The sequence below is a fragment of the Lycorma delicatula genome, chromosome 4 (genome assembly GCF_047948215.1).
Source record: "Lycorma delicatula isolate Av1 chromosome 4, ASM4794821v1, whole genome shotgun sequence".
NCBI classification, from domain to species: domain Eukaryota; kingdom Metazoa; phylum Arthropoda; class Insecta; order Hemiptera; family Fulgoridae; genus Lycorma; species Lycorma delicatula.
The window spans coordinates 123,034,522-123,106,610 of record NC_134458.1 but is presented as its reverse complement, the minus strand read 5'-3'; positions in this window follow the sequence as shown (position 1 = coordinate 123,106,610).

Here is a 72,089-nt window from a genome sequence, read left to right as displayed (position 1 = left end):
AAAAACTTCGATACGTTTTCTATAAATGAAAATAAATAAAACGATTCATATAATTATAGCTCCAGTAACTTTTCGTTTTTGAGTTACAGCTTATGACAAATTTCGCTCTGATTTCGCTGCATCAAGAGTAAAATGAATGACTTCTTGAAACTTAATTTAAGAGGTAAATTTGATGGTTTCGTTTTGTTTTCGATCTGAAAAATTGAATAAAACAGGTTTCAGTACTGTATATCAAGTAACTTATAAGAAAATTATTACGAAATACAAAAAAATAGTGTTACAAATTTTTTTTAAATTTCTAAATTATGATTTGTTGTTTTCTATTTTTAACATAACACAATGACATTTAAATAATGCTATTAAACTGTCGTCTTATTTCATTTTCCTATTTATTTATTTTTAATAATCGATTTTGCTTCTACATGTTTTCCTATATTGAAATGACTATTATTTCAGTTTAAAATTATAATACATTTTGAAGTAATTTTTCAATCTGTTTCATTTTTAATAAAAGTCAGATTTCTAAAAACTCTTTTTCTTTCTGTCAATTGATGTCCCTTACATAGATTTCTCAGAATTAAATTCTCTTCAAATTTTATTTGTTTATTGAAAATTTAACAAAGCTAGTAAATTTGTTTATTGGTACACTAAACCTAAAAAATCGTGTTTTGTGACACAATTTTTTTATGTTTTAAAATAATTTTATTAAAAATTACTAGAGATACAGTTCTGGAACATATTTTATTCAATTTTTCAATTCAAAAACTACACGAAACCATCAAATTTAACTCAATCAGCATTCCAAAAATTTTAGTGTCTTCATTTTACTCTTTATTCAGAAATCTGGGTAAAATATTTTGCAAGCTATAAATTTACTAATATTTAAATGAACGGTTTTCTTTATTTTCACTAGTATATAACATGAATTTTTTTCTTTTTCGTGATTCACTCTATGTGTATGTCTGTGTGCGCGCGCGCGCACGCGCGTGTGTATATATATATATATATATATATATATATATATATATCATACAAATCTGATATATGGTTACAGGTTAAGTTACATTGTTCGGAATTAATGATCAATAATAATTATTGAATCAATTAAAAGTACCGGTATCATTGAAAAAAAATTAAATGGATACTCGGAAAACCGATACCCGGAAAATGGATACCAGTTTTTCAAAGTATTTAAAAATATTACCTCTGATTTGAAAAGGCTACTATCTGATAAATCTTGGGCGAAAATAGTACTTAAGTTAATTTGGCTTAAATTTTGTAAAGTAGCAGCTGTTGGAAACACAATATTAAGAATACTTAAATGAACGAACTTACAGACAAGTGTAATTTATACTGACATCTTTATTCGCTTCAAAAATAATATTAGAGTAATATTAATATTAATATAATTATAATAACATTATCATGCAAATAATATCAGTCTCTATGTAAATTTACTTCAACTCTTTTAATTTGGTCAAATTAATCCTTTTCGGCAACTATTTAAAAATTTAATTCAATTATCTCTTCAGTTGAACTATTTCTTAACCTAAACTATTAATCTAAGAAAATAACCGTCAAAAAGTTAATAAACTTACGCCAAACACTTCAAAACTTTGCTATTATCTAATCTGGAACAACGCTTTCAGCAACAAGTCTTCATCATCAGACTCTAATATATATTTTTTCATTTTTTACATGATTTAAAAAAAAGTGTGATAGAAAAATACTTACATTTAAAAAAATATATATTTTGTGGTTTATTGCCATAGTTTTGTTTTAAAAAAATGTGTAAAAGACTACTAGCACCACTTTTAATGCTGAAACGGCGGTCAAAAATTAAGACGAAAAAAAGATAATGGGTTAGTAGATGACTTCAGTTCTTTTATACTTGAGTCTTTCTTTAAAAATTCTTAAAGAATAAAGAAAAATAACCTTTTTGATTTATTTTTAATCTAATCAGATTTTGCGACCGCGTGAAACATACAAATAATTCTAAAAACAGAGCTTATTTATTAACTAATATTTTCTCATTTTTTCACCCGACTTAGTGTTTCTGGACCAAGAGTTTTCCACTTATTAGACATTTTACTTTCTCGTCTAGATGGCGCTATAACAGAGCTATAGCTCTAGAAGGGAAAGTACTGTAATTGGTTCAATTTGGGCAAATGCAGTTTTCAAATACTTGACGTTTTAATACCTATGGAACCCAAAAAAACCGGAAGGAAAATTTTTTAAAAGTAATCAAGAATTATAATTTTTAAAATATAAAAAAAATTATTTTATTTAGTTTTTCTTAATTAAAAAAAAAAAAGTTAAACTTCAATAATGGAATGAAATTCCATTAAAAATAAGATAAATTCCATCAAAGTAAGATAAACTTTAATTTATTATTGCTATTACGACGTGAGATATCTAGCTTTACTACTGGATAAACGTACAAATATATATAGGTATAATGCAATTAGGATAAATTAAGTAAGAAATATATTAAAAAAATAATTTTACTATTATAATTATGTCAACTGTAAACAAATGCGATTATTATGATTTTTAATATTTCTGAATATTAAAAAAAAATAATCTCGTATAATAAGTACTAAAATTACTTTACTACTTACTTAATTTACACAATTTTTTGCACATTTTTTATTGAATTATATTATTAACTATTCTAATAAATTCAATTACCTTTTTTTATTTATTTAAATAACTTTACCTTTTTTTTAAATGATATTTGTTAATACTTTTTTGATAGTTTCTTAATGGCATTTGGTTTTTTACTACATGTAACTTTTTTCTGGCATAACATTTTTATGGAAAATATAAATATTTAAAAAAATATTTTTGAAATCTACTTTTACAAACAATTGTATTTTTATTTTGTACTTAATAATGAAAAAAAATCTGTTTACTTTTTAGTTTAGAGATAATTGAGGCCATTTTATAACTTAAAACTGGAATATGTGCGATCTTTTTCTTTAACATTGTGTATACAATATAACTAGGATGATTAAGAAAATCGTTTGTTACTAATTTCATTAAAAATTCTGCAATAAAAGAATAATAATAAATGAAAAAAAAAATTACTTCTGATTAATTTTCTATTCAGTATTCAAAAGGTTATAATCAAAATAATTATCGCAAAACGTAATACTGCTTAGTTTGAATATAGAGTGTGTAATTAAATTATATTATAAGAGGATATATAGACCGATAAATTAGTCTTTAGTTATATCCGGGAAGTGAATACACATGAATAGGGGAAATTAAATTTTTCTTAAACGTAAGAGATTAAACAGCTAATGTATTACGATATTCAATCACTGCTTTCGAAAACCATTATAATATTTTTCTCTCAACAAAATAAATTTTAATATTTTGCTAACCCCCACCCGCTAGTTTGCTTGTACTACACAAAATAATATGATATGGCCAGTTTAATCAAAGAAAGAAAGCTTTTCAATTCAGTACAGTATCATACATGATTAGCAATACATTTTTATAAATATATATATATATATATATTTATTTATTTATTTTAATAAAAAAACCCAAAAAATTAAGCAAGATTAATGCATAGCTTGGATGATCAATCTATACCAAAATTCATTTAGTCTATAACCCATTTTTCAACAGGTTTACGAATAACTTATAAATAAAAGTTCACAGTTTAATAACAAAGAAGAAACTTAGACCAATATACAAGAAACATTTATTTTGTTCAAGAAAATTGTACTGGTTTTTTTTTTGAAACAACTTACTTAACAGCAATAATCAGAAATATTTTGCTTTAAATGTAGAAAAAAAAAAATATATGAGAAAAGAAATTTAACAGATACACTTAAAGATTTATACGATATAAAATTTAAAATAGCTAAGCAGTAAAATAAAGAAACGGATTTAAAATATACATTATTTGAATGCTGAATTAGCAGTTCTGAAAATTGCTGCTTTTGGTTTTTAACAGAAATGTTGACAATAAAAAAAACCAATAAGTATATAACTTAACAAGAATATCTTTATTATTAATAAATTGTTTTATTCTACATATATAATTAAATTATAACACGACTAGCGCGCCCCGTCGCGGATTCGCTCGCGTTATGTACGTGTAAAATTTCAAAAACTGAAAATTATTTTTTATTAACCATGTATTTCTCTCAGTGTTATCGCTACTCAGAACTTACCAGATAAAATAGATTACCTTTTGATGATTAAAATAAAATTCACAAAGCAAGATAAAAATAAAATAAATATAAAACTTCTGGGTATATTATATTTCTTTGTTTGTCACCAGTTGGTATCAAGATTATTTGATTGCTAGGATTTCCAGTTCTGGAAAATTCTACATGTAATTGGTTGTGGAAGAAATTCTCTGAATGATGATCCACTTCAACCTGATTGAAAGTCTGTCCTTACGAGTTGTTAATAGTAATAGCAAAAGTAACTGACGAAGAATTATAGACGTTAAAACTGAAATGGTAGATCTTGAGGGATCACAGGGTTTCGAGGAATAAATGCAATTTCTCCTATCAATGGCCCAGTAAGAATTATAGCTTCAGGGATATTCTTACGCATAGCTCTGATCTGTAGTCTGGTACCATTACAAAAATTAGGAGGTTGAAGATTCAAAAGAACATAATTGGACAATCAACTTTTAATTTTAGCGTATGAAATGAAAACTGTTAATGAAAACTATTCGCATTCGAATAATGGACTCTATCATCCATGCTTAAAATTTGATCAGAAAGTAATAGATATTCACGGAAATACCGTAAAAAGTTTCCAAGAATAGTGTTATTTCTTCTGCCGTTATTATGAAAATATCAATACCAAATTGAAGGTCGATTCTATACCGATTATGTGTATGGTTTATCCTGACTGAACTTCTTAGTTCTGGGTATAAAAATATACGGAGCACTACTTTGCTCGGGCGAGGATGAGTTCTCGCGGGTCGGCGCCAGATTAGACAATGACATTAGATTTACTAAAACACATAACTTTATGAAGTCGAAACTGATACCGAATTTTCAATATTCCTTAAACCATCAAAACTTTGTTAAATAGCAAAAAGTCGATATTCCCTTTAATTTTTATTACCAAACTAATTTGTTTTTACGTATATTACAGATTGATAGTAATATGAATTGATCTTTTATACATAATGATATTAGATTTAGAAAATCACATAATAAATAACTGTCTGAATAAGTCCAATAAGTATCAATATAGATAATGACATTAAATTTAGTCAAAAAAGTTCTAAATTATTTACTTATACGTTTTTTTCTGTTTATGATTTCAATAGTAAATAAATTAACAATTAATAAAATCCACCTTACCAACACGTTGATATGTTCTCTAGATCTTTCGGCTTACTTGGAAGCCATCATCAGGAGTTAAAATTAATGTATTAAAGTCAAAAGTTTAAAAAATCATAGTTAAAATTTAAAAACAGTCATGACTGACCGATCCTAGTATTTCAAATTAGTGAGATTTGAACTGTGGTAAAAATTTGGGGGTCATAAGAAAGCTACAGTTAAAATTTTGTAATGATTGGTTCACTAGTTTTGGTAGTTACTAGGAACAAATGAAAAAGATGTGGTCTTGTTATATAGTAGTAAGATTAACGATACTGTGCGATACTTAGTGAAGATTAAGTATCTTGGATATTAAAGTTTCGATTAACTTTATTCAAAATCAATTCTCTATTCTTTCAGATCGACCATTTCACATGACTTCTACCGTAGCGTTTTTTTCACCTCGACTATGATTTTCCTCTAGGTCTCATCCTTTTACATTTGGCTTTGCAAATCTCAAATCCCAATTTTTTGGATACGTGTCCTCAGATATTTAAACATTTTTGACTGGAGATGTGTGGATTTTCTTTTCTATTCTTCGGAGAATTTGCATCTCTACAGCTTTGCAAACTACTTATTTACTTATATGATACTATAATTCTGAACTAATAATAAAGTTGAACGAATGCTTAGCCATTTTTGTTTTATTTAAAGTAATTCTCCGGGTGAAATTATAATAATTTAATTTTAGAATCAAATTAACCATCTTCCCAAAATTTGATATTTTTATTTGAACGGATTATGATTATCATTGTTTAAGATTTCCCCGGATAAACGACGATCATCTCTTTTCTTCATTCACTCCCTTAACGTTTTTTTAATGATTAATTCACAACATAAGCTTGTGGATTGAAATATGGTGTAAATATTTTTTAACATAAAAAAACTTTAAGTCTAACCGAAATTCGAACCCAAGTCCCTCCGAATGTAAAGCGAGACGCTAACGCATTACGCTGCTGCTTAGTCTGCAAGAATTTTGCCGCTGATAATTATTAGACTTTCATATTGCTATCAACAAGACGACAGCGATAAAGTACAATTGGTCCAGCCAGGTCTTGAAATTTAATCTTCTAAATGGAAAGCAATTGTTAACTTACTGCACTACCCGACACACCTGTTCTTACTTTAAAGAGAGAAACTGACCAATAATTGCTTGCTCTACACATATATGAATCTGTAATTTACACTTGAACAAAAGGTTTCAACGTATACAGATTATGGTTTTGGGTAGACCGTCGCTTGCTCCTGCAAATGAAATAAAAAAAACCATAAATATTGAACTAGAAAAGATATCTAAAACTTGAGGGGACGCCCTTTTAAGTATAAAGTATTACAAATATCTGTTTAATTGTATTTCTATCTTTTATAGTAGATACCAGATGAGAAATTCTTTATTTTAGTTTATCCGAGCAGGAAAAGCAAGCGAAACCTGTCCAGAATAAAGATTACGTAATTATTTAATTATTAAATACATAATTACCATTTTATCGTCTTTCATTTAACAACATTTATTAAATGATGTACGTATGTTTAATTGCTAAGTTAAATTTTGTTGTCTCACATCAATTTTTGTACTCTATTAAATAATTAATTTGATTACGACTATTCCATGTTTTTTAACGAAATATTTTAATAATCCATAAAAATAATATTGTATTTATTATTAAATTTATAAATTTTATGATATTACGTATGTTTTAACGGTGTCGTAGGAGCCGGAATAATCATATCAGGTTAAAATAAATAAAAATATGTAATTTATTAAATTTTGTATCCTAACAGTAAATATGAAAATTAAAACATAAATAAACAACTTAGTGAAAAATAATTATAAATTATACAGAATCATTCACGAAGATCATATCAAACTTTCAGGATATGTTTTACTGGTGAAAATAAAGAAGTCGTACAAACATACATTCTAGTGGAATCTGTCTGTTACTTTCACGTAAAAACTATTCTATTTCTAAACAAGTTGATTTAGCTGAAATTTTGCGTGAAAATAGGTTTACACTTGAACATAAGACTATTGCCGTTACGGTATGTTTCACCGTTCCAAGATGACTTGCAACAATAACTACGAGTAGATTATTCCTTGGCGATATTCAACTTTACTGTGACAAAACTATTGGCTAAATTAAATTGGAAGACCGTTTGCAGTATTTGAAATTACATTTTCTATAAAAAAAAAAGGTCTTTTCTATATCTCATTCGGTTATCGAGAAAAGTAATTTTAAAGGTTTGACGATGTGCTAGGCGACACCTCAACCAATACAGCCACTCAACTGTTCCTGTACGACGTGACTTGCTGCACATGCCTCCGGTTACTTGACTAAAAAACGTAAAATAAAAAAATAAAATATTGGAAATAAAGTAAGGTCACTTCCGTAATATTTGTCGGGTAAAGCTAAGAACTGTGCAAAATACTTTTTTATCCGTACGAAAGACGGGTAACTGCTATTTTTAAGATGGTGACCGACTATTCTGAAACTCGCATACTTCAGATCAATCAAAGTTTAGAGTCCTGTGCTGACCAAAATGTTGCTCAGCAGAAATTACAATACACTGATAGTTTTTTTAAAAAAGGAATAGGTTTTAATTGTTATTTATCAGTATTATTATCACAAGCACGAAAATAATGAACACAGTGGGGGTCCAGGGGCAGAGCCTCCATATCGGCTAGTACATTAAAAAATTACTTTTCTATTATTTTATACATGTCAAGAAATTATTTACATAAATTTTTCATTTAAGATTTTACTTTGTAAGAAAACTTTATCATGTACTTTATTTTATTACGTACTACTATGAACTGAAAATACGTTTATGTGGGCTAGTACAAATAATAATAACAAATTAAAGTTGAGAACAATAGTCTGTTTTTAAAGGGCATCGTGTTGTTAAGATTTAAACAGCCATTACTTCCGGTTTCCTGTTAAACAACAACTACTATAGCTACTGTTTGTGTTTAAATAAAATATTGTGCTCTGATTTAAAGTAGGAAGCAAGTGGTTGGTTAAAGTTGTGAGGCATAGAGGCACGTGCATTCCCCCCCTTTTTCATACTTCGGTATTACCACCTCTACGCACTGGTTAGATTATAAATTAATCTTTCTTAATTATAATTTTCCTTGTTAGGTAAAATATCTATACCTTATTGTAAAGGGAAATTTCTACACATTAAATTTTCATATATTAACCATAACATTACAACATTTAAGCGTGTAAAATATTTTTAAACGATTTATAATTTGTTACAAGAAATTTATAAATAAAAAAATCAAAATACTTTACTTTAACACGTATAAAATCTTTAGTATCTATCTTTAGTAATCTTAATCTGTCATAAACAAACCGTACCTAACCAGCTGTATCTAAAGATAAGTATGTAATGTCAACAGAAGAATAAATAAACAGTGCCAAATTGTAAATACATTATTAATATACCTTATCCAAGATGTATATAAAAATGACCTAAGTAAATTTTCAAACATCCGAAAATGTTTTAAATAAAATATTTTTATTTTATTTATGTTTTTACCGAATTTTCGAAGAAAAGTAAGGTATTACTTTCGGTCGAATGGTAGGAGTGGGGGAATGAAAATAAATTCTCTTTATATTTTGAGGTGTAAGGAATACGAAAATACCATTCTCTTAAATTGTTTTTTTTTTTAAATATATTTGTAGGCGTATGTTCAACATTTTGTAGTTCGAAAATCTTCAAAACTACTAGATCACTTTCCTTGAAATTTAGATATGCTCTACCAGTATATCTGAAGTTTTGTTTGTGAAAATTTAATAAAGATTTATTGAGTCATTCTTGAGTTACGCTCAATTTAAGATCGTAAACATTTGAGCGTGATAAGTTAGAATCGTGGTTCCTTATGATACTGCAAGTTGGAATGTTGACGTTTCTTTATCTGCGGTATCTATTGTTAGCAATATTTTAACAAATTAAAATACTAAAACCAAATTAAATTAAAGAAAAGTCAAGTCATCTTTTGACATTTTAAAATTAAAATTAAATAAAAGGTAATCACAAATAATCTATCTTTTATATGAAAATTCAAAACGGAAGCAACGAGTAAACGTCACAAACAATATTTTTTTATTATTTTGTTAATCATGTATGTAATTTTACTTATTAAAATTAGGAATGAATTATTTAACCGTCAAGTTTTAAAATCTGATTAAAAGCAACTTGTTATAATTATATTTTATTCATCAGAACACGATCTGTGAATCAGTTTGAATAATTCTTTACTTCCAGATAACTACGGGATGACTAGCATGTATTCATAAATGTTTTGTTTTTTTTACTAAAAAGGAAAAAAGATTATAACTTTAAGTTTTAATATTAATTAGATGAAGTGTTATTATGTACAATAACAATTCAAATTAACATTCAGAAAAGAGTAGTAATCAGTTATTTATAACCACATCTATCTTGGTATAACCTGCAATCTAATTAAAAATGAATGTTGTTTTATTTAATTAAATGTAAACGAATGGTATATAATTTAACTACGTAATTTTTATTTTCTCAACTATAACTCTATTGCTACTATATAGCAGCTACATCTATAAAAGGGAAAGTATAGTAATCAGTCCAAAATTTCAGGTCATGTTTTTTTTTTTTTTATAAAAATGTCAACCTTTCGCGACCCCATGAATCCAAAAATTAAAAAAAAAAACAATCATAAAAATTTCCTAAATATGAATGTATGTACATATTTTGGCTTGTATTTTGATTAATACCTCTGCATTGGCTTAACATAAATTCTTTGAGAATAGTTAAAAAAATTTCTATAAATGGGACATTGCTGACAATAAATGTCGGACAAAATAAAAAAAGGGGACGGGTATTTTTGAATTTATGTATTATTTTTAGAAAATTGAGATTTATTACGATGAAAGTACGTACTAAGTTGTTAAAAATTTGAAAATTTTAAGTCAATTAGAATTAGAGATACGAAGATATACAAAATTATTTCTAATGTTTGAAATTTAGCTCAAATTTTTGGATAACTCATTTGTTCAAATCGATTGATAAATAGCTGAGAAATGGTTGAAATTTTTAAACAACAGTTATACAATTTGACAATTTTTTTCCCGTTTTCATTTCCTTCTTTAATTATTAGTACTAAGAGAATATGTATAAAATTATTAGACTGCATACGTGTAATTTTGGAGATCCACCTTTATTTACAATTGTTGCGCAATTTTTCAGTTTTTTAAACTTATTTAACAGCAATTTTTAACAGTAAATTTTGTTTTTACGAATTTTTTTACATCACCAAAAGAGAATTTGGTTTTTGTTTACATTAAATAAGTACTTTCCTGGCAAATGTATTAATGTAATGTTTCTAAATAAAATTCGAATTTTTCAAACCTTTCTTTATTTTATTTAACTTATCTCACACCATTCTATTGGGATTTAAATTAATTTTATTATTAATCATGGCCCGTTGGTATTGATATAAATTAATTATATAATAAATAAAAAAAATAGGGGTTTTTTACTCCAATTTATTGGTTTTCAACCAAGATATCTCAAAAACTACAACAGATACCGTTCTGGGATCTATTTTACTTGATTTTTAAGGTCATAAACCACAAGAAATCACTAATTTTGCACCTTAATTAACGTCCTAAAAATTTCAGTACGACCTCATTTCACCAGGATATTTGATCAGGTTCTGATGTGATTTAACCAATCATGAATAATGTTTATTTACTATAATTTAAGTGAAAAATTTTGCAGTTACTCATGTGGATGAGGTTTTGTTATTTAGTATTTAAGCATGAAATTATATAAAAAAGAAAGAAATATAGTTTTTGAATATGCAATAATTAAAAATGCTGATATGATTAATCTTAAACGATTAAACTTTCTAATAACAATTACTTTTCGTTTAACTGCATAACTCATTTTATGAAGATGGAAAAGATGAAACCTTTTTCCTTATCTAATATATAACATTTTAGTTAGCATTTTCACCATAATGAGAATTCAATTAGAAGTGATTAGATATATCTCGTAAATTTAATGTATTGTTTGTTATAATTACAAGATGATTATAAAATTGAATTGAAATTAATCCCTTTAAAAATTTTATTCTCTATAGAATGTTAGAAGAAAGTATAGGAGGATTAGAGAAGGTTGATGGCATATTGTTTCCTAACCGATGACACCCGTGGGAATGAATGTAATATACTAAAATTATACTTGATCGCCTTTTAACTTCCAAACTGATTAAGGTAAGGGGATCCAAATATTAGAAGTAAGAAACTATGTTATAGAATAATATAACTGAATTAGATACAAAAACAAATAAAAATTACATATAATTATTTTAAAATGGTTTTCAAAAATAATGATGTATTTCATTAAACAATTTAATAAATTATACTTCCTTTTGAAATAAAAATAACAAAACAATATCTTACCCTAATAATTTATAGGAGTCCGAATAAAATGTATGCGATGCTTATGTTAAATAATTCGTATAATGTTTTTATAAATTCTACAAATACGAAGAAACATATAAATAAGATATTAAAATTCCGTAATCCGTACTTGACGAGACCGGATGAGCAAAGTCCGGTTAAATTCATGTTATATGTTAACTGACATAACAGTAGTTGAACTTTTAACCACACTGTTTTCTTTATTGGATTATTTTTAAAAAGTTTTAATATCATAAAAATTAAAATATCACTTTTTTTACTGGTTGATTATTTATTGATTGATTGGAATGATTATTTTATGTAAAGTGCATCTGGATAGAACTATCATTTTTTGGAGAGCCCAATGCACTTCCTTCGCGGAGGGAGTTGCCTGTAGGCGATTGCCTGATTAATAATTGTAAGATAAAGGAAGGATAGTGAATCTTAGATCACTACTGTTTATTATTGCATATATTTTAACGCTATATTTTCGAATTATACACACCACTTTTACTTTTCCCGGTTTTATTTCGCACTCTTTACAAAATTTAAACCAATAATAATGGGGTATCCTCTTTCTCAACTGCACGTGTAATTTTTAACATGACAGTAAAATGCCCAGCCTATTACCAGTTATGGGAATGAAGGATTACGACATAGGATAACAGCAATGACAAAAAATAAATTTTAAACGATAATTGAACGATAATAGATACCCTATTATCTTAGTCTGATGATGATGATAATAATAATAGTCAATTAGATAAAAACATATTAAATTAAGCAATCTTTGTACAGTCTAACATAGAGAAAATAATTTACTTATTAAGTACACTAGTGCAATTCACGTAATCTGAAATTACTGAAGTTTATAAACTACGTTTACTTACTAACCATTACTGCGATTTACAATTCCTTGTCCTTATCTATTTTCATCCGGCATCCAGCTCCTACATAATTGCCAGTTAGCAAACAGTGCCATTTCAGACAGGATCCTATCCAATTTCATTTCTTGTTTGTTATGATCTTAAGAATTCTTTCTCTTCATCATCTGATGTATTAATACTCTATTCATTATCAAATACAACTAAAAACCAATGAAATACATGAACAAATTTTTAAAATCTTTTCATAACTATAATTATTATACGTGAATGTTTCCATCGGGAAACATTATAACATTATAACTAATTCTAGAAATTAGTTATATTATTAAATGGATAATAGTCTTTATTTATTTTATAATAATTGTTTTTAAATTTATTTTCAAGATGCGATTAAGAAAATGAAAGAACAAATAAATAATTGTGAATTTAGTGACAAAGATTGTACTTACTCGATGCAAAAAATTAAAATCGTTCGTTAATTGTTAAAAATTACCATCTTTTGCAATTTATTTTACACTCTACAGGGAAATAAATATTTATGAACTGAACCCTTTTTACATCCCTGTATGAAACAAAGGAAGTATTACGATCGCGAAAAATTTCGGTTTTCAGGTTTCAACGGAAATATCCATTTTGACTAGTTTCGGCGTAACGTCTGTACGTACGTACGTATGTATGTATCTCGCATAACTCAAAAACGATTGGCCGTAGAATATTGAAAATTTGGATTTAGTACTGGTGTAACATCTAGTTGTGCACCTCCTCTTTTTGATTGCAATCGACTGGACCAAAAGTGTCCAAAAATCCCAAAATCCATAAACTTTGAATTTTAGACTTTTTTTAACTGCAGTAATAAGCCCTCATTGAAAGTTTTTTAACAACACATCATAAGTGGTACTTATTTTCATTGGTTCCAGAATTTTAGCCAAATAATATTTTAATTATTGAAATATTTGGAAGGGACGTCAATTCGAATTCATTTTTTTTTTAATTTAAATATATTGATTAATAATAATTATTAACCTCTGATTGTAAAAAAAAAAAAAAATACGAGAGTCAGAAGTTATTAGTGAATTTTTGTACTTTTCATTTTAATTCAAAAATGTTTAAAGGGGTTAATAATTATTAATAAATCAATATATTTAAATTGGAAAAAAACATATGTTTATGAAGTCGAATTCGAACCGATGTGTCCATGGTTACAGATCCAACACGTTCTCTGAGAACATGTCGGATTCGTAACCAGATCTTTTTGTGGTGTAAGTGTTACACCACATCACTACTTAGGCGACATGAAACAAAATTAATATATAAACTAATACAAAATGCTGATACGGATACCACAAAAAATGTGATGCAATGTGGTGTCCACCACAATGCAATTGTGCAACTGTCCACTTTATTACAAAATTAGAGGATCGTATCTTACTTTCAAATAAAATAAGTTTAAATGAAGTGCAGCAAAAAATGTGTATATGTAATTTAATAGGCGTACAAGGAAGTCATGTGGTGTCCACAACAGATTTTTTCGAGGCTTCACACAAGATCAAACTGATCGATTTCAATTCAATCCACACAATCGCTCATAACTCACAGATGAAAAGAATGCATTTATTTGCAAAAAAAACTTACATCTATTTTTCCATGTAATCACCATTTACAGATACATATTTTTCTCGACCAGGAACCAGTTTTCTCATTTTTGTCTATGAAGAATGGTGGCGGTCTTTTCTTGAACCATGATTTGACTGTATCCTTCAGTTCATCAACCTTGATGTAATAAATATCCTTAATATTACTCTTTAATTGCTAAAAGAAGTTAAAATTGCAGGATGCCAAATCTAGTGAATATTGAGGGTGTAAAATTGGTTTAAATTTCAGTTTCACATGAGCCACGGCGGTTCCATGCGAGGTATATGGATAAACATTATCGTGTTGCAGAATTATCGGCTCCGTGGATTATCGAACACGACACACGGTTCTCCTAAGCCATTGTTGTGTGCTGCGACGGTCATTTTGAATCAAATCAAAATTGATGCTTCTCATCAATCACAGAAGTTGATCAACCATTTAGTGGTCCATCCTCAATATTCGCTTTTCTAGCTTCTGTGCACAAATTTTATTGTCTACCTACTCACAGTACTTCGATCAAGAATTTTATCACAACAAACTGCAATAAATGTCACTTGCATTCACTTTTCCGCTGATAAAAATATCACTGCACTTTGTTTTTGAGTGTTGATATGGTGTATCCATATTAATGGCGACTGACTGAAAATGAGAGGGCGTGAGTCAACGAATTTTGAAATGTTAGTAGTAGGGGAATGAAACTATAGGATGGCAACACCTGTCGCTTTGGGCGCCATTTTGTTCTCTCTAGGAAGCCGAGCAGTAACAATAAAACTAATGTTTTTTTTTTATTTGGAAAAAAGATTGATAAAACTGGTTATTAATCTGCATTAATACTCACGTTATCGTTAATATTTGAACATAAATTATTATTCTGAAAAAAATCATTATTATTTATTATCACAGAGTGTTGTAGTTAAGAATACAGGGCAAAAAATGTTTATTTAATAAATGAATGATATACAGAGTGAGCAAAATAAAACCGAATCCATAATGAAACCGCTACCCAACAGTATTTATGAAAGACTTTCACACAACTAGCGCGACTAGTGGATGAATATGTTGCTACTGATTATTGTTGCCGTTTGTCAGGGGTTACGTGTCAGGGCAATATTTACGTGTTTCTGTAAAATGCCTTATTCAATCAAGGACAGGATAGCTATAGTTGAGGCCTATATTTGTTCTGGATCGTTTGATGAATCACGTCAAGTATTCGTAGAAAAATTTCCGAATGCTTGTATCCCAGCGAAGAGAAGCATACACGATTTAGTTAAAAAATGGCGTACAACAGGTTCGGTTTCAAATGAAAAACGAAATAGGCAACCTTCCGTTAGGACTCCACAGGCCACTGCCGATTACTGCAAGTCCAAATAAATTACTACGCAAGTTCTCCCACCAATCTGGTGTTAAAAATACATTTTGTAAAATTCTTCATGAATTAATTTGAAACCATACCGCGTTACAACTGTGCAACAACAACTGAAGAGACAGACAAACCGAAACGACTTGATTATGGCAACTGGCTTCTCGAAAACATTGTTGGTGGACAGATAAGTTGTCTACTTACATTTTTTCCTTTGGGGCTTCTTAAAGGAGAGCATTTACGCATCTAATCCCTACAGTATTGATGAACTAAAGGTAAACATTCAACGAAAAATCAACGCAATTGATAACAACGTTTTGCGTCAGACGGCTCTCAGTCAATATGATCAGTCGAGCACAAAAGTCCATCGATGCTCAGGGTGGTCATTTTGAACATCTTTTGTAACAATAAGGTAAATAAATGCAACATTTATTACAGTTTATGTTTTTCTTATTTAATTTATCCGCATCATTCATAAAATTTCATTTCAACATAACCAACAGATTCTGCAGCGGTTACGTTATGGGTTCGGTTTTATTTGCTCACTCTGTATAAAAGAGTTTATTAAGAAAGGATTGAGAATAGTTTATCTTTTCGTATTTGATTAATAACGATTATTCTTTGAGGATTTTATACATCCCTAATGAAAAAATTAAATAAATTTCCGTTTGAAGAAGTTATTTTTCTCTATATAAAGAGAAAATTTATAATTATAATTTAATATAATTACTTCCTTGTATGAAGTAAAGTAAGTATTCATTATATTTCAACGGTAAGAAAGTACGGTTTTCATATTTCAACGGAATATCCATTTTGACCATCCCTGAATCCAGATTAGTTTCGGCATGACGTCTGTACGTACGTATATATCCCACATAACTAAAAAATGATTATCCGTACAATTTTGAAATTTTGGATTTAGGATTCTTGTAACATCTAGTTGTGCACCTCCCCTTTTCATTGCAATTGACTGGACCAAAAGTGTCCAAAAAAGCCTAAAAATAAAAATAAAAATTGGATTTGAAACTTTTTTCAGCTTTTCAGAAATAATGAACCAATGAAAATAAGTGGTAATTATTTCATTGGTTCTAGAGTTATAGGCAAATGAAATTTTAATTAATGAAATATATGGATCTTGTAAGGAGAAGGCACATCGGTTCAAATTCGACTTCATAAACTTAAACTTTTTTTAAATTTAAATATATTGATTTATTAACCTCTGATTGTAAAAAATCTTTTACAAGAATGAAATCAGAAGTTATTAGCGAAATAAATTTTTGTGTACTTTTCATTTTTAAAAAAAATGTGTATATGTAATTTAATAGGCGTACAAGGAAGTTGTGTGATGTCCACAGCAGGTTTTTTTCACTCAGATCATTTGTATTAAAATTATATTTATTTCTCAGTTTTACTTTATTTATTTATTTTTAATATATTTTCTTTAATGTGCTTATTATGAAGGATTTTCTTCCGCATAAATTATGAAGATCCCTTTTGTAATCCGTGGAATACCACAACTCCTCATTTTTTCCGTGTTCTATTTTTTTTCATAATGTACAATTTGAGATGATTTAAATAAAATATTTATTTAATAAAAGTTTCAACGTTTTAGTTATTTAAATTTAATTAATTATTTTAATTTAATTTTATCCATAAATTTAAATAATAAATAAATTATAAAATACAGCTCTTATGTAAGGATGATCCCCTGGATTCTAGCGATTTATATTAATATAATATAAATAATGATATCTCTATTATATAAATATTAGTTAAATATAAATAATAATTAAACTGTAAAGTTTTTATAATAAGTAATGAAAATAGTTTGAGTATTAAAATACAGACTACCGAATCCTCAAAAATTTAAATAAAATAATTTAAAAAAAAGTAAAAAGAGTACAAAATAAAGTTCTAACATAAAGTTTTAAGATTACATTTAGTCACTTTGTATCACACTGAAAGTTCGAAAATAAGGGACAAAGAAGATTGAAAAGTTGACCGCTGCTTCATTTTTACATAATATTGAAAATAAGAACAGGAGTGTATTTTATTGAAAATAAAAGGTTTATAGAAAGTTTTACGCAAAGTAAGTATTAAAGAAAAAGTATTACGAACATAACAAAAGAAAGTGTAATAAAAGGTCATGCTTAAAGGTCGTACTTCAATCCGTTGATAACCAGACTGAACACCGCCGCAATGTATTATGGGAATTCTAAGCGTCTTTATTGACGTAGACTAGATTAGTTAAGTTACTAAAAAATCCACGGAAAATTAATAAAAAATCAGAACTTTATATTTCGTCTCACGGATTTTTTTTCAAAACTGTACTGAATTGTTCCTGGAATCCAAAAGTACATAATATTGGTAAGAAAAATGATTGTTTTTTTAATATGTTGTTGAATAATCAAAGTATGCACTGATATTATTTGTAACTGATCAGAATCTTTATTGACTGGAATGTTAGCAGTAGAGGAATGAAACTACAAGATGGCAGCCTTGTGCAACACTTTGTTCTCCCTTTATGTTCCACTGTGCAATACATTTCAGTGCCCCTCGTAGGTGGTTCTTAGCTAAGTACGTATTCTCATTTCAGGAGGCCGAACAGCAACAATAAAACTCCTTTTTTTTGGGATAAAACGTGATATAATCGGCTGTTATATTATGGCTAAATATATGAACATTCAGTCTTAAGGTTTAATGAAAAACTATTTCATACTATTTTGTGAGATAATTATCACAAATATGAAAATGGATATTTTAAAAATCAGTTTACGGATAGATATATATATATAAAAAAAAAAAATATATTTTTTTATCTAGTTCCCTCTTGTGAAATATTCCATTTTGCTATATGTTTGCCGATAATGAAGTCACACACGGCAACGTAGAATAATTAACACAAATTGATATACTTTTCAAAGTTTTCTGTGTAAAATCATTATTAATAAATAAAAACATCTGATGTGTACAATATACGACTTCCTTGTACGCCTATTAAATTACATTTACAAATTTTTTTAAAATGAAAAGTACATAAAATTTTATTTCATTAAAAACTGATATTTTTTTCTTTTTTTTGTTATTATTGAATTATTATTCATCGTAAAAGGTTTTACAATGAGAGGTTAATAATTATTAATAAATCAATATAATTTAATTAAAAAAAAAAAGTTAAAAAAAGGAGATGAAGTTTGATTCGAACCGATGTGCCTTCCCCTAAGATTTTAATATTTCATTAATTAAAATTTTATTTAGCCGTAACTCTGAAATCAATGAAAATAAGTACCACTTATTATATATCGTTGAAAAGCTCTCAATGAGGGGTTATTATTGCAGTTAAGAAAAAATCCAAATTTTTGGGGATTTTGGGCTTTTTTGGACACTTTTGGTTCACTCGATTGCAATCAAAAGGGGAGGTGCACAACTAGATGTTACAGCAGTCCTAAATTCAAACTTTCAACATCCTACGGCTAATCGTTTCAGAGTTATGCGAGATACATACGTACGAACATACATTTATTTCATTAATAACTTCTGATATTATTTCTTATTTTTTATTGTTATTATTGAATTCTAACTTATCGTAAAATATTTTTTACAATCAGAGGTTAATAAATCAAAGAACTTTAAAAAAAACGACAAGATGATGAAAATGAAGAGGAAGAAAATGTTTAGAACAAGGGAAGAATAAAAAAAATAAAAGATGATAAACGTAAAGAGGAAGAAAATGTGAAAACCAAAGAAAGAATAAAATCATTGATAAATATAAAAAAGAAGAAAATGTTAAAACTAAAGAAAGAATAAAAACATTAAGAGAAGATGATAAATACAAAGGGGAAGAAAATGTTAAGAATAAGGATAGAATAAAATGATTAAGACAGGATGATGAATATAAAGAGAGAGAAAATTTGAAAACTAGAGAACGTTTACATAAATCAAGATCAGAAGAATTTTGTCAAATCAAAGAGCGATTAAATGATTGGCAACAAAAAACAAATAAACGAAATGATGATCAACTCCAACTTAGGGAGAATATTGTCCAACAATATCAGATGAGTAATGAACTAAAAGATAAGAATTTTCTGCAATCTATTAAAGATTGGCCATGTATGCCTCAGTGTGCATGTTGTTCTTGAGAGGGTCTATTTTTCATCACTCTGTAGTTAACTTTAATGTAGATAATATCAAACTGAAATTCCAGAATAATTAAATAAAATTAAACAGAAATTAAACTAGAAAATCCAAAAATAATGCGATTCTAAATTACAATTTTCAATTAATAATAAATTATCAGACGTTTCACCAACTCCACTTATACACATATGTAATAATCCATATTAAATTACACATACACATTTTTAAAAATATGAAAAGTACATAAAATTTTATTTCACTAATAACTTCTGATTTTTTAAATTTTGTATTTTTATTACTGAATAATTATTTATTGTAACAATTTTTTTACAATCACGGGTTAATAGTTATTAATAAATTAATATAAAAAATTGAAAATTCAATTTAAAAATCATTTTTCAATTTAAAAAAAAATGTTAAAAAAATAAATTAAAAAAGGAGATGAAACCAGACTCAAACCGATGTGTCTTCCCCTTATAGATCCAAGTATTTCATTAATTAAAATTTCATTCGGCTATAAATCTGGAACCAATGAAAATAATTATCACATATGATATATCGTTGAAAAGCTCTCAATAAGGGATTATTATTACAGTTAAGAAAAAGTCAAAAACCCAGATTTTTGGGGATTTTGGGCTTTTTTGGACACTTTTGGTTCAGTTGATTGCAATCAAAAGAGGAGGTGCACAACTAGATATTACTCAAAAACCCGATTAGCTTTCTTACTACGGGGCTAATCGTTTTTTGAGTTATGTGAGATACGAACGCACATACATACATACATACATAACGTACGTACAGACGTCATACCGAAACTAATCAAAATAGATTTATGGATGGTCAAAATGGATATTTCCGATATTTTTGCGATCACAATACTTCTTTTACTTCGTACAAATAAGTAAAAGAAGATAAACTATCTCAATTTTTTTCCCTAATCTCTCTTAGATTCATTCACTAATGTATACATATTTTCTCCCTTATATCTCTGACTAAAACATCTTCTGATAAGGAAAAATAACGTTTTTCTCTAAATTAAAGCTTTAGCAAAACAAAACAAAAAATTGTTTAAATATTAACGATAACGCAAATATTAATGAAGATATAACCGACTTTACCAGAGCTTTTCTGAATAAAAAAAAAAAAACAACACTAATTTTATTGTTGCTTCTCAGCCATCAGAAGTGAAAATATAATCATACATAATTAAGAACAACCCATAGTATATTTTATGTATCTCAATAGACTAATTTGAGCGAGTTGTGAAGCCACAGCCATTGAAATAAAAAAAATTATATATTTATAAATAACTGTCACTTTCGATAGAGAGTAAAATATTGAATGCATGATTTTGTATAATAAATAATTTAAATCTATTTCGACGAAAAACCATAATTATCTACGACTTAATAATTTCATTCAAGATCACGATAAACTGTTTTACGTACTGATTTTTCCATTTCTGTACGTTTTTAATTCTTAATTTACTGAACAGAATAGGGCATATTCTAACAGTAATTTTTTTTTATTCCGCTAAATACCCGAATCGTCTATTTACATCCATCCTTATCAAATTTGGAATTTCAGTCAACCATTATAATTTAATACTTTTCAGAAAATACGTTTCTAGCAGTTATCCGCTAGCAAACAATATCTTGCAATATCCATAAAACTGTTCCTTTTTTTATGACTATCTTCAACTGAAACGTAATCAGTGCAAAGTTATTCTTCAATTCAAAATCAAGATGTACTACTACTATAAATATATGTATATGTATTATTTACAACTTCCAGTTTATTTCTTCTACCATTCAAATCTCTGGATACCATTATAGCAATTCCTTTGCTAGCTCTTTGAGGTCTTTCTACTCTGTTGGACGTCTTTTCATACATCCACCCATCAATAACAACTTTACAATTCCTTTTTCTCTTTGCTTCGGTCATATTCATAATACTGATTTTTTTTTTCATTAATTTTTTTGTTTATACTTCCTTTTTTCTTACGATAGAAGTGATTTACAGGTTCAAAAAAAAATTCATATAATTTTCATTTCGTCTTCTGTATACAATCCAGTATTTTCTTTCTATGACATAAATAGTTCTATGGCATAAATAGACAAGTAACCCTCAAAAAAATTTATTGGATAGCCTGAGTTTAATGAGTTACCTTTACTTAAAAAATATGAAAGTTACAAAAACATACTTCCTGAGTGTTAGAGTACTGGGTGTACAAAAAAAATCGGGGTTTTAATTTGTTGTAATATCTCTTGGAAGAGGTGTATAGTGTTGATTTAGGCTGCAATCAAAGAGCATAAAGGAGAGTTTTGCGCGTCAGGAGAGTTTTGAGAGTCAATTGTGCGCAAGGCCAAAGACTGATATCCTATCTTTCCGCTTCACAGAAAGCAAAAACAAAAAGCCATGTGTGTTTTTAAATTAGCTAAATGTGAATTTAGGGATCTCTAGTTATAATTCAACGTGCGTTCCGTGGAAAGTTTAATTATGCAGATCTGAGTGACTATAACATTCGTCGATGGTACAGTCAGTTTGAAACGATCGGATGTAAAGGGAAGAGGAGTACGGAATGATCAAAGGTGTTTGGAGAAAATGTTCAACGTGTCAGGAAGGTTTCTGCAGCGTAATTATAAAAAAAAATCCGATAGGAAGACCAACCGCGAATTAGCAATACAGGTGATAACGGTGTAGAATGTTTTAAAAAATGCTTAGTATGGTTCTATACAGTTTATAGTTATTACAGACTTTGAAGCCTACCAAGTACAAGGTGCGTCCGATTTCGTAATCGAAATGTTACGTCATTCAGTTTACTGGCATTTCTACCGCCCCCACCTTATTCGGTCGTCCTAAAGCATAAGACCGAATGTCTGTGCTACAAATGGCTACTGAGCCTCAAACAGTTAAGCGACTAGTCTTCTATCTAGCTCCTAGAGCTAACCTAACAGCGTGAACGGAATAAGCGTAATGTAACACATCACCCGCTGGCGCGATCCACCGTTCATTTGTCATATATTACTAAATTGGGTGGGCGCACCCCCTCTACAGCGCTTGGAGTTATAATTAGCTGGTGGCCAGCCATATCTCGGGGTAGCTTCCTACAGCAGCGCGGTAGGAGTCTTTACCCTTAGGAAACTACTGATGCCGATTGAACAACGCAACCGCATCAAGGAACTTCCACACGGTCTGACAATGCGGCTCTCGCCACATTGACTCGCCGCTTGTGCGTGGCCAATTTTCCCTTGTTTGGTTGGTGAGCACCTGGGCATCCGTTGCCTTTAAAAATGAACTCGAGGAGTACCATCCCCCCAAATCCTGTATAAATTTATACAAGGATTGTCCCTTAGGCATGGTGTTCAATTCCAGCTGCCATGCTTCCATCGCGAGGCTCTGAAGACTCTTCGCAGGCGGGAGATGGGCGACTGCACGAAATTTGGATCCGGTGCCTTGTGATCACCGTTCCGCTCCGGTACTGTCTCGGCTCGAAACCGCATCCCAAATACATCGGCCTCCCGACCTCTTCGCAACCTCCACATGGCTGCCCGAACTTTCACCACTAAATCGATTGAGAGAGCCTTTCCCAATACAGTAGTAGCCTCGTAGGAGTTTGTTTCAAAAACACCAGGGCATACAATTAAGGTTCTGCGTTCGGCACCTACCGAGTACACTGTGCGCCCGATTTCGTGATCGAAATGTTACGGCATGAAGATAATAACTTTCTTGATCGTATTGTGTTTAGTGACGAGTTTACATTTCATCCTAGTAGAAAATTTAACACATAAAATGTCCGCATCTGGGAAGGGAGTCAGAAAATCCCCATGAATTCTTACAATGCGAAAGGGCCTCCCTGGATTAAATGTTTTCTCTGGAATATCCCGACGGGAAGTTTACGGGCCGTTATTTTTCGCTGAAGTAAGCGTAACAGAAATTGCTTATTACAATATGTTGCGTACATGTCTTTTTCTTCAACTGCAAGATGGAACAAAGAATTCTTTTTGAAAATAAGATGGTGCGTCTTCTGATATAACTTAGAACGTGATTGACTGAATGATGTTTTTCCAGGCCGCTAAATCGGTTGGCGTAGACCCGATGACAGAACTTGTTTACGGTGGCCTCCGAAATCTGATCCCATGCGAGTTTTTCCTTTGAGGTTTTATAAAGGATCTTGAGTATATGCTCCGCCTACCAATTGATCTACCCGATTTGAAGTATAGGATTGAAGCAGCTGTCGCTTCCAGTACTCCAGACATGCTGGTTAGAGTAGGGGGACAACAGACTCTCATATCACACGGAACATGATGTGTGCCGCATGACGAAATGTGCTCACATTGTTCATTTGCAGGCAAAAACAGTAAGAGTTATTTTTTTATTTTATTTGGGATTAATTACTGTAAGTCAAAATTAACAGATATTAAATACTTTTTAAACCCCGATATATCTTTTGTACAACCAATATTATTAGTTTACCATCAAGTTGAGAGATTCATACAAAGTTAAAATTCCAAACACCGATTAGGACAACTAAGCTTTTCATTGCTTGATATCAAACTTTTTATTAAGATGTTATACTTAACAGGAATATCTTTTTTAATTTTTACCTGGGCTAAAAACGTGGAAACGTTTTTATTGAGTTTTTTTTATTGAAGTTCCACGTTTTTTATTGAAGTAGGAGAGAAAATGCCTAAAATAACTTATTTAACTAGATTTCTTATTTTACATTTAAAAATTAGTATATTATTAAACAAGAAAAAATGAAATAGTATTGATTTTCATTAGTGTGTAGCGCGTATCGTTTTTTTTAAATTTGGGTAAAATGGAAAATAAACGATCAATCACAGAAAAATTATTCATGAAACTCAAACATTGTAATAAAAATATAATTTAAGAAATGTTTGAAGAAAATATATTATCCTTGAGATGTAGGTGAAATATATTTGGGTAGTGTGTAAAAACAGGGATTTACAAATATATAGTATGCTTATATAAAGAAAAATAAACTACATTATATAGATGGAGGAGGGTAGTGTTATAGTAGTTAGAAGAGACGGGTAAAAAAAAAAATTTGGGAAGGAATTTTTGACCATGATTGATGTTCTATAACGGAATGATTGAGTAAATGATCATACATATACGCTGTCTGTCTCTCTCTCTCTCTCTCTCTCTCTCTCTCTCTCTCTCTCTCTCTTATATATATATATATATATATATATATATATATATATATATATATATATATTGCATGCGTATACACGCAGCTACTCTTTGTTGAACCCATGCTTTCAATCTGTTTTTTCTCTCTTGCTTACTCTGTCTACAACGTCTATTTATTTTTGGTTGCCCCCACCATTAGTTCCTTCCAACTTTTCTTCCAATTTCCTCCTCCCCCTGAAAAATAGATGATAAATAAATCATCACATTTCTAATAATCAATATAGTTTAGCAACGGAATAAGGTTGGAAACGGAAATTTAATAAGCTGATAACAGTCTATAATTTAAGGAGCGTACGCAATGTACGGTAATACAAATGGAAAATAATGATTCATTTTAATATTGAAATTTTATATTAAATTTGTTCACATAGTTACAGAAAATCAACATGTAACATAAATTATGTAAAAATATACATTAGTTAAAAACAATAAATTTATGTTGTAAATTAAGGATAAAATTGATTCCAAATTAAAATTTAAAATTAATTTTAAAATAATTTCAAATGATTGTGATTCCGAAATATTAAGAGGCCATTCGGAGCATACTTTCCTGGTGCACCATTAATCCTAGATTCAATTCCCGATTAAGATCTAGAAATGTACAACAATTCAGTCCTAATATGTAATCGCTGATAAGTATAATAGTTAATCAAAATTAAAAATAAATCGGTTGTCAATGAAAAGTTTAGTAAGACTAACCAAAACGAGCGTTTTTATTATTATTGCTGCTCTCCCAGCTATATATTTATTTCTAGTAAAGTTATTATCTCTAAATTCTGCTTAACTCAGATTATTACATATAACTAGATTGTATAATATATTTGAGTATTATTGTTAGATTTACTGCAATTGCTATTAACAGATTTTATATGTGTAGTGTATCTAATTATAATATGGAATATATCTCATTATAATATGATTAGTTGAAAAATGTTCAATAATGTCATTTATTGTATCTATATTAAGGTTACATAAATCTTTAAGGGATTATTTTTGTTTTAAAGTTCCCTTACGTCACGTGACCGTAATGTGATGACCGATCAAATCAGTACTCGCATATGTTAATCATAATTAACAGTCTTAAATAACGTGGTCCCATTTTAGTATCCTCTACAATTAAAAAGTTACACATCTTTCTAATTTTAAATATAAAATCCTTTTTAAAAATCTGCAGATTATACAAATGAGTTTGTTTTGGTTTTAATAAATCTCTGTTTGGGTTTCTACGTACGCTAAGTTAATATAATTTATAATCTCGTGTTTTGTTGGTTTTATGGCAATTTTTTTTTTTTTAATTATTAAAAGATTAGTTTTTCCGTCATTTTGGGGTCTTAAAGTTGATTTAAAAAATTGATATTTATATATTTTATGCATTTTAGTAAACTTTACATTAGTGCGTCTGAACTAACTTGATAGCTTGCACCGTTATTGCGTAATGATTATTACAAAAATTTAATTTTTGCGAGCATTTTGAGGTGAACCCGACGGCCGATCACGGCCATGTGTGTATTTTTGTAACCCTCTAACGCTGCCTAATCCGAATTCGAAATCAAAACCAAAATCCGAGACAAAAAGTGTTTAAATACATACATATTAAAATAAATAATGAAATTGTTCGTTCATCGAAAAAAATAAAATAAAAGCAGACAATAAGCAAAAAGCTAATAAAAATAAATAAAAGGAAAAATAAGAATTAATAATAAATAATACGATAAACTATAAAACAAGTATTTTTAGGATAGTAGTAAAAATAAAAGAAAATAATAAATACAAATAGTTGTCATTTTAGACAATACCAATACAGAGAATGTAAATTCCGTTTAACAACATCGAAACCACTTAAATCTCAATTCATCCACCATAATTTAATCAAAAGTATAGTTTAACTGATTAAAATTAATCTACATTGCAAGTTTAATTCTGAACCTGAAGTAAAGGTTTAAATAGTTCAGATGTTTTAAGCTAAATATTCCTTGTCTGTTGGGATTGTCTAAAATGAAAACAGCTGTTTATATTTTTTACTCTTATTCTGAAAAGGGTTGTTTTATAATGTTACGTTAAAGTATCAGTTCTTTATTCTTTATTTTAATTAATTTCTTATATTTAATTTTTTCCACAATATCTTCTGATGATTTTTTTTTTTTACAATCTACTCGTTATTCCCGTCAAATTTTCCATATTTTAAGTAAAATTTTGTTAATGGTTTTTGGCGTCTTTTCCAATTTATTTCTGTAACCGTTTTGCATATCTCTTTATTTATATTGATTATAATAGACAATAATTATTTTTAATTGTTTAATCTCAATTTGTTATAGTCCAAAACATTTGTTATCTCAAACATTCGTTATACTCCAAAAGCTAGCGTCGTTTGGTTTGGAGCAAACTAAAAATGTGTGTTAAATTTTAAGTATAAAAAGGTACAAACAGAAAAGGTCAGTAGCAAAATGCTGCTGTTCGATTGATTTTATTGATAATAAAATGACAAACTTATAAAGTTGTGTGATTTTTAATAATTTATTTATAACAAGCTGTTTTTCTTCTACACAAATTTATTGAACCCAAAAATTAACAGATAGACATTTTCGTCGGTTTGAGATCAAAGGGAGACGTCCTGTTGTAAAGTTTTGCGTAAATGTAGACTTACAGCAAGGTAATAATTTTTTAACAAACGTTTAACCTAAAACATACAGAAACGATCGGTTCTAGATCATAGGAGACGTCCTGACTTTATTATATTCGATTCATTTTAAGAGCTTCCTGTTGTAAACAAACCGCGTGGCGTTGAAGTAGATTTACTCGAAAGTTACGCGTACAAATTATGTGTTTTGATGGTTTATATTTGATTTATGATCTGATCTATGTTTGATGTTTGGCGCCGACTGAATCTAGTTATTTATGAATTAATTACACGGTAGGAATATTTAAAGTTATATCGCTGTTGACAAAAACACGATAGACGGATATATAAATACTGCTGAGGACTGACAAATTGAGTTACCCGGTACATTACTGACTAACACAATCGCAAACGCTGTAGTAAAATCTCACTACTGCACACAGCTAAGATAGTTCTTTCGCTGAACACAGTTAAATAAAAATATTTTTTATTTTTGATCTGAAACAACAGTGGACGGACATTTTGTTCTGTTTGGGATCACAGGCACACGTCTTGTATGATTTTAGTTTTACTTAGAGCAAGTTAATATTTTTTTAACAAACAATTATTTCTACATAAAGACATAGAGACGGTCGGTAGATATTTAGGTCGGTTCTAGATTACAGGAGACGTCATGACTTTTCTGTCTCCTTTCCAGACTAAACGCAATTTCAACCTGATTGAAATTAATCATTGAAAAAATGCGCTAGCTCCAGCATAATTAAGTATATCATAATTTAATTTATATCTATAAAATAGTGCGTTCGGAAAATTGCTATGCACTGGAATTATGGAGGTGTAATGACGTCATTTAATTATTACCTTGTATTATTATTTCATTATTTTATAGAAACAGATATTACAATAACTGGAATAGTTTATAAAAGATTTGAAAATGACCTCCTCCAACATCATCAGTACACCACTGCTATTGTTTCAGTTTGTTTTCAAACACTTCAGCCAGCTGGTGTACAGAATAACTCGTACATATGACGTTATTGCGATTTTTATTTCGTCAATCGTGCGTGGTCTATTGCGATACACTGTTTGTTTCAATGCCCCCCCCCTCCATAGAAAGCAATCTGGGGAATCAGATCGAGCGATCGCGCAGGCTATAAACCCCTCGAAATGATTCGTTTACCAAAGACATTTCGTAAAAAAAAATCATTGATTGACCTGCTGTGTGCGCTGGTGCGCCATCTTGTTGGAACCAATCGTGATTGATTTCCACTTCTGTTAACTGACTAATGGAGTTGGTTAAAACAGCAAAATAACGATCAATATTATTTATATTTTCAAAAAAGACTGGACCCACAATGAGCGTTCTACTCACACCGACCCAGATACCAATTTTCGCTTCGTTTAAAGATTTTTCGTGTAATCCATGGGGATTAGTTGTCGACCACAGTCATGTATTTTGTAAATTAACACACCCTACCAGATGAAACCACACTTCATCTGTAAAAAAACGTAATGTCGAGGATATCTACAGAATTTTGGCCAATAAAACGTTTAAACCGTTCACAACAATTTAGTCTTTTGGCATCTGTAGGTTTCAGTTCTTAAACACACATTATTTTATAGGGAAAAATTTTCAGTTCTTTTCTTACAGCTTTATGTACGGTAGCAAGTCCGATATCTTGCTGCTGTGCTAACTTACGCGTTGACTTTGATAGACTTTCGGTCATAGCATCCGAAATATGAAGCAGCTTCTGTTCGTTTAGTTTAGGTGATCTTCCACTTCGACCAGCGTCTTCAATTGGGGCTGTTACCCAAAATTTTTCGATAAGAGTTCGAACTGCATTGCGGTGAGGAACAGCAGTATTTGGAAACTTTTCAGAAAACTTGTGCTTCATTAATTCAGTATAAGTTTCATCTTCATGAAAGACGTGTTCAATGAGAAAAATGCGTTCCTCTACCGAAAGAACCGTTACGTTTCTCGCAACTATTAATTTTGATAAACGAAACAAAAACGAATCGTAGCACTTCAATCACAACTCAACAACGTACGTCTTGGTTTATTATTGAGAAATGCCAACGAACCCAAAGCATAACCAATCTAACGTCGTAAGAACAGAATATACCATATAATTCTAAAGCATACTGCACAGCGACATTTCCAAACGCTCTGTATACTTTTTAATAGGAGTCTATTGAGACAAAAAACGCGTAATTCATTCAAGGCCTATTATATATATAATTTTTTAAACATATTTTTAATTCCCATTCACACCAGAAAGAACAGAACCAAAGATCTCATATTAGATTGAGTAATATACTAATGAACCAATCTACAAAAAATTATATGCTACAAAAAAAATTCATGTTTCATTTGGGTTCTAACCAAACTGGATGGTGCATATTTAATTTTTAACAACTTTCATCAAATTAATTTTATACGTTCTTTAATCCTTTGCAGATTTTATTCAAAATACGGCTTTATAACAGGTTCTAATAAGGAAATTAGATTTATTTTCAAGACAGTGTTATTTGAATTACTTAAAACCCAACGAAAAAAATACATTGCTAATATAAAAGATTGTTCTTCACGAGATTCGAAATCATAATAAACTTTATATTTTAAAGAATTGTTTTATTTAAAAAAATTACTGTCTTAAAATTTACTGTACTTTTTGCTTCAATGGCAACCAGCTCAAATTTCACCCTTTCCAGATCATTAGAAGTGTTCTTTTATTGGCGAAAATAGAAGAAGACAAAATAGTAAGAGAAAGGAATTAATAGTTTTTATGTAAAAACTAGCAATAAAGCTCGCTACACGAAATAAACAAAAGACTCTAGAAAACTGTTGTTGGCAATTTCTTTTATTAAAAGCAAAATGCGGAAGCAGTTGTAGGATAATAATCATTCTTGGGAAAGAGGATATTGATCTCCTATCGTGTGTCTAAATTTTTTTCTGTTTTATAATTTGAGTTTTGTTTTTATAGTAGTTGAAGTTTTTTCCTTCATACTATACATCATTTACATTATATATACTTGTTTACAAATTAGTCCCAAGTTAAATGATTTTTTTTATATACAGTGTTTTTTAAAGGTTTTATATGAAGTAATTTGCCGTGCTCTGATCTTTTAACAATTTGAATTATTAAATCATCAAAACAACGTAAAGGGAAAGGATGAAGTTCTGAAAAGAAACCGTGACTAAAAAACATTTTAGGTTAAATTAATTTTAGTAAGATAGTTCTAAAAGAAGTGTTTCTTCCGTTTAAAAAGTAAATGTTATTAATGGAAAATAAAAACAGTTTTGAAAAATCTGATTTCTTACTTAATATCTCTGAAAGGAAAATAATATTTCTGGATCCAAAGTAAATGAAGAAACGACTCCACAACTTGATTTTTGAGCTAGCAAGGCTTGCCTGGATGCCAACCTCGGCTATGATGATGGAGATTGGTAGATATGGTAATGAGTAGAAGCATAGATCTTACGAAGGGCATTTAATTTTACAAGTTGGAACAGAGAAGCGTCAGCCATTAATATTTCAAGAAACGTTTAGGAGAATCTATGAATTACTTACGGATTTAGCAAAAAGTATCCAATTTTCTAAGGTCGGAAATCGACCAGTTAAGGGCACAATTCAATATCTTCAAATGATAAGCAACTACATAGGTTTCACCGGTAGGTTTTCCAAGAAAAATAGCAATTAACGGATTAACTGCCGTGAGAGACATTTTCATCTGTCAGTATATCAGAAAAAACTCCATTATTAGCGATAATTTAATACTTAACGCAGAAATATATTTTCCAGGTTTCAAGTAGCCAATAATTCAAATTTCAGTCCCTTTAAAAGGGTTTACCCATTAAGGCTTGTTAATAAAAATCAGTTTTATTTACAATTCCTAAAAAAATTAAACAATTTTAAATATTAAATTAATCTGAATAGAATGTTTTAAAGGGCAATAAAATATTTTTATTCAGTATTAATTTTTAATTTAGAATGAATACGTAAATTTTTATTTCTATATTACTCAAAAAAAAATTAGATCTCCACTTGAAAGTAGAGTACATTGTCTATTTATTACTTAAACCAAAATAACCCATATCGTAATAAAGTAATGTTTTGTGTTACCAAGCGTTAGAGAAGACTTAAACACGTTAAAAACCATGTTGGTATTAAACGAACCGTATTTGATAAGATCTACGCACATTATACGTCAATAAAGTTTACTTGAGATCTTACCGGCAGTTTTAAGATAAATTAATTAATCACTCAATCCCATTAGTAAAACATTTCTCGCGGGTTATACTAAATGAAGATTCTACTAGACGATTAAATCAACCAATTATTTGAAACTTTTGTATAAGTTTTTTTCTCTCTTAATAATAGTTAACTATTTTATTCAAAAATAGGTATGATTCCTGTAGTTGAATAATGTTCACTTTTCAGTTCTCCAAACAAAAATTGACTTTATTATGAGCGCATTTACAAGTATTAATTATTTTTAAAAAATGAAACGATAACGAATTTATTTATTTAAAAGAAACGTTTTTATGATGAAATATTAGTAAATGAATAAATAAATATTGATGCAGTGAGTACCTATTATTTAATATTAACAAAGAAAATAATAGTCGAAAAAAAATTCCTTAACAAATATTTTAGTAACATTTAAAGGCTTATGGATATAAAACACGCATTCAAAATTGAGTCTAAAGTTAAATAGTTATCACGCGATTGTTTATCTATATTGAGCTAATGCAGTATAAGCTATCAAAGGCAATTGTATTTTCAGAAGTCTATTAAAAAAAAAAGAAAGATTATTAATCAATTGCAGTGATAAAGAAAAAATAATATTGTTATAATGTTACTATAGTATGACTGTTAACCACACATCTCAGGAACGGTCGACCTGAGACTGTACAAGACTACACTTCATTTGCATTCATACATATCATCCTCCTTCATACTCTGAAGTAATACCTTACGGTGGTTGCGGAGGCTAAACATAAAAAGAGAGCTATAATGTTACAATTAAATGTTAAATAATCAAGATTATTTCATTTTTGGTTTTAAAAGAATCAGCTGCCACCAATAAATTTTTCAGATTTTATATGTTTATTAATTAAATTAATACCATTGTTATAATAATAGTAATAATATTCTATCTTCTAATTACAAATACTCTATCCGCTCTTGAGCGGTCATTTAGAGGTAAATCAATCCCCCACATAGATCATAGATCAATGATCTCACATAGATATTGTATATATTACAGTAAGTGAAGAACAACAAGAGGGGTTGGTTTATTATCCATTTCATTTACGCTTAGAACTGCTGTAAATGTACAGTTTCAGGGTAAGATTAAATCTACTGTACCGAGAGACTTCTTGCAATTAGATATCAGAATCCGATGCAACTAGATATCAGCATCGAAGTTGCAATCGTTAATTCTCCAGAATCGGAACTTTTGATTTTGCATTATAGCAGACCGCAAGAATACGGTTCACAGTCATAAGCAGCTGGCTGGCTACAGGTCAATGTTATGAAAAATGCATATTTATTTCAATATTTACATTGATAAGAAGCAAAACTAATCTTTTTTCATGTCGAATATTTAGCTTTTTTCGTCAATTGGATTTTTAGCAACTTATTTTTTCTCCATTTGCCTACGGATAACCACAAGCAAGGTCCATTTTCGTGTGGTCTGATTTTTATAATTTAGGTTATACTTTTTAACGAACCATAATTTGTTATAACATACCAATAAAAATAAAAGTGAAGTGAAGGTTAGGAATCAACCCAAACAATTCTAATATTCACAAAATATTTCATACATGAATATTCATTACACGAATTCGTCACACACCATTTAAGCGAAGTGATAATATTTTTTATTAATAAATATAGTAACAATGAATAGTTAATATTAAAATAAAACGTAGCCATAAATTTAAATAAACTTTGTGTAAAAGGACAATTTGTTTTTCTCCCAAAAAGCAATACCGGAACGGCATTCCAGCACCATTGCATTTCTGGTCAGCATAGGATAACTAAGTTATAAATAAAATAAACTCTTTCGCAATAAGTGGGTCAAAAGGGCGGATTTCTGATTTTAGTTAACTTTGAAAACGTACCCATAATTTGTAAATTGGAGAACCTAGATTAGGAAGAGTAAATAATTTGGTTGAGGAGGTAAATAAATATTGTTGAAATAAAATAACTGCATAATTAAAAAAAAAGTTATGCTGTATTTTACCTTCTTCACAAAATTTTGAGATGTAAACATTTTCAAGAAAAATAGTCTAATTTTTTAGTAAAAGTAAATAAAGAATGATAATTATATATTTATTTTTTCAATAAGCGTAAAAGATAGCAGATATATATTTATCAGTAAATAATAAATACGTACTTTTTATACCTTTATGTTACTTTTCGTAATGGCAGTTACCATTTGCAACATTACATTAGTATCGTGAAAATATTTGTTTGTGAAAATGAATAATGAAATGTCATACCTGATTTAATATTACGGTATTATTTTGTCTTTATGATAATGCTATTTTAATGTTACATAAATCCTAAGATTTAATAGTAGATATAGAATATAATCGATTTAATAAATAGAGATGGCATGAGTATGCTCATTTTTTCTTTTAGAATAAAAACAAAACTTGAGTAATAATATTGCTTGAGTGCTTCAGTAATAATAGTGATAATAGTGCTTGAGTTATTAATAATAACAAATCCTATTAAAGGCAGTTACTTTTATACAGATTTGAATAGTAGATCGTGGATACCGGAGTTCTTTGGTGGTGAGTTTCAATTAACCACACATCTCAGGAATGGTCGACCTGAGACTGCACGAGACTACACTTCGTTTACATTCATACATATCATCCTCATTCATCTTCTGAAGTAATACTTTACAGTAGTTCCGGAGTCTAAACAGAGAAAAAGAGAGAGTTATTAATGGTAAAGTAATATTAAGTGTTTTTCAACAGTTTTTTTAGTGAATATATATGTCGCTTTGTGCGCGCGTGGAAGCGGTATTAACTTAATCTACTACAATGATTATGGTTGTTGGAGAAAGAATATCGATGAATGTTTATATTTGACAGACACTAGAGCACTCAAAAAGATGATTTTGTAAAAATTATTTTTTTACAAAATTCTCAACGAACAATAGAATAACTATATTAAAGTTCCCAGGTTCGATTTTTGTTTGCATGTTACGTTAATTAAAAGTTTTCACCTACTTTTCATCATGTTTGCAGAAATTAATGCGTATGGAGTGAAATTATAAAAAAAAACAATAGTAACAATAAGTAAATAAAAAAAATTATCGCACTGTTCTAGTGTAGTGTTTTATGTTTGTTTTTTTCATTTATATTTACAGAAATAAAAAAAAATAAATTAAAGTTAAGTATACATTACATCGCCTAAGGGATTTAAAATTAAACGTAAGAAAACAATATTGAAAATAAAAGAAAAAGTTTATAGAATGACAACTGAATATAAAAAATAAGCTTAAAATAAAAACAGAAAATAAATGTGAAGAGTAAAAGTCAAAACAATAACAGAATTTTTTTAACTAATATAAACTTATATCGTTACTAATAATTTTTGAGAAAAATGAAAACAGTATTAGAAAAAAAATTAATATTTAAAATAAAAAATTTATTATTTTAGTATAAATATGGTTTAATAAATAAAGTGATATAAAATACCAGTGATATAAAATAACAAAATAAATAATTTAATTTTTATTTAAAAAAAAAACAACGTATTAAAAATCGACGTTCGCGCGCAGACACAAAGTAGTATAAATACATGCACGAACTGTTCATATTAACAGGCTTAGAAATAAAAAAATATAAAATCAACTTCAAAAAAAAGTTCTAAAAAGTAATCAAAAAACCTTTTCTTTTTTTAAATTTAAACCTTTTAGTCACCATAAAGATTTTAGAAAGAAAATACAGAATAACCTTAAATAAAACGAACTAAAATGTTATAAAAAAAACCAACACTATTTTTTATAAATTTAGACTTTCTATCACCTCTTTGAACGTTGAGTTACTTATCTCAAATATTCTACAATTATTTAAAGAAAAACTTTCAAATACATTAAAATTTCAATCATAACTATGCTATTAATACAAACATAACAGTACTTATCTGCAGTTATCTTCATGATATCTTATTGATTATCTTCATGTATAATGGAACAAAAATAACAATTTTTTTAAATACTCCCGAATTCTTTGATCAATTGAACTGAATTCTGGTGGCCTGGCGTGATACACACAACTACATAGTTATACTCAAGATAACAAGTGTCATATGCAAAGAATTATAGAGGAAGGTATGAGAATTAGTTTTCTTCGCTGAGCCAAATATACTATTTAAGTGGCATGACAAATTTAACGAAGTGGAGATATTCAGTTTAATACTCTGTTCAACTGAGAGACTGACAGTCTATTTAACATCATTACTCATAGAGAAAGTAAAACCGAATAATACCAGAGTTATTAACATATCAGATAAACATCGAAAAATAGTATATGTTACATATTATACAAGCCTCAACTTAATACGGGATAAAACTTTGTCAACTCAGAACTTTACTAAGTATCGGAAAAATACGACAAATTATTTTCCCAAAGAAAATTAATTCAATTTCTTATACCCTTCTTCAATTTCAGTTATCTGTGCTTATTACACGACTGCTCAGAAAGGAGTGCAATGTGTTTAGGTTGCATGTATGTATGTTTGTTCCACCGTAGCAGCTCAACGGTTAAACTGATTAGATGTATGACCCCGTGTTGAAATCCTTACGTTACGGGAGTGTCATAGGCTACATAAATAAATAAATACACACACATGTATATATATATGTATGTGTGTTTAAATAAATAAATAAGTTTGAAAAATTTATACTATATACAAAATTGTCACCCGCACGCTCTTATAATTATTCTGTATTAAAGAGCAATGTTTTTTTTTGGCAGTCGTGTTTTTTAATTTTTATCTCTTGTTTAGTAATTTAAGGTTACAATTACTAAATTGTACAGTATAGAATTTATTACAGAGATATAAGGTCACAACTTTACTGTTTTGTGTATATACCGTGGGTGTTAACAAAATATAGAAATCGTTAAATAACGTTTCAGTAGTTAAAAGATAGAAAAATGAAATTTTGCAAATGCTTCTTACCTCAAAACTTATTTCGGTAGAAAACAAACCCTCATGCCCCCGTGAAGGAACAATTAAAAGATTATAAATGCTGTGACTTATCATTTCAAAGGCCTTTATAACAAAAAATCTTGATGTAAAAACCTTCAGATTGTTATGACAATCCTAACCAAGATGGCGTCATTTACAATTTTTCAAAGCTAATTTCACAAATGCCCAACAGTATATTTCAAGTAGTGGTGGTCTCATACCGAAAAAAACAGATCGTTTCGAGTTTAGAGCACTTGCTAAATTTAATTTTTTTCTATATTTGACTTCTAAAGTTACTTAAGGGCTGCAATACATTGTTAACATCCGGTATATTCACCCCATACAATTACATCATTTCACATTACTTTGCTAAAGAGAAGGACTTACTATTACGAGTACATTTGTGATATTATCGTGACAAAATTTAATTTATGATTTCATAACACTTCAATTCACTTTAAAAGCCGTTCGTTTGTAAAAATTACCACTTTGACAAACAAATAAAATTTATAAATTGATAAACATTGGTAAAAGTATAGGTTTCTCAAAATTAACGCAGGATTTAAAATGCGCGCCATTTTTTTTTACGTTGGATTGGCAACACTTCCTGGAGCAGATGTAGAAATCACATTCCAGTTAGTATTGACTGAGAAATACACGATGCAGGAGCGTATAACTATCGTGAATACATATTAAAAACATGGAAAATATTGTACTGAATATGTCCGTAAATTATGTGGTATGTTTGGGCGGAGTTATTTGGGACACAAGAAATCCACGTGTCACTGAAGAAAAGCCAATTTATTTCCAACGAGGGTCTGTGTGATGTGCACTTTGATGTGGTGGAATAACTGGGCCGTACCTCTTCGAAAACGAATCCGAGAAGTGCAGTAACTGTTAATAGTGCAATGATAATTTCGCGTAATCGCGAAATTTTTATGGGCTCGGTTGTAAGCCATGGACTTTGGCTTTGAAGTTAATGAGATGTTCTTCCAGAAGGATGGTACCACGTGTTATGTGGTGCGCGAAATCACTGAATTTTATGGGCAACTGATTTCGCGCAACAGTGATCGCAATTGGCCACCAAGATCATGCGATCTTACACCATGTGATTTTTCTCTGGAGATTTGTAAAGTCAAAAGTTTACAGCGAACTCATACCAACCATTCCTGAACTTAAAGAATTCCGACGCGCTATCGTAACAATTGAGCCACAAGTCTACAAAAATGTGATTGCAAATTTTGTCAAAAGATTGCGCGAGTGTCATATGAGACATGGAGGATATGTGCCGGATGTTGTTTTCCATAACCTGAGCGTTTAGTTTTTCAAAGTATGTTACAACTTTGCCAGTTTATACGTAAATAAAATTCATTTTGTAAATTTAAATCCTGCGTTACTACGTTTAAGGAAATACTTAAGGAAAGGAAATATTTAAGGATATACTATATTTAAGGAAATAATGAAACATGTCCGTAATACTATTTATAATAGTTTATCATTAAAACTTAGTATAATAAATACGTAACAAAAATAATTTCATTACACAAATTTTTATTAGAAACCTTAACTGATTAAAAGGTTTAACATAACGTTTTTTTACTTTTAATTTTAAAATGCTTACTTCTCGAGAACTAATGACTTAAAAATATGGGATTTCAAGTAAGCTCATCTAAAAAATAAATGAAATTTTTATAATTACAGATGGAATTTTTAACAAAAAAACCTTCCGGTGCAAAGGAAACAAAAACTGAGCACTTGCTTCGTAAACGAACTTTTATCTCTAAAAGATGGATCTGCCCACCTGCCTTAAAAGTTTTATAAATAATGCAATAGAGGAATTAAGCTTCTCTTATGCTAGCCGGTTTATATTCACCATATCTGTATATCAGATGAAACTATATCATTTAACAATAATTCATATTTATAAGGGATTAAGTATTACGAAAAATTATTTATTATAAAATCACAAATTTCTTTTATTAAAAAAGAGCTTTTTCCTTGAATATAATTATAATAATAACAGTGTTGAAACGAACAAAATGAAAAAAAAAATTATCTTAGAGATAATAATTTTGTGTTGCTGTTGAGATACATTTACAAGTCTGTTAAATAAAAATAAAAACATTCATTAATAAAGTAAACAAAATTTATTTTGTTGTCGATGATATTAACATCCCCGTCGACCACGTAATATGGTTATTTGCGTTTCCCGTTGTCAATTTTTTATTTTTTTTTTATTTTATGTTTTTTAGTCAAGTAACCGGATTCAGGTGCAGTCAATTGCGTCGCACATGTAGTAAGAGTGGCAGTGGCTGTGTTGGTTGAGCGGACGCACTGTACATCATCTCCGCCCCCCTTAAAAAATCAAAATTAAAAAAACCCAAAATGGTTTTAAGATATTTATCTGAAGAGTATTTGCAAGCCCAATGAATATCATTGTTCAGAATTTTTCTTCACCCCTTTCAAGGTCGAATTTCGAAAAATCTAGAAACTGGTTTTTAGATATTCATATGAAAATTACACTCGCCAAAAATCAATGTTGATATATTCATCCGTTACCCAGGAATTCAAAAAATAATGAATTTCATTGTTACTCCATTTTAATTTTTTAAACATGAAATTTCAAAAACATTTTTCTTAGTGTGCCTCACACCGTAAGAACGAACATGTATGTATCGTAGGCAAATTGAAAAATCAGGCTTTTGCAATGCGCCCGGCTAATTGGAATATCAAATATAATATAGTTTCATTATTGCTTATAATTATAAATATAATTTAATCAAACTTAACCTACGCTCACTTCGCTCGCTAACCTAACTAGCGAGCGTAGGTTAAGTTTGGTTAGATTATATTTATAATTTTCAATTAGCCGGGCGCATTGCAATAAACATAATTTCTCAATTCGCCTAAGACATATACAAGTTTTCATCAATTTATCTTTAGCAATTGTTGCTGGGCGTTGATTATGAATCACCCATGATATGTTCTTTAATATGTATATATATATATATAGATATTAAAAAAAAAATAATTAAAATATCTTTTACCTAAAATAAACTCAGGAATATGCTTTTTGTAAAGTATTATGCAAGTCTATTATTAGTATATAATAAACAGTAGAAGTAAATAAAGTTATAAAGAACTGCGTAATCATAAAAAGCCACCTCATTTTCAGCGAGTGTCAATATTTAAAAATATAACAAGACAAGAAAATCATCCCACCTTTTTCCACAAATAAAAATAAACACACACATACACAAATAATATTAAAAGAAAGAGACAGAAGGTAGAAGCCATAGATCAGCTGCCAGAGATAGAAATTTTCACATCGAATCAATCTATTTCGATAGATTCAGTTCAGTAAAAAATATTCAAAAATATATCCTCGAGTTAAAAGAAAAAATAATATGTACATAAAAATATTTATATATTTACAAACTTTTAAATTATCAATTATTAGATTAAAAATATCAATCTAATTTTATATTGTACATTTAGGTATGAAAAGAAAATGATATTACTTAAGAGAATATTGTAAATATGAAAAAAAAATTAAATAAATGTAGAGAGTAAATGAACTTCTTTTGATAACACATTTTTATGGCATCAACTTCTACGGTCTTTAACCTCAAAAATGGCTGCCAGTAACGAATTTCAATTATATTTAGATAAAGAAACATTAAAAATAATATGGTATTATAAAATAATAGTAATAAATAATCATATTAATAATTTAAATTTATAAGGCCACGGTAAACCGAAAATCGCAAATAATTAAAGGTTTAGGTCATGATTATATGATTTAAATGGATTAGATGATATTAACTAAACTGGTACAACAATACTAATTTTAGTTGAAAAAAAACAAAACATATATGGCTAATTTATTACTCTAAATCAATAACACCTTTAAATCCATTTACAAAATCTACAAAATATCAGTCTATTTTTCTTATCGCAACTAAACTAGGATTAAATTAGTTTAATTTATTTAATTATTAATAATAATAGTTTGCACCAAGAAAGTTTGTAAAACTTTATATCAAGATATACTATCCCTACATTTTTCAGAATTTGACATTAGATTTTATTGGGAGGGAACATAGATTCCTTGCAACCATTGGTTGTAGTCACAGCAACAAACCACCATTATCAACTGACTACATTGAAAACTTGTTGCATAGGACCAATCAACTTGCCACAATCTATTTAACCAGCGATTTGGAAACTCCACTCTGCTTGCTACTATCATTGTATAAGATAGTGAATGAAATATTATATACTGACAGTCCGGCTACTATGTTTCAGGCACGTCCAGATCTTCCTCACAATTTTTAAATCTATAAAACACAGCAGAAAGAGAATTTTGCAATCATAACCAATTATTATAAGGTTTAATCCAGCGTTCAATTTTCAAATATTTAATTTACATACAAAAAAATCATTAATGAAAAAAAATTAACATCGTATTGGTTTGATTTATTTTACTTAAAGAAGACATATACATATATATACATTCAATTGTCTTCAAAAAAGGAGGTTCTTATTCGACCGTATTTGTTCAAGTGTTACTCTTCACCAAGCAAACCGATTTGACGATTTTTTTTTTGTATTTTGTAAGGGGAGCTACTTCAATAAAAATGTTGTAAGTTTTCCAAAATGACCATAATAGTAGAATTTTTAAACGAAAAAAAACATATAACCTAGACTATTTGAAGGTTTTATTTCAGTTTTTTCATCATCATTGTTCTGTATGGATGATTATTTGTATTAAAGTATAAAAAGACGTCGTTCTGACATTAAAATTAATTTTGGATGAAAAACCAAGGAAATTAAGTTTAATAATTTTTAAAGAGTCTTAGTTCAGGCTCATTAGTGCTCTTTTTACATCTATTCTCCATATTTACGAGTATTTACTTGTTTTTATTAAAATGCAGGTTTTATACCTAATGTTTTTTTATGAACAATACTTTTTTCTTACGGGTAGTAGTTTTTGTAGACTTATCCTTATTTTAAATAAAAATAAAATTAAAAAAATATATATATATATCTTTATATATATATATTTTTTTAATTTCTTGTGTGCGTGTGTATGAAAGTGAACTCCTCCTAAACGGCTGGACTGATTTTGATGAAATTTTGTGTGTGTGTTCAAGGGAATTCGAGAATGATTTAGATTCACAATTTGGCCCACTGGAAAATGTTTTTTTAATTAATTTTTTATTTATAAGTAGTTGTTGATTTTGGAATGTTTTACATTGGATCCGACAGATGCAGTCTGCCATCGCACTATCGAATATTCAATAATATTCTATTTTAGTTTTTCTATTTTAGTTTGTCCCGACAGTTGGTGCTGCGATCAAATTGAGAAAAATATTTCGTAATTTTGTGTTATTATTGTGTTACAAAAAATCGCGAGAAAACAGTTTTTTAATAAATAAGAGGCTAATAAATCAGATGGAAATGTAAACAAAGGAAAACCAATCAGATCAATGCAAGATGGCCGCTGTCAAACACAACGACCAATCACAAAGAGCCCGTATGGCCGTTGCCAATGTAAACAAAATCACAACTGATTAAGTAACAAGTAGGCAGCACTGCGATCGCGTTTAGAATTGTGCGCTTATTGAGAAATATTATATAATTATTTATTGAAATAACGTTTTAAAGTGTAATTAAAAAATATACATTGTGCAAATTTGTAAGGTATAGTATTGAAGTGAAAATGTTTTTTTAATTTATTTATGCGTTGTTGATCTTGGGATGGTTAAGGTTCGCAATTGGGTCCGGTAGGCAGAGCTGCGATCGCGTTTTAGAAGTTTTTTTTTTTAATTTTTGGTTTATCAGTTAAACCCGGTAGTTGGTGCTGCGATCGGATTCTAGGAATTTTTTTTTATTTTGTTGCTTTTTAGCATATCAGTTACTTGCGTCGTAGCTTAGTGTTGTTCTTACATTAAAATTCGTATTTAGAGAATAGTTTGAATTAAATCCGATAGGTAGCGCTGTTCTGACAATTGGATTTATTTACATTCTGAATTTTATAAAGTTAAAGGTGAAATTTTATAAGGTTTCGTAATGCTTTGTAAGTTTCTTAATGTTCAGTATTAATTGTAATGATTTTGCAGCCACAACACTTTTCGTTAAAAAATTATTTTCCACCGAATACTGTGATTAGAGAGTGGTGTGAATTAAATCCGATAGGTAGTGCTATTGTTTTGCCATTTGGATTTATTTACATTCTGACTTTTATAAAGTGAAAGGTTAAATTTTGTTAAATTGCTAATGTTCAGTTTCTTAAGGTTTTATGAAACTTTCAATTGTTGTCATTTAATCTGTATGTATACTCAGATCTAGCAATAGCGAAGCATTGCCGAGTCTGCTAGAATTGCGCGCTATTTGAGAATATTATATTATATTATTATTTATTGAAATAACGTTTTAAAGTTTAATTAAAAAATGTACATTGTGCAAATTTATAGGTGCAGTATTGAAGTGAGTACTTGAATTTTAATGATGTATACACGTGCATTCAATAACAATCAACTTAACCTACAAATTTAAATTGTCAGTTCTCATTTGATTCTATGCAACTTATGAAGTATTGAACGGCTCTTTGAAAATAAAAATTTAAGTTTGTAAAATAAATTAAAAATAAAGTGACAAATGAAGAGGTATTGCGGCAAATAGATGAAGAAAGAAGCATTTGGAAAAATATAGTTAAAAGAAGAGACAGACTTATAGGCCACATACTAAGGCATCCTGGAATAGTCGCTTTAATATTGGAAGGACAGGTAGAAGGAAAAAAGTGTGTAGGCAGGCCACGTTTGGAATAAGTAAAACAAATTGTTAGGGATGTAGGATGTAGAGGGTATACTGAAATGAAACGACTAGCACTAGATAGGGAATCTTGGAGAGCTGCATCAAACCAGTCAAATGACCGAAGACAAAAAAAAAATAAATTATAACATTTATAAAATTAAAATATAAGTTACTTATAATATAGTTTAAAGTATATTTAAAAATAGAATTTATAATGTTTTAGCTGATTAATTTTATAAAACGTTTTCTAAAATTATTTTTAATTTACAATTATCTAAAATTTGGTAAAATAGTTGTTAAAATAAAGAATGAGAAAAATGATAAAAATTTCTACTAAAATTTTAACTACGTTGCTTTTTTACAGTGCTTTACTTTTTTTTATTAATTGATTAATTATGCTGTTACATGATTATGAAACATCAAAATTATTAAATAAAAAAAAAAAAAATATGTAGGAGGTACTTTTTTAGAATGATGTTAAGTGAAAATTAGTAGTAATGTGGATAAAAATTTATTAATTACACTAATTATTAATTTTACGACGTTTCGATTTTTTAATTCAATTTCATAGGACATCATTTAGTGAAAATAAATATTAACCATATTAAACATAATTAATCAATAAACCCATTACAATAATACAACAATCACAAACTGATAATATCATACTAATAGTCATTTTAATGAAATTTAGAACACATTCCTGCTAATTTTAACTTAATTAAGTGACTTTTATTTATGTGTGTGCATTTATTACAGAATAATGCTGCGTCAGGACAACGTCTGTCGGGTCCGCTAGTATATATATATAGAAAATTAAATATTTTTAATTATTTTTTTTAAATTTTGGATATTTTAAAGTCGTTGCCTAATACAGAATAAAAACGTCGACTTAATTTAGAGTCGACTTTAAAACGTCAAAATCTTAAATTTAGAATTAAAGTCATACTTTTACTTTGATCCGGTTTTTTTTAGATCTGTTTTATTATTGTTATTATTTTAAAAAAATCCATTTTATATAGATATAACTAATTGTAATTATGGGTTTACAAGAGAAACAAACCTAAGATTACTGGAGTTGCTAAAGGATAGCCTATACCACCGATATATGCATTATTTTATTTAGATTACATCACAGTAATAGTGGATGACACTTTTTTTTATTATTTTTATTAAAAATTATTCAAATTTATTTATTATTTTTTTTTTTTTAGTAATCGGCTCTATTTTTTATTTACGAGAAGAAAAAAAATTGTTTAATCAATCGATTCAGGGTGTATAAATGTTGTAACTATTGAGACACTGAAAAAAATTAGTATTATACGAGACAAAAATATATTTGTTTAAATCAAATTAATTAGTCAAAACAGTATGCAGTAATAATGTAAAATAAATTACACGCACAGATTATATGTAAACATTGACTTACTGTACAATAATGATGGTTAACGTTAGGAGGCATTGTACACGAACCAACAATTCATTAACGACAATTGCATTAGCCGCAAGCTACTCGTATATTGTGAATAAAGACCTTACTACCAACAAACAGGATTCTATTATCTACTACCCCCTGCTTTAGAAGGATAAAATCAACCAATCCTGTTTCATCTAATGTTTAAGCAATCAAAAGAACATTTAGCAATAAGAACCTTCGGTTTGGCATAGGTTACAAACAGTACATAAAAAAAACCCTAAAATTTATTTTTTATGAAAAGCTTTTTAATTTTAAATAAAAGTTTTTGTTTTATTGTGTCTAACCCTCTTATAACAGTATTATTCTTTTAAAATAATCTTAAAAATGGAAAATAGTATATATTAAAAATAAAATCAAATATATCTTTACACTTATGCTCAACGTTATTATTTGTAGAAATATGGTATTGAAATAATTAGCATATGATAATTGCCAAACCTCACCGGAATTCAAAACTAATATTTTGGAAAAAGGCTAATATGTTACAACTCTACCACGAAGTTCAACTCTATTGCAACTGCGATTGCTGAATATTTTCTTAAGTCATTATAAATTATAAATTCCATAAAACTTTTCTTTCAAACTGAAACTTACATAGTTTTGTTTAAAATCGATTATCTACGAGAACCTATATTTCTATACTAAACCTACCATCCTCTCTCATTAAAGGGATTTTATCCTCTCTCATTAAAGGTTTTGTCTTCCTAAGTCCTTTGTAAGTTGTAAAGTTATTACAAAAGCTTGGGAAAACGTAAGATTGTAAGGGGATAGATTTATGAATATTACTTGGGAATAAAATAATTAATAATTTTTTTGTTTATGTTTTGTTCACGTGACGCGATTAAATCTGTAATTTTTAAACGTTTTTCTCCCGTTAACTGTCAGTGAAAGTAATAAAGGTAATTAAATATTTGTCCTTTGTTTACCACTTCACGCATACTGTGACCATCACCAACATTTATCAGTTTATAATTATGAAAATCGTATGCGTATTGTTAAGAATTTGCGTCTCGATCAAGTCGAAGGACTTTTTTTCTGTCATATATTTTTCTATATCGATCTCTCTTCGTTAATCGATAAGCTTCTTACAGAGGTAAAAATTAACAGCATCTTCATCGTCTTCAGCACTGCCTAAATTACAGATACAACGCTCTTTTACCATCGATATCGTTCTTCAGGCTTTTTTTTCCAAGGCCATCCATCTTTGACGGAGCATATGTTGACCTGATCTGTAGAGGTATCGTGATTAATTAACGTTGAGATGAACGCATATCTTGTTTTATAATTCTTAGTTCTCGCAGTCCTTCGACTATGGAAATTATTTCGTTCTGATGATCGGTATGACCGGCGTATTTTCAAGCGATCGAAAATTTCAATCTTTCATAAAGCTCGTTCCTATCATTAAAGAAGACATAATCGGGTCTTGCAGTCTCATCAAAAAGCAGCGACGTCCTAATCACTCTTCCAGTTTTTTCTGTGACGAAAACAACTTCCTTATTATTTTCAAATATTTCTGACAAACATTCGATTTTTTACTGCCGTATCTCAAATCCTGTGTTATATGAGTATTGGTAAGCATAAGAATTTATCTGTACTCTCTGAGGTCTTCATCTGCATATACGTACGGACTCGGTTCTTTCTTAAAATTCAACTCGTATAATCCGCGCGTGCCTTAGAATTTTGTGTCACCTACAAAAACTCTATCGTATTGATAGAAATGAACAGATTTATTTCTGATTTCCGAATCGTCACCTTCGAAGTGAATTCCATAAGCATTATTGGCCTCATTTTTTACATCGCTTACGGCATCCAGCATGTACATCCTAGCCAGTTCGTCTTCGAATAGATTTGACAGGAAATCTTGCAGTTTTCCTGTCGGTGTCTCGAACGACTCCTTCTACCGTAACAAAGTAATAAACTCTTCCGGTGAAGACAAAAGTTTTTTAGGCGTAAGCATAACCGTCCTCTGCTCCGGCATCTCCACCTCCTGTAATTCATCAGGTGATGTAAACTCTGGTGGAACAGCCCCTTCAGTTTGCAACCGTCCGTTCTACTCGGTCTGCGCAAGTTTACTTACGATCTCTTCGGCGGGTTCAATAATTTTTTTTCTTTTTCTTTTCTTCAATCTAATTCGATAATCGTCCAAGCGTACGTTATCGTCGTGTTCATAATGTTTTTCATTATCTTTCATCGCAGAATGCCGCGATTGCGATTCGACTTCATCTACAGGCTTCCATATGTTCTCAACTAGTTTGGTGATCGGTTCGGAGATATGTTTAAATTTCTTCGCATACATCTGTTCTCTTTCACTCAAACCGAGCTGCAATGTCGCATGTTTTCTCCTTATGCTCTTTCGAATCTCTGCGATATCCTTAGTGATCCACTCATGAGAACATCTCTCACATATGTATATTCGATCAAATCAAAGGGTAGAAGTGGACCTGTCAGCGCGAGCGAAACGATAGTGCACCCGTTAGTGGAGCCGCTAACGGATGCGTACAGGTTAGGAGGCTTGCTAGCGCGCGGGCTTTTTCAGACTAGGACGCGGGCTTTTCAAAAGCGTACAGGCTACCGTGAGCGTAAGTTATTAAAATTTTTGATTAAAGGCTAAGTTGTCCTTAATTCCTCATTTCTGTATTATTTATCTATCTATCCATCTACTGCTTTCAATCAAGGTTTTGTTACGGTTTCCCTTGAACCGTAATAACGTTTTTGGGCATAAAATCGGAAAGTTCAGTTTTTTATCCTTTTAGTAATGGATTGGAACACGTATCCGTTAAGAAAATAAATATTTTCTTTCGGCTGGTACATTATAATGTATAAAAATACATTATATGGATCACGTTAGGGATACACCACAGATAAAAATAGGAACTACTTCATGTGTAAAGAGATGAAGGGAAAATTTAATCAGAGCAGCATCACAAACATAGAACTAAAAAATATAAAATTGAAGTTGTCAAAAGTTTTATATTAATAATTAGAAAATATAAATTCGTGTTATAATATTAAAATAAATAAGTGAAGATCCAAAATATTTTTAAAACGCAATTAAAAAGGGATTTACAAAAATAATTTGAGGATATATTTATGTAAATGTTAATACGAAATACAAAAAATGCAGGTTTATTTCAAGTTTTTTTTATCATCGATAGAGTATTGCTACTGCAAATGAAAAAGAATTATTTTATTTTAGATAAAGTTGTGGGAAGATCTTTTAAACGGTTCGGAAATTAAAAATAAGCTCGTGTGTACTTATATTTTTTATTCATTCAAACAAATTTGAACCGAGTCAAACGATCGATAGACGACATTAAATATCATGAATAAAAGTTTGAATAAATAACTCTTAAATTAAGTTAAATAATATTTATTTTATACACTTTTTTACACAGTTTAAAAAGTATTGAAGTATTCGTTGTCAAAGTTCATCAAACAAAGTTCATGGAATATATTTCGATTAGTTTAGTTCCATTAATTTTTCGGATGACGATTGAATGAGCGCGAGGGTTGTCAGCGGCTTATGATATGAAAAATATGATACAAATAATTTTATTTTATAATAGTGTATTTTATCAAAAATTTTGTTTTTGGTAAATTTAAAATAACTTATGAAAAATCAAGAATTTATCTGATGTGTGCTATTTTCTGTGTCATTAAAAAATATAATTTTAATTGTAAAAAATATAAATATAACGTAAATATAACCTCAAATCTTGAACACAATTTTCACAAAAAAAAAAAAAAAATATACGCTGCAATATAAATAAAGTTTTATGAATATGAACAACAATATTCACACTTAAAAATATCCGTCTTCAGAAATCCGTGTATATAAGTTCATATATAAATATGTATTTATTGCGACTCAATATCTGCTATGTTTACAACACGTGCTAATCACTTAACTGCATTGAACGGACTGACTGAATTAGACACTACACGTATGTGCGTGCAAGCTGATCCACTTGGGCCTGCGCAAATCTTCATGGTGCGTTACATCGGCGCGCGCAACTTCCGTAACTTGCTGAAAATACACTCTGATCAGTTCTTCTAACGCGTCAAAAGAAGTATAACTTCAAAAAAACAAACAACGAAGCGTAATATACATAAGGACCTTTCTCATAAGCCAAAGTATTGTGTTACACGAAAGCATAAACTGGTTTATCTCCATCTATCTGGTTTAATAGAGGTAGATACAATTACTTCTTAGGATTGTTTTTTCTACGTGGATAAGATTTGTTTTTTCTGCAAAGTTTTTTTACCAACAGTGAGATATGAAACATTCCTGTGATGGATTTTTACTACAAAGTAGATTATTGCGTACCAAAATGAAATATTTATTTTTTCTTTAGTTAGGCAGATTATAGGGCTTTATAAAATTTTAATTATTAAAAATTGTGTACAAAAATTGCCTTTTACAACCTATTACCTCTTACTATGAACTATTTTAATGATTTTTATTTTGGTGGTAAAATATTGACTAATGAAGTGATTAAATAAATAAGAGATACTCCTAATCAATTTTTATTTGTAAATATATATCTTAGGGAGGTACGAATAGAAGGACTAACAGCTAAATCTTTTTTTAATATTTCAAGTACAATTATGAAGAAAATCGAAATGCTGTTTTATTGTTATTAATCAAATCATATATTAATTATGGTTTAAGTAAAGATAAATTAGTTGTAAGGAAATCATCTTGTACAATGACTTTTGTTTGTATACAGCCAATGCTGATCTGAACTCGTTTACTTTATTGAATACACAGGTGGACCAGGAAAACGGAATATTTTGAAATAAGTCACCAACGTTAAAAACCGATTTTGCCTATTGCTGAAAATTAAAACTACACTATATGCCACTAAGGGATTATATACCAATTTCCTTTAACCGCTTAGTCCAACATCCACAAGTTTTCAATGAAACCAGGTTAGTCGTTGATCTTTTCCATAATTTTTTTCGTATAACTACCGCAGCACCAGATAGTTCGTTGGTTTTAACTTCTGCACGTTTGGATTTTATATGGATGGAATTATAACTTTTGGTAGAGTATTCATTAAACGTTTGCTCGGCTGAGGTATAAAGCCGATAAGTACGAGGAGAACTTTCAAATGCTTCTTGAGAACGAAAGCCGAACAGCTTCAATATTCTTTGCGGTCGGTTGAGTTCATTAAGCTCCTAACGGTTTCTTCTTTAAAGCTGAACCCGTTTCCTTAAAATCCACGTTCTGACCGCAGAGCAATATAGAATTCGATCATGACGTTCTAAATTGTAGCGATGCCGAAATTCCCTGCAAGCGGCAGTCAAACTGTCACCGTTTTTGTAATGTGCTTTTACGGTAAACGGGAGTTGTGAACCGGATTCACTGATCCATTGTTACTAAACTGCAAGGGAGTTCCTGTTTTAACAGTACAGCCATGAAGTGCTGTAATCTTTACACAATTGCTGCCACTACACGCTTCAAAATTTCTCGTTTTTCTGGTCCACATTGTACTTTACTTAGTTTATTTAGTATGGTTACAATAACTAGAAATTTATTTTCACCAATACATTATCTAATATTTTTAATACTGTGGAAGTTTTATGGTAAAAAAAAACAAAAACAAAAAAAACTATTATAATGCAATAGGAAATGTAATATTATATTTAAAAATCTTACTTTTATTGTTAACATTAACATACACATACAATATAAATGGAAAGTAGCTGAGTGGATGCAGTGAAAGATTTTTCTGTTAGAAATTGTAACAGCTAAGCAGCAAATAAAGAAAAGTATGTTTTTCATTTATATTTTCTATTATTGTTATATGTATATATCAAGATTATGCATGTATACAAACATGTGTAACATGTGCGCGGATGCACACACTCGGAAATATACAAAACACAAGAATTTCATAGTTTCGTATCGGCGGTGTCGAGGAGAAAAATGTAGATTCAAACCATGACGTCAGTTTTATCTTACTCTACCCCATTTTGATACAAAAGAACTTTTTGTTATTATTATGAGTAGGGTGTCATTATAAGTGCTGAGTCTCTTCGTTCAGTTGGCAGTACGAAAGTTCTTTTTACACTTTTCTTTCTTTTTTCATTTAAGTAATGAATATGAAGACTTTTTCGGTGGTAAAAAAAGATTAAAGTCAGTCATAATAAAGAGAGAAGAAATCTATGACCTACTCTCATTATTTACATTATGTTTAACTTTCAACAAAAATACACCATATATTATAAAAGCAAATTATTTTTTATAAAAGAATAAAATGTATATTATAACTCAAAATAATTTTAATGAGAAAATATGCTTTACATTTTCATGTATTTTAATAAGTCATTAAAACAATGTTGTTTTAACACATTTTTTAATCAAAATGTTGCATAATTATTCAAGGAGGAAAGAGCAATGTCTCTATTTTCTGAAAAATTTAAATATGGAGGATGTTAATGGAAATAAATAATTAACTATAGTAAAAAAACTACGAAACAAAATTCTACAATTTTTTTTTTAATAATTAGAGATTATCATTTTATTATTTTGACGGTATATAATTTTATATTAGTAAAAAAAATAAATGGGTGGATATTTTTCTGATAATTTCAATTTCGAAGTTAAAAACATATTTTACGATTTAATCCGTTGCTCTCTTATCCCATTCAAACATATTTAAATGAAATAATTTTTTTTTCAATATATTAAAACAGCTTTTGAATCTAAAATTAGTCAAGGTTCTCTCCTTTCTCCAATCCTATATTATATATATATATAACAGCTTTACAAGTACAACGACTTTCTTGGAACACTACGGTTAATTTGTAAATGATATCGTATTTTCTTTTTAGATCATATAATTCAGATTATATAATTCTTATTAATTATTCGCAAAAACACATAATGTAGTTTTACAACTAGCTTAATAATTGGAAAATTCTATCAAAACTCTTCATTCAAGAAACTTCCCCAAACATGTAAATTTATTTATTAACAATAAACCTATACCATACCATTATTTTCCAATTTTAAGAACATAGGTATGATTTTCGACAAACCACTTACTTGGGAACAGCATATTAAACAAAAAAGGCTTAACATTTTTGTAAAGAATAAAGTACCAACATAGTCACGTCAGATAATATTCTTTTTTCCTTTTTAAATAGTGAACAATAAAAAAATTATTATCTTTAAACATTCTAGATTAGAAGCTTTTGAAATATGGTGCTATAGGAGAATGTTAAAAATCAGATGGCTGGATAGAGTGACGAATGAAGAGGTGTTGCGGCATATCGATGAAGAAAGAAGCATTTGAAAGAAGCATTATAGTTAAAAGAAGAGACAGACTTATAAGACACATATTAAGGCATCCTGGAATAGTCGCTTTAATATTGGAGGGGCAGGTAGAAGGAAAAGTTTGTGCAGGCAGGCAACGTTTGGAATATGTAAAACAAATTGTTAGGGATGTAAGATGTAGGGGGAATACCGAAATGAAACACTAGCATTAGATAGGGAATCTTGGAGAGCTGCATCAAACTAGTCAAACATTCTAATAATACACAAGTTTCCATATTAACGGCTTCACTTGAAAAAAAAATTTTTTCGTCGATTATAGGCCTTTAAATCCAAATTTATCGTCTGATAAATTTGTGTTCCGTGGTAAGAAAGTGTATGTGAAATGATTCTGTGTATATGAGATTGACAGTACCGTATGCACAAAATATTTTAATAGCCTTTTCAAAATAAAATTAAATTAGTTCGCCAAATCTGTAATTATTAAATTCCTGATAATCCTACAATCCCCTTAGGAAAACTTAGAAAAAATTATTAGGGTAGAGACCTATTAAATTACTAGTTTATAAAATGTTAGACCACAAGTGATAAATCTGATTAAAACTTCAGTGCAAAGTAATTTGCTTCTCTGTGTGAATCATATTATTTTTTTACCACAGTATATCTATATATATATATATAACAAATTATTTTAGTTTTAAAAAAACACATTTACTGCTTAAAAAAAGAATTTCATCAGAAGCAATTGCTAAATCTATTCTTGCTTAGCGTAAATTTCTAATTTTGATTAAAGAAAATCTATTACTTCTATTTATAGAAAACATCTTGAATTTAACTCTGGATCTGCTTATTAAAAAGTACATTGTTACATTATTATAGTACACTGTTTAATTATTTTAAAAACTTGACAGTTAGGAATGATATCTAGAAATCTTGCAAATCATTTTTTTTCTGTTTTGCGAGATTACATTTCTAAACTTTATATCTAAAGATTAAAAGTAATTCTAAAGAAAACTTGACTATTTTTTAACTTAAATAAATTTTATCTCCGAATTAGAAGTACAAACAAAACGTTAAAGCTGTTATTTATTAATAACATCGCCTAATAAACAGTTTAATTATTCTTACTCAATTTAGATGGTTTTTTTACCAAACCCATTACTAGCCATTTCAGTCAGGAATAGCTATTTTTTTAAAAATATTAAATAACTGGTATATATGTTTTTATGCGGGGAAAAAGAAAGTGTGTTTAATAATTAATATGATAGGCTTAGTTTTGGTGACCGCCAATTCATTTTTAAAATAAGAATTGTATGTTTATACTAACAATGGTTTTATGCTTTCGAATGAAACTCTGTCAGGAATATGTCTTAACTTGTCTTTAACACTCAGCTCTAAGCTCTTGAGTGTATCAGATGTTACTTTTAAGTAACGTTTTACTTCGATCGTCAAGCCTCCCGAATACGAAGTGCGATCAGTGATTCGCTTTTTAAATGCAAAATTTATTTTCCCAGCAATGGTTTTTATTGGTAAGTAGTTGAATTGTAAGAAAAAAGGAGTGATAAATAAGCCAAATATAAGCGACGGTTATTCAAAGATGGAAGGAAAAATGTGCATGTTGAGTAAGATCTGGACGTCCTATATTAATAGAAAAAAGTTTTGGGAAGGGAGTAACAATTCTTGAATCTGCATCTAGGAGAAAGATATTAATACAAAATGCTAGTGCCAAACCTTGCAAGGATTACGGTGTACTCTTTAGAACAGTGGACGGGGCCTGTTTACTAAGGCGGAGTGCCTGCTCCGCGGTATTGAAATTCTCACGTTGCTCAAAAAACGGCCGAACAGCAGGAACAATTTTGACTGGAGGGCCATCCTTCGCACAGTCCGGATATGATGGTACTCGGTTTTAATCTTTTCCTGAAAATTAAAGTACATGTTAGAGCTGATAACGCAAGTAGATCGTCGATGAAGCCCATCAGGCTAACACTGACTGGTTGGTTTAAAGAGGGCTCAGTTCAACAGTGATCATAAACTTTTGATCTCAAAAAATGGTTGCATGTCATCGGGTGTTATGTTGAAAAACTTAAGACATATTTTCACTGAAAAAATAATGATTTTTACAAAGAACTAGCCTTTGAACCTTCGGGGCACGGACCAACTTTGCCCAAATTCATTTTTGCTCACAAAACACTCTCAAACAATAGTCTAAGCTAGTTTCTTAAACCAGTATACCAAACACCTACATGCTCGCGTCTCCTTCATGCAACTTTGAACTAAATAAACTAAACTTAATCATTTTTTTCTCGGCATTAAACTATAACCTCTTCGCTGATAATAACTTGGCCCTGAGAAATATCCTTATACCTAACTACTACAAAAAAATCAACCCCAAAAACTGACTAAATCTCTGAGATCTCAGTGCTGAAGACAAAATCAGTACTTTTATACAATCTTAGATAAATTGTTATCAATTCATGATAAAACCTTTCTTTTTTTTTAAAAAAACACCATCCTCAAGTGAGCGGTGCTGCTCACTTGAGGATGGTGTTATAAGCGGATGAATTTATTGTAATTATTTATTGTTATAGTACAATGAGTTTATATTCTTTTTTGATTATTAAGAATTATCACATGATATTATATACTTCAGATATTTATGCTAAATTATTTTTAATAGGTTTCTGGAATAAACAGATTCAGTTTTTTTTTTGTTTTGCCCTTTTATGCGTTGATTTTTTTCTTATAAGTCTACAATATTTATTTTGGTAGTAAAATGAAAAATTCAGTAAGAATGTACAGTGATTTAACAGAAATTATTGGAACAGTTCTATTAATAAAATTATAAATTAACATAAAATCAAAATACTTCCTTATTTATTGTATTAACAGCTAACTATTGGCAATAAATAGTATTCACTTATTCTACTGAAGTTACCAGAAGATAAAAACTCGTGATAAATTCTAATTAAAGTAACTTCCTGTCTCTCCTATTGAAATTTGTGAACAGTTTCGTTAGTAGAGACCAGTGATGGTAGATAGACCCACCGGCTTGGTCTAGTGGTGAACGCGTCTTCCCAAATCAGCTGATTTGGAAGCCGAGAGTTCCAGCGTTCAAGTCCTAGTAAAGCCAGTTATTTTTACACGGATTTGAATACTAGATCATGGATACCGGTGTTCTTTGGTGGTTGGGTTTCAATTAACTACACATCTCAGGAATGGTCGAACTGAGAATGTACAAGACTACACTTCATTTACACTCATACATATCATCCTCATTTATCCTCTGAAGTATTATCTGAACGGTAGTTACCGGAGGCTAAACAGGAAAAAGAGAGAAAGTGATGGTAGATAATAATCCACAACCGAACTATTCAGTAAATAAATAACATATTCATAATTGATTTTATAGAGAAAAAAATATTTTAATACAACAATTAAAGTGATATTCCAAATAATGTTTTCACAATTGTTAATTTTAATATATGGCAATTCAGAAAGTTATTCAATCATTTATTTTTTTATAAATTCCCTGATATTTTGAGTAAATTTATGTTCCCTTAAGACATTAATATCAAATTAAACACAATTTAACCTTAATTAATAAATTTTTTGTTTATATTTGTATGTTTTTATCAAAAATTGATTAAAATAACAGTCTGTATTACTTTTTTCATTTTAAAATGATATTTTTTAAGAAAACTAATAATAGGTTCAGAAAAAATCAAAATAAGCTAAAAATTTATTTGAATTACCACAGAAAAAAAATTACGAATGTATAACATTCCCATAGAAGTTGTACGGCAAATGTCACACAAGGCAGGCAGCTTTATTTATTGTTGTTTTTTATTTATTCTAACCGTTGGTTTATGGCGGTAAGAACCTCTTTGGACTCTGCAATCCTTTTTTCATTGTTGTTGAAAAATACAAGCCGAGTGCGTGTATTTTTCAAACGTATCTGTCTGTAAACGCTCTGCAATGTTTATCAACACTAGCATGCTTGCTTTTTTTTATTTGTTCAGAGCGGTTTGTTTGTTATTCGTTTGTGTTGTTTTCTTTCTTTTTAACGATAATATATAGCGGTATCAACTACTTTCTCAGAATTTTTACTAATTTTCTTTCGTTTATAGAGATTTTTTATTTTTAAATTAAAAGATTTATTTCTTAAAATTTCCAATGTAATTAAACCAAAACTACTTATATTATATTCTGTATGTATGTTTCTATGAGTGTGAAGCACCTTTTTTTTATTTTCACTTGTAGAACATATTCTGAAATTTTTCCCTTTTATTATATATATTTTATCTTTTTTTTTCTAAAGTATTTAATTATTTTGATTTGCATCACTGAAAATTTTGTTTCGTTTAATACCTTGTTAAAACTACCACATTTTGATATGATTTTTTTATAATAATCTTCAAAATTCTTAATTTAAAATTAATTTCTGTGGAACTCATTCATATCATTTTGTTCAAAATCAAGTTCTCTACAAGTTTTATTTAAAACTATTATGTGTTTATTACCATTTAACAAAGTTATTTTACGCCAAACATAAGAATGTGTGTTTTCGACCCCAATAATTTGTCTTTTGTCCTAGGTTTCTCAAAAACTACCAAAAATAGAGTTTTGAGATTTATTATTTTCAATACAAACAGAATGATTCAAGAAGAATGTAAAAAACGTTCAGGACATGTTTTACTGATAAAAATAAAGAAGAAAGCTCATGGTAAACATAGCTTCGAAAACGCTTCGTTAGCGAGTCGGTTGCCAAAAGGTTTCGTCCTGATTTCTGCGCCTTCTGTGAAATTAAGCAAGACTGTAATTCTTGGGACCCAGATTAAAGGATAAATTTGGTAGTTTTATCTGAAATTTGACCTGTATATATATTATAAATCTGATATATTAGGTTATACGTTAAGACACATCGTTTGGAATTAATGATTTAAAACAATAATTACTTTCATTAACAAAATTACATAATTACTAAAAATGCAATTAACTTTAAGTATCCATATTTGATTAAAAACCATTTATTTATATAAATTAAAATTAAATACTTTATTAAAATTTCCGTTAATAAACTGAATTTATTAACAAATTGTATGAAACTTCTAAATATATAGATAATGCAGTAATTAATTATATAGACAACAGGAAATCGGAAATACAGTACGGTAATAAATCTACAGTAGTGACTAAATGTAAATCTGTCATGATGGATCGGAATTATTTATCCCATGTAATATTATCAATACATACGTATAAAATGCATATATGTTCAACACTGATACAGTCAACTTATAAAATACTATTTATATGGTTAATTGCTATTAATTATCACCAGTCTAGTTTTTAAAAAAATAAACGAATATATATAATAATTAACAATAGCAAAGATCTATCCGTTATTCAACGGAATTCGTTGTTGCTGTTCTTATTTTACTTCTATCGGAATTTTTTCCCTTTTCCTTCCGAATTCCAGACGAAGCATACAGTTAGCTAAAACCCCTTATACAGAGTGGATAAAACGAAACTTATCTCCAGAAAGATTAAGGTAGCATAAACTATTTAAATACATGTCAAACAAAAAAACGGGACCTTTTGAACTCCCTCTGTGCACCTTCCAAACTATCGTTGGGTTTTGTAAAACATTTTTGTGGCGAAAGGATACTGTTGAGCGATCCACTGCTCCATGATGAGCAGTGGCTCCTTACACTGACTCCTTGCTAGTGGCAAGGTTGCCTTTGCATAAAGAAGTGCTGTCAACTAAACATGGTTGCCACTACGTATTTCAAAATTTCCCATTTTTTTGTGTCCCTTTGTATAAAAAAAGTGCACTGTTTGTAAAACAAAATGTATGTTGTTTGTATTTAAACATTGCACAAAACAATCATTCTTCAAATTTTCAAAATGATAATCATTTATAGTTTTTCTTTTTGTTTTGCCTTTTTTCTGTGTTAATTTTTCAACCACAACATTGTTATTAACTGTTTTAAACATTGCAATTTTTGTCTTTCTCTATATTTTTAAAACTATTAATAAGATTTTTTTTAGAAACTAAATATTTTAGAAAAACTTTTAAAAATATATATTTTAATTTTTAATGGTTAAAAAAATTTTATCTAAGTTATTATGATAGATCAAAATATCCTGCATTTATGAATACTGAAAGAAAGAAAACAAATTTCTCGTACCCAATAAAAACAACAGAGAGTTTCGGCAGAAAAACGCGAAATATTCGAAAACAGAAGAAAAACTTGCAGCGCATTTATGAAATGTACGTTAATTTGGATACGCGATTTATACCATGCGCGGATCCAATTTTCAACTTTAGTTTATTAATATAGAGTTTTCATTAAACAATTTTCTCTCTCCCTTATAGACGGAATTTTTCAAAATCCTTCCTACTGAGTGGCTACGTTATAAAAATAATATACTCTTCAAAATTCAAGAACATCTATCTAGGTTAAGCGGTTTGAGCTATGTGCTGATGAGTCAGTCATACTATATAGGACACTATGCAGACTTATGTTTTTTCATATAAGTTTTAATTTACAATTTAAAAGAGGTAAAAAAGTGTTGTATTTAATTTTGATACGAGATTTTATCTAGATGAAAAATTAAGATAAAGACATACAGACAGACAAAAACATTTTTATATCTATGTTTATTGAATATCTTATCTTCATTTTGATACGTAAAATCATTCCCCGACGTTTTTCATGTTCTTTGGAAAAATACACTGAATTATAAATTGTTAAGTTATAATCATTTATAAAAAAAAAATAATAATAAATAAATGAATAAAACTATTAATTTATAATTATTGAATTTACATCTATGCAGAAAGTTTCTGAAAAATATTTATTTGTTGCAAACGATTTCTAAAAAAAAAAATCAACGATAAAACTGAAATATAAAAATTTTTCTCATGTTTTTCCTTCTATTTTACATGAAAAATCCATTAATGTAACTTAGAAGTTACCCTTTTGAAAACCTTTTAAGACCCCAATATCTGTAGCACGGAAACGCAGAACAAATGTTCTTCCTTTTCTTTCTGGACTTACTAAAAAGAAAGAAAGAAAGAAAAAGAAAAAGCAGTAAAGTATATTTAAAAATAAATGGAATGAAGAAAAAATTTTTTGTGTTTGCATTAATATTACTTGCGAAAGGAGATAAGAGTTATTAACAATCTCAAATAAAAAAAAGAAGTAATAATGCATTCTGAAGTGTAAATGGAAATAAAATATTATTATTATTATTATTATTGCAGAAATTTAATTAATATTATAGACTATGTTTGTAATTCATTAAAAAAAGTAATTAACAATAGTATATAACTATATTACTTTACTTCCAATAACCATTTAATTTGCAATAAAAATATATATAATCTATGTATTCTCAATGAAAAGATTTTTCTTTATACATAAAAATCTGATATGGATACCACATGACTTCCTTGTACGCCTATTAAATTACATATACATATTTTTTTAAAATGAAAAGTACATAAAATTTTATTTCATTAATACATTCTGATATTTTTAATTTTTCCTTTTTTTATTGTTATTATTGAATTATTAATCGTAATTTTTTTTTACAATCAGATGTTAATAATTATTAACAAATAAATTAATAAAAAGGGTTAAAAAAAGGAGATGAAGTCGGATTCGAATCGATGTGCCTTTCCCTTGTAGGATCCAAATATTTCATTAATTACAAATTTAGTTGGCTATAACTCTGAACCAATGAAAATAAGTACTACTTATGTTATATCGTTAAAAAGCTTTCAATGAGGGCTTATTACTGCAGTTAAGAAAAAGTCCAAAATCCAAAAAGTTTTGATTTTCGGCTTTTGGACACATTTGGTCCAGTCGATTGCAATTAAAAGGGGAGGTGCACAACTAAATGTTACAACAGTCCTAAATCCAAAATTTCAACATACTACGGCTAATCGATTTTGAGTTACACGAAATATATACGTACGTACGTAGAGACGTCACGCCGAAACTAGTCAAAATGGATTCAAGAATGGTCAGAATGGATATTTCCGTTGAAATTTGAAAGCCGAAATTTTTCGAGATCACAATACTTCCTTTAGTTCGTATAAGGAAGTAAAAATCTGAAACGAACAATGTAAATAAACGCAATAACATATATGTATGTTTGTTGTAAAGATTTGCTTAAATATTTTTTTGAAAGCACGCTAGTACATAAATACAGAGATATGTATATACCAACAGATAAATTGAGATGTCAGCACTTGCATTATATTTGAGTGGAGGATTGTTAGCCCTTACCGTCTCAAAGGGGGATGTAAGCAATTCGAGAGGACGATCAGACATTTATATTTTATGCTGACTGATCCTCCACACCCAACTCTACTCTGCTGGCAGACACAATCGCGCCCGTCGACTAATTGATTACTCAATTGATTACTGGTGGGTAGAGAGTATCGAATTCTTCAAAGTATCGAATGCGAATTCGGTATTCGGAGGGTGTATTCGATAATTTTTATTCGATTCGAATAAAAAGAAATCGAATTCAAAATACTCGTTGGATTCATTCTGATAGGAGTTCTGTGTATTCGAATGATGCTGTCCGGCCGGCCTACTCCTTATCTTATGTTACTTCAAAAAAAAAAAAAACTTACGATACTTACCTTTGATGTAAAGGGCTAAGAAGTTTATAGTGAAGGAGAGCTCAAGATGAAGTAAAGAGAGATAAAGGAAGTTGATAAGAGGGGGTTAGCGATAAAGGTTGGCTTAGTGCTCACACTGAGCACTGCATTTTATTATTTTTAAGCTTGAATGAAGTAATAAAAAAATATCTTAACACCAAAAATGAAGATTTCGATGAAATAACCGATTCTTGCTAGTTGATAGATTAAGGCTTTCTCATAGACATCATTAAAAAATTGAATCCTTTAAACTTGGAGTTGCAGAGAAAAGACAAACATGTCGTTAAAATGATACGCTCTTTAAACTCAAATAAAGCAAAACGGTTTTATAGATATCATAGCTGTAGATAAGCTCTTTCGTGAATGAAGAAAATGCTAGGTGACACACTGAATTTAACTTATCAATTGTTAAGCAACTTAAAGTACTTAAAAAACATTCTGAAAAAAAATTACAACAGTATACTGTCACCGAGCCAATCGTCTCTTTTTTATTAACCCTTTCACTGCTAAGTAAATATAATAGAAATGACCGCATACATTGCAAAGCTTGTTCAAATCAGGGTTGAAGAACTGGTGCTAGAGATTTTGGATCTTCAGCATGACATTACGGTAAAATCCCATATATCATATGAGAACTTCTAGAATTTAGTGTACAGAGAAAGGTTTACATTCTTAAAAAGAGCAGGGAACAAGATAAAATCATTTTTCAGTTCTACATACCTTTGCTAATCATAGTTTTCGATCATGAATATCAAAATATTTCTCTACTTACTAATGAGCATCTTAATGACTGTTTACGAATATGAAAATCACATACTGTTCTAATTATGAGGCACTGGCTAATGAAATTCAATGCCAAAGAACATATTGATATTGAGATTGATATTTTTTATAATTTTTTTTTTACATAATGTAAACGTTGTATGTATTCATTTAACACAAGAATTTAAACAGTAATTTTTATGTGTTTTAATAGTTAAAATTACACATAGAAATAAATATTTTTTGTGAATTATATATATTTTTAACTATATATAACCGTAAATTAAAAAAAACGATAAATGGTGCCCGCCCGCCCTACCAGTATTTTAGAATGTATAAAAAGGTTGGAAACTCCTGGCCTATGGGCTGCGTATCAGTGAAGTTTTTCTAGATATATAAATACTTCTGGAACATCTATGAATCAATATGGAAATTAACTTGCAGTTTAATGTCTTGCTCTGTTAAATGCTGTGTTAAGAAAAATAATTTCTTTGTAAGGCTTAATATATTATTATTACCTACTAATCGAAAGTAACGTCATCGTAAATACGAATCAACGAAACGAAATGAAGTTAAACAGCTCGAACAATCGACGAACTATGACAGGTTTACGTCTGTACTTCAACACCATATCTACAGTAATATTGTTTTACAAATTATTCTGCCCAAACAAAATAAGTTTGAAGTCTGAATCTTCATTTTTAACCCAAGACAAGTGCGTTTAATTGTATGCCAACTCAGCGTAATTTAAAAAAAATAATAACAAATATGAAATTTATACAGTTATGGTTGCTGGGATAAAGGAATTATCCCTCATTTTCATTTCACCATTGAAAAGCATCTCTACCCGTTACAATATGTTAAATAGTAGACTGTACAAGAAAAGGAGTGATATGGAGTGAGTCTATTTCATAAAAGTTAGCTGTACAACCGCTTAATACGTAATGTATATGTAACAAGGAATTCAAGTAGGTGAATCAATTGAGAATGCCAGCATATTATCGAACTTAAACACATATTAAAAGAAGCGATCTAAGACGACAGAGGATACAGGCACAGGCTAATGATTATAATCCTTGAAGGACGGACAAGTAGAGATAAACAAATTAAATAAAAGTTGATAAATACTACTATGATAACAACACATTAAAAATCCTTAAATCAAATCATATAAATGTAAAGTACTTTGCATTCTATTCTCGACTAAATATATTAAGTAAAACATAATATGCATCTGCATTACCATATTTTTAAACACTATAATTTATTTATTTATTTATTATCAGTATTTATTTACTTAGGTATTATTTATGTTAAATCTGATAACAATTAATTGGTTTTCTTCTTGCGAGGTAATAAAACCCCGAGAATAACTTCCTTTAATTATTAATTTTCCCTAGTCATACATTTTGTGAAAAGTTGTTAGCTAAATACAATAATTATTCTTAAATTTAATTTTATTCCAAACCAATCATAAAATTCAGCAATCTCTCTTCAATCGAAAAGAGTACAGTACTTATCATATTACAACTGAAACTCCTCAAGTCTAGATGTTTTCTTTTGTTTTTATTTTTAATAATAAAAGACTCAGCACTGTAATATATTCCTTTCAAGAGCACCAGAGGCGCTAGAAAGCACAGAAAATATTTAAAAACTTACACGGCTCATGATTATTTTTTAACACCTGCGGGACAGTTTTCAGGTTTGAATTTCTATTCAGTAAGGATACAGCCGAGTGAGATCTAATTCTGTAACTGTTGTATATGTATAAAACAGTAAGGTTTAAACTCGTATATATATATTTTTTCTTGTTCAGCGGGTCTGCGGTCTCCGATACTAGACTATTCTCACTAATATTCTATTCTGTATGTAAACAAGTAGCGTAAAATTTGAGATATTTTGTAATCTTTTTATGCAAAATTATGTAAACAAATTTTTAACGTAAAAATCTCGATAAAATCGTCGGGAAAATTTAGAGTAAAAAAATTGTGAGGTCGATGAAAATAACTCTAATATTAAAATTACTGAATTTTCAAAAAGAAAGAGTCAATATGGTCGACCTAAAATGAAAAATTATGTGAAAATTTACTTGAAAAAAGAGAACGAATACACCATAAATCTCTTTTTTAATAGCTCAGAAATAGTTGTATAGCTATTGAAATGGTTGTATTTTCAATAAATTTTCAGTATAGTTACTTCTAACAGTATTTCGTTTTTTAATATTCGATATAATTTACTACAGACCACTCCAAAAATATAAGTTTGGTCATAATTCCGTGTTTTCGATTGAAATTGAATGGAATAACGATGTTGGTTACTTGATCGATTCCATTTTTCCTATAGGTAATCCATTTTAATACGGGACATATTGTTTTTATCCTACAACGAATTCTACAGGATAAATTTAATATGACACGAAACACTATTAAGAATACTATTTAAAGATAAGTTGTCCCATCCCATTTCTTTCGTTGAGATCTAGTATATAAATGATTTGTAAAAAACATTAGCTCAACATAAATATCAGGCAAAGAGTTGTATGTAGAAAATAATGTCCTGTATTGAAATAAAAGAAACTTCATGTAGTAGGAAAATGATCGAATGGAAGTTTAAGCTTGACAGTATGTGTTTTGATTTCATTTTTTGCATAGAGTTGAAGATAGAATTGACCACAATTTTATATAGAATTAATAGAAATGTCTTATACTGAAATGAAAAAGAAACTTTATTTAGTAGGTAAAGTATTGTCAAAAAAAAAAATACAAAAAAAACGAATTATTAAAGGAAAATATTTATATTTTATTTATTTATTTTTATATTTTATTTATATTTTCTTTGAAAGAAAATAAGCCTTCCTTAACTTTTAGTTTAGCATAAAAATTAATGATTAATAAATAAATAAATAAAAGTGTATAAAAAATCACTTTAAAAGAAAAATAATTACAAATAAGAACAACGTAGTATAAAAACTTTTCATCAGAACACATTAAAAATGAATTTAACTTTTAAACTTTTTTTAAAAGATGTAAAACTGTAAAAAAAATATGAAATATCAATGATTAATTACGTTCCTACTGAACAATTAATAACTTAAACGCATTTCAAAAGTTTTACATGTCGTCATCAGTTTTATTTCTTCCGCGAATTTTAACTCCGTAGATGTTACTAGCTTTCAAGCCGATAAAACAATTTCAAAAGTTATTGATAAGCAATTAGGAATTACGTCATTGGGTATAACAGCAACCTTTTAGTAGTATTGGCTAGATAAATTGTATCTTTTCATACACACAAACAGAAAATGTGTACATATATTGAATTAAATAATAATTAATCTTTATTTTAACGTGATTAATTAGCATAGTTCGGTACGTCATTATTGAAATTAGATATAGTATATTATGTTTGTATGATAAATAATATATATACATGTTTTTAATTGAATCACAGGTCACTCTTGAAAATTAAAAGAGCCACTTTCATTTATTATCCAAACCGAGCGGTCTCTCGCTTCTTCTTCACTCAACCGAATATATATCCTAGCATTTCAGTATGCGAAGCCCACCGAATTTCAATGGATATTCAGCCCTATAAGTAACATCTTCAATCTGTTCACCACAAATTGTCTCAGCTGCTTTATATGCGTCAAATCCATAAGAAAGTCTGGAAAAACAGTTTGAATTAACATATTATTGAACCCAGTTCAATATAATGAAACAGTGCGTTATATATATATATAGCTTCAACTAAACAAGGAGTTAGTACTAAGAGGAGTAACATTTATTATCCATTTTAGCTAATATTGATTAAATGAGGTAAACTAATATCTAAATTAAGAAAGTATTGTCAATTTAGAAACCAAGGTAATTAGGTGTTAAAGCGGAGTAGTAAACCGACTGTTTGGTGAACTAAACTTGTTCTATGAATCTGACAGTACTAGTAAAGTATCTTTTCGCAAAAAATAGATCCATACAATATCTTTCAAAAGTGTTCAATAATTTCTAATTTTATTAGCTCCTATTAATGCCTTATCGTTTATTTTGGTTACATTTAATTTGATTACATTTTAGATGACGTTAATTCACTGATACTTCAACTGTATTTATATTTTCATAATTATGTTCTTTATTCAGAAGTCTACAAGAATGATTACAATCTTCTTTACTAATAGTTAAACACTTCTTTCTTTTTTCTGTTTAGCCTCCGGAACCACCGTACGGTATTACTTCAGAGGATGATATGTATGAATGTAAATGAATTGCAGTCTTGTACAGTCTCAGACCGACCATTCCTGAGAAGTGTAGTTAATTTAAACTCAGCAACCAAAGAATACTGGTATCCACAATACCTTTACTAGGATTTGAACCTTAAATGAAAATATTTTACAAGTTTTCCTGGCAAGAAGTAAGCCTTCCCTTAACTTTTAGTTTAGCATAAAAGTTAGTGATTAATAAATGAATAAAAGTGTATCAAAAAATCACTTTAAAAGAAAAATAATTACAAATAAAAACGAAATAGCATAAAAACTTTTCATCAAAACTCATTAAATTTCACTTTAAAAAACTAACATTAAATATCAAAACACATTAACTCTCGACTTCGAAATAAGCTGATTTGCGATGACGAGTTAACCACTAGACCAGCCGGTGGGCTGGTCTAGTGGTTAACTATACTTTTAACTCTGCTGAAAAAAAAATTATTTATCTTACTAATTGATTTTTCTTAGTCGTTAGTAGTGGAACTCAACTGATGAAAATTTCTAGTTTTCCTTTATTTATGCAAATTTTTTATCTCAAAAAATATTCTACTTTCTCAATTTATAATTACGTTCCTTGTGTTTTTATTCTTTTAATTTTTCACTTTATTAATGTTGTATTTATTTAAATACTACAGAGTGATGATCAATTTAAAAGTACACGGTTATTATATAGAATATATTTTCTTCATATATATTACATTTGGCTGACTTTCTACCAACTTACCTACAGTAAATGCTGAAAGTGGTTACCATTTTGTTCCAAACACTTTAACAATTGACCTATCTTTCTTAACATACCAGGCATAATTGTTTGTATTGTATCTGGAATGTTCGTCTTAAGTTCTTCTAGGATATGAGGATTGTTCTGATAGACTTTTTCCTTTAGAAAACCCCATAGAAAGAAATCCAAACTGGAGAGGTCTGGGGATCGTAGTGGCCACAAACCTCTAGAAATTAGCCTATCCCCAAAAAACTCATGAAGAAATTCTGTCGTAGAGTGAGCAGTATAGCTGGTCGCATTATCCTGTTGTGACTAATAGTACCTCTTCTCCTCTTCTAACAGCCCGATAAAATACATAAAATCTCTTGGTAGCGTTTAGAATTTATAGTTTGATAAAAAAATATTGGTCCAACTACTCTCTTTCATGACACAGCGCATCACACACCTAAATTTTGCACATGAAGAAGTGACTCTAGAAAAACACGTGGTTTAACTGCATGCCATACACGATAGTTTTTGGTGTTTATGTATCCATTATGGTGAAATCAACCCTCATCGGAAAAGAAAAGTGTTTCTAAAATTGATATGTTATCACGGATAAAGTTTCTGAACCACTGACAATAATAAATCCTTTTTTGGTAATCAGCTTCATTGAAAACTTGAATACGATACTTGAAGGTTTCATTAAAAACTTAAAAATTTTGCTGACCGCTGATGAGTCGAATCGTACGAAATGTTCTCTTCTTGTCTTAACTGCCTAAGAGATTTGTGTAGGGATACAACCATTTTTTCTCTTTAACTGTATTCATCACCTCTTCTATTAAAATTGTCCTCTTCCTGATTCGTGTTTTATCACAAACAGAACCCGTATCGTGTAATTTTTTTACAATTTCTCAACAGCTTTTTTTTGTTGGTGCCACCTTGTTGACATTTTTTTATTAAATTCGTTCATGCATTGAATATAAAAACGCGTGGCAAAATACGGTTCGTCAATGAACACTCTTTCTTCTATTGATAAACGCATATTGACACAACACTGTTCAAACAAATAACCGTGTACCGATAGATGTAACCAGCTACTAAGTCAGTTACGATCCAGTATAACGGCCTTTCCCTTACATACCAACTATAATACACTAAATTTCCCTCATTCAAATGAATTATTCCCACTACGACAAATAATGATGTAAACATTCACAAAGAAAGTAGCGATGTACTTACCCGGCAAATATGACTAGAATGGCTTTAAATATTAAACGGCAAAATATAGTGATTATGTCGAAAATTAGTATTTTGCAAATCTTTAACGGTTTAGGATCTAGGTAGTTCATGAAAAGCAAAAAAAAAAAAAAAAAAAAAAAAAAAAAAACATTTATGTGCGTAAGTATTTGTATCGCACTGCTTGTGGCTTATACCTCAGGATTGACCAAACTATTTTCTTCAAAGTTTGGCTAAAATATTTCTTCTATATGTGGGGAATTAATCTTATTAATTTTTTTAAAATCTCTTTAAGAGGGTGGGGTATACCCCGAAAAATTTCGATATCTTCAAAGGTGATTTAGAGAAGAATTTATTAAAGCAAATTCGTTACCTACAATGCATATATATAAATATCCGAAAAATCTTTTATAGAGTATCAACTCTCACTTTTTAAAATTGAAATATATGTTTTTTATTCTTTTGCTCTATCTCCTTTCGATTTAAATTATCGAAATTAAATATTTTTTTATAATTAAAAATTTTTAAATTAAATTATTACATATAAAAATAAAATCTAATGAAAGCTGTGTAAGGTATTTTATGCAATACTTTATCATATTTTTTTTAATTACTAGTTTAGAATTTAAAGAATACATACAATATTATTTATAATTTTATGCAGAAAATGGATTTATTGTTGCTTTTTTATGGATTTATGTTGTTTTTTGTAGGCAGAGGGGGTGGAAATCACAAACTAACTAAAGACCACAATTGGTGTTAAGTAATGAAATGAACAGGGATAAAATCCTCAGTTTAATAGTATTTTTAATACAAACGTACCGATATAATAAAAGATAAAGATAATAAAAGTTTTTCCTCATCGTGCATAATAGTGATATCTTATTTTTAATTAAATGTTTAAAAAAATTTCTGAAACTTATTTCAACGTTTTAACAACTTTGATGAATTAATTTGCTTTTCTTTTTATTTGTATATATATATATATATATATATATATATATATATAAAATAATATGTCGTGAGATATTCATAGTCAACGCCCAGCAAAAACTACTGAAGATGGATTGATTAAAAGTTGTATACACGTTCAACTTATGGCGTAAGTCCGCACTAAGAAAGGAGCTTTTTAAATTTCAAGTTCATTGAGCTAAAATGGAGTAGCGATTAAATTTACTATTTTTTTAATTTCTCTGTAAAAAATGAAGTTATCAACTTGATTTTTGGCGTGTGGAATCTTCCTCTGAATATCTAAAAACCAATTTATAGCTTTTTGAAATTCCGAGTTTAAAGGGTTAAAGTGGATTTTTGAATTTTTTTTTTGAAACCGGATTATTTTTTTTAATTTTTCGGGAACAACTGAATATATATACTTGATTTTTGGTGTGTGTACACACACCAAAAATCAAGTGCATCTTCACGCAAATATCTAAAAATTAATTTCACAATTTTTTCGAGATTCGACCTTGAAAGAAGTGAAGAAAGATAAAAGAAGTTTGAAAAATGATTGCAAACTTCCTAATTTCTAACTGTAATAAACGGATATTCAGTAGATCTGAGCTTGGCAAATACTCTTCAGATAAATATTTAAAAACCATTTTCGGGTTTTTTAAATTTGTATTTTTTAAGGGGTGCGATGTTGTACAGGGCAGAAGCTCAACCAACATGGCCACTGTTACTGTATATGCGACGCGACTGGCTGCATCCGCCTCCCGATTTTTGACAAAAATACTTAATATAAAAAAAAATTGACCGCAACAAAAAACGCAAGTAATCATATAAAGCGGACCAAGCCACGACGGGGATGCTAATATAAAATAAAATCGAAAAAATACTGATATAGTCCGATTTAACTGTTTTGATATTTCTGGATAAATAATAGTAAGTAATACAACTGAATCAGTTGACCTAATTTTTCTCTTTCGTATAGTTCCACCCAATCAATTCCACCAGTTTTTTCTTCCATAAATATTCTTTTTTATGCCATATAATAAATTTAATCAATTCCATTCATAGCTTTATTGTTTTTTTTTTTTTTGTTTATGATATAAAACAAATTTTTTTCCGTGAAAGCATCTGAATATTGTTTTACCGGAACTAATCAAAGAATGTTATTTTTTAATTAAATTTTATTAATCTTTATAACTCAATCTAAATAAAATATATTAAAAAGTGGTATTTTAATCTAAAAATTTGAATAAAAATGTAAATAATTTGAAAAATTTAGATTAAAAATTTAATTAAAAGATTCGTTATTTTGTTTACCTTTATATCAATTTTTATATTTAAAGAATAGAAAAATAGGGATGATGTACCTTTAATTTACTCCTTGAGACTGAAGTACACTGACAATACTGTAGTATAATTAAAAATAGCTATTATCTTACGAGATTAATTAAATAACGTTCTTTTTAATATCTTTCTTTATCTTTATTCGATTGAGTGCAGTTTCTGAAAAGTTGGTTTTTATGACAAACGGTAAGGAAAATTAATTTTATAAAGTATTTTTTAAATAATATTTACTAATCACTGATTAGGTATGGATAATGTTTGGGTTAACATTGCCATCAAAGCTGGACGCATCAGCTTAGACAACTGAAGTAAGCCTAAAACAAATGTAAAAGATTTATGTATACAAAACAGAATAATAAAACAGGGATTTAGTGGTTAATTTTAAAGTAAGGAAGAAAATATAAGAAAGTAAACAGACTAAAGAAAATATAAGGCCACCGATTTCTGGTTGAAAAGAAGGAAAATATTTGTACGAGGGCTAACTTAAAAGTAATAACTTTTTGATCAAAAGAAAAAAATCTGACGACGAAGTTTTGTAATTTCCTGGCATTAGTTATTTATTCTTATGTAGTGGAAAAATAATGATGTATGAAAAAAGTTTAAAAACTTCAAAAAATCTATATTTTTTAAAATTATATTTTAATCGATAATTCACAAAAAAATTTTAAAATTGATATCTTTAAACTTTGATCGGCTCCCCCACACACCATTGTATCCAAAGTTTTTTTTGTACCACTTACACTTCAACTATTATGCTTCGGAAGACATAAAAAATAATTAGGTTAAAAACTATGCAACGAATAAAAAAAATAGCGTGTTTCGATTTCTGGGGTAGGAGGAGAATTTGGGAGTAAAGTTTTTAAAAAATGGTAGATAAGCATGTACGTTTGGACTGAACTTAATGTAAAGTAGGGTTGTGTTTGTAACATTTTGAGAAGATTAACCCCAAAGAACCTGTAGATAACTCGTGTTTTCTACCCTACACTATGGAATAATTGACCCCAAACGTTTACCAACAAATTGCCTCATATACATGAGTCTCTGTGCCAAATTTCATCAAAATCAGTTAATCCAGTCAAAGGTAATTAAGCTTCAAACACGTCAATCGTAAATACGTATGTACATCTGTACGAATATTACCCCCCAATTTTTTGTTGTTGTTTGAGGACCCTGGGTCATGAAACGTCGAGAAATGAAAAAAAAAACCATACCTCACTTTTTCACCGTATACCGTAATTTCCTTCTTGCAGCACAGTTGTAGAGTTATGACGCCAGAAAAATAACGAATAAACAAGAGCAAAGAAAATTGTTACACGTAGTTATAACATGAAACTTGTAATAAAATTTAAAGTAGATTTTATTATTTATGCACTGCTAAAAATATACGATCGTATGAGCTCTAAATTCAATTTTTTCTCCTACTGTAATACAATAAATATTCATAACTATTTGTAAATAATTTAGTAACTGAAGTTCTATGACGAAAGCTTTAATTTAAATTCAGTAAAAAAATAGGTGCAAATATGAATAAAATATTTACATCGTTTGTTGCTCTGTTTTTTAATTAACATAGTCTACTGTTTTTATAGTATAATTTATTTTAAAATCTATTAATAAATAATAAAAGTAGAAAAGTGGAGTAATAATTGAATAACGGTATAAATTTTTAATTAGCAATAAATTATTAGTAAATATTCTTA